Source organism: Anabrus simplex, chromosome 1 (assembly GCF_040414725.1).
Source record: "Anabrus simplex isolate iqAnaSimp1 chromosome 1, ASM4041472v1, whole genome shotgun sequence".
Lineage (NCBI taxonomy): Eukaryota > Metazoa > Arthropoda > Insecta > Orthoptera > Tettigoniidae > Anabrus > Anabrus simplex.
In genome coordinates, this window is record NC_090265.1 from 117,959,471 (window position 1) to 118,031,559 (window position 72,089).

Sequence of the window (72,089 nt, forward strand, 5' to 3'; positions counted from 1 at the left end):
TTATTATTATTATTATTATTATTATTATTATTATTATTATTGATCGAAGATCTCGTGAATCGTTGTTTGGTAGTGACATCTGTGGAAAAATGTCCAAACTTCTTGATGTAACCAAACACACAGCAAATAAGTCCAGTCAGTTTAGGCAACTTCAGAATAACACAATTACTCAACACTTCAGTCGCGACATCTTATGATTATAGTCTAAACTTCCTGAAGTAGAAATTTCGCATTTTGGTCAATAGAGGAGTTCATTAAGGCGCTTATTTTGAATGTGTGGAGTTGAGGTACAATTATTATTACTGCTAAGTAATCATAATTCCAGCACGAAAAATAATGGAGTGTAAAAAAAGCCGAGTGGAACATAAAAAACTGAAATTGGCAGGACTAGAGTATGACGTATTTAGGAAATACAAAAATCTCTGTCGTGGCATAATAAAAAATGGTGTTCTCCTTTCTTTATTGCATTAATTACTCGGCCTACGAAATGTGATGTTACAGACAATTGTCAAATATACAATACTGTTATCTATAAGGTATTGTAAAATTTCATAGTACTATGTCAACTTCTGAAGTATATAAAGACTAATTTTGAACTAAATGTATGGTTAGGAATTTATTCATTACTTTTATTCCTGTATTTTGAAATGTGTTCGTTGTCTTCACGTCCACAGTGAAGTTCATTAAAGTCGTGAATCCTTTTGGTGCTGTTGGTATGTTCGTCCTTTCATGTAGTAAGATTATATCAACTCTCTCCCTCTAGTGTTTTTATCTTTCACTAATATATATGAATGAGAAGTAAGTCTAAAGTGTTTGTATTTATCAGTGGATCTTTTAACAAAGTTTCAGATCAATATATCTAGTCCCTAGCCTCGTGCAGCTCCTAGGAACTATTAATAAACGGATGGTAGCTCAAGGCAAAAACGGTGAGTAATTTTGTTTGAGAAGCGACATCTTGTGTCGGGAGATTGGTTTGCTGCAAGAAACAGTACAGTGAGAAGTTTTCCAACTTGAGTCGAAGTTGTATCATCATGGCGGGGGGTCGATATCCTGAACTAGCACCGGAAGACTCCGACTGTGTCGTGTGGCTAATTGAAACGGCACTTGGTCTGTTTCGATATCTCTGGGCTTGCTCGAGGAGCTTCAGATAACCGGAGTACCTCGGTTGTAGTGTATAGTAAATTATGGCGGTCTGTGACACACGCTGAGCTGTTGTGGATCAAAGTAGGGCTTTGGACTAACTAACCAGAGCCTGAACCCCTATAAACTGGGACACTACAACGGCTTAAAACCATAGAGGTTGCTTGTAGGTGGATTATGTTTGCTTTCAAAGTGAGTGAGCATTGCTCCGTTCTGCGACAATCAAAATGAAGAGAACATACAACGAAATAGTAATTAACTTCATAACTCAGATACGAGACACGAAAGGGGCGTAGAGAACCCACTCTTGATGATAGTGACGATGACTGCTATTCTAAGAGGCCTAATATCAGTGGCGTATCCTGGAATCTCCACTGAGGCATGCAACTAGTAACCATGCAGTTAACACAATGTATTAAGTAAATTTCAATTCTACTCACCCTAATTACATGTAGGTGAACTCGAGCCAAACGGTTTTACTGTAAGTTTCTGGATTGAACGTGCGTACACAATTCTTGTTTTCTCTTTTTAAATTTACGATGGTCCGCCTCTGTGGTGTAGTAGTTAATGTAATTAGCTGCCACCCCCGGAGGCCCGGGTTCGCTTCCCGGCTCTGCCACGAAATTTGAAAAGTGGTACGAGGGCTGGAATGGGGTCCGCTCAGCCTCAGGAGGTCAACTGAGTAGAGGTGGGTTCGATTCCCACCTCACCCATCCTCGAAGTGGTTTTCCGTGGTTTCCCACTTCTCCTCTAGGCAAATGCCGGGATGGTACCTAACTTCAGGTCACGGCCGCTTCCTTCCCTCTTCCTTGTCTATCCCTTCCAATCTTCCCATCCCCCGCAAGCCCCCTGTTCAGCATAGCAGGTGAGGCAGCCTGGGCGAGGTACTGGTCATCCTCCCCAGTTGTATCCCCGACCCAGAGTCTCAAGCTCCAGGACACTGCCCTTGAGACTGTAGAGGAGGGATCCCTCGCTGAGTCCGAGGGAAAAGCCAACCCTGGAGGGTAAGCAGATTAAGAAGAAGAAGAAGAAGAAGAAATTTACGAGGGAAGGTAGAGGTCTCGCGGCTTTAACTATTTGCATCTTTTCATCAAACGAACGACCAGTAAATGGCTTTTCAAACTGATTTACAATTATATCCGTTTTAGACTCATCCATCGTTAATACCACATTGCGCAAAATATAATAAAACACCGAAAACGAAGAATAGCACAGGAACAGCACACACAGAATGAACTCACTAATCAGCAAAACACACAATGAATTAACTCACTAGTTAGCCACAACTTAAGCACTGGAGGTAAGTCACCCCAATGGCATTGGTCAGTTTCGTCACGTTGGGTTCTCGCTAGGGGGTAATCTGTGTGTCCCGTTCGCTGTAAACATGTCGACTTTCTCCAAGTTGCTAACAGATGGCAGAGGGTAGCACGGGTATGGGGTGACAAATTCTGACCAAGTTTCAATTGCAGCGACATCGTTCGGAGGGTTTCAGAACTACGTCTGCCACTGAATGCAATTTTAAGATTGAATGCCTTACGTCGTTAACTCCTGCATTTGCTGTCTCTTTCTTCCGAGAGTGGAGTAGACGGCGAGACTACACCAGCACCACACGTAATCAAGCAACGGAACTAGTACAGCTGCGCGGACCTTTTGAACTTCTGAGAGATGAAATCGTTAATATTTGACCTGAAACAACCTAAAATCGTAAATCAGACAGTTCTTTGTGTTATCATAACGCATGCAATGAATGCCTTGCATTCAAGGAGAATGCGCCCCTGCCTAATATTTAAGTCATCTCCCCAAATCCGACTCTTCGAATAATCAAGGTATCGGTAACAAACTCGTAGAAACGGAAGACTCCCTTGAAGTGACTTTAACGAGTAAGTATAATTGTAATCGATTAATAACCGACGAACACATGCCATGATACGAGTACGTAATCGTAGATTCAGCATCGCTGCACTGACATATCGGTGCCTCCTTCCTGAATAATTGTTTGTGTTAGAGCTTTACGTTTGCATGCGCCCTGCGAGGCTAGAATTAAAGTTAATATGGAGCAACTTAATTCTACCACAAAAACAACTACACTTGCAGGCCAACCAAATACGAGAGATAAACAAAAAAATAATACAGAGTCTCGTAATTCCAGTAAATGTTTATTACAAGAATAAAAACTGCTTCAATCAAAAGGATGCTACATATCCCATTTGACAACATAGTCTCCCATCGGTTCAGGCATTTATACGAGTCCATCATGTGATTCTTGATGCCCTTGTCATAGAAAGTCGGGTTCTGTTGTCGAAGCCAGGTAATTACTTAACGCTGCACTTTCTGACCCGAGTGCAACAACTTCTTCCGAGATATTTCTCCAAAATGCCAAGAGATGTAGGAGATATTGGATGTTTGAGTTACTTAGACCGCTGCATCCTACATCACTGACCTCTTATCAATCAATCAATCAATCAATCAATCAATCAATCAATCAATCAATCAATCAATCAATCAATCAATCAATCAATCAATCAATCAATCAATCAATCAATCAATCAATCAATCAATCAATCAATCAATCAATCAATCAATCAATCAATCAATCAATCAATCAATCAATCAATCAATCAATCAATCAATCAATCAATCAATCAATCAATCAATCAATCAAATCACCAGTGATATGCATCGCTCAGGTAACAAATTTTCTATCAGTTATTTACCTAATCTTTTCTCAAATGACTTCAAAGAATTTGGACATTTATCCAACTTACTGGTAACTTACTCCAATCCTTAATTCCTCTTCCTATCAACGTAGTATGCCCCAGTTTGTCCTCCTGAAATCCAACTTTATCTTCATATCATGATATTAATCATTATGTTACTGGTTTAACATCCGACTAACTACAATTACGGTTTTGGAGACACCTAGGTGCCGAAATTTAGTCCCGCAAAACTGCTTCTACGTCCCAGTAATATACTAACAAGAGGCTAGCGTATTTGTGCACGTTAAAATACCACTGGACTAAACAGGAATGGAATCTGCCAAGTTGAGCTCAAAAGTCACAGCGCCTCAACCTTCTGGTCCAGTCAGCATGGTCATACTATATTTCCCACTGTTAAAAACTCCATTGAAGATTTTCTCTTTGAGTCCAACCGTTTGTAATGGTGTAGTGGCATCACGCGACAAGCCTTTTGGTGATCTGCCTCCAGGAGTCTCTGTTTTGGACATGGTGACTTGCTTGCTGTAAGCTCATCCTGGTCAAGCTCTTGATCTGGTACATCCATAGTAGCGGTGCACGTCCTCTAGGTTTTCGGCCGTCGACTTTTCCCTCTATGATTATTCATCTACTAATGTCACTCCATGCCTTCTCTCTGCTGACAGCTTGTAACATACACTTAGTCGAGTATCTTGTCTGCTTACTCCTTACTAGTACAGTCTTCCCAGCTAAAAGTTTGCACTATTTTCGTCTTTCGGTTGGAAATCGCTCAGAACATATCGTGCTGCTTGTTTCGGATCTTTTCTGTTCTTTATGTATATTGTCCAGTCTTTGTACAGTATCCAATTTTAAAACCGTCATTCTTTCTTTCTTTTTAGCGTGTATATCGCCTGGTTGAGGTATCCAATACATGAACCAGCTGTCCATTTCTTTCCCTCTCGGCCCACATCTGGACGGATGCGACACTTGACCTCTTGAGGTCCTTAAGTAGTGTGTCGGCTCAACGTTGACTAGGCCATCCTTTTGGTATTTTGTCTATAACCTCTAGTTTGTAGCCCGAGTTAACCATTGTGTCGGCTCCTGCTGGTAAACCGTGCTCAAACCACGTGAGACGGCTCTCTCGCATTTTCTGGTGGAAACCAATTTTAAATGAATATTTGATAGTATTAAAAAACTCCCTTCAATTGCTTTAGGATTAAAAAGATGCAAGGTGTCGGAATTTTGTTTCAGAATATATATTTTAACTTGTGAGAAGCCAGCGTCAGAGAGTAGTCGCATTTTAAAACCCCAGGTGCCTTCAATTTGTAGAGCTCTGCACTAAGAAATACGATTATTACTTGATTCATTATTGCCAAGATAAGATTTTCTTTCACGCTAGCATAGGAAAATGATCATAACGAAAATTGTTCTGATCGACTTCAAATAAATACGTATGTGACTGGGAGGCGTCACCAGTCTTAAGGAATATAATGGGTAGGATGAACAATGGGACATGCGAGGTGTTAAAAGAAATCCATCGATACGCACTTCTCATGATTTAGTACTGAAAAATACAAAGCTAAAGATTATTTAATACAAGTATTTTTCGTTGATTACCGAACGTCTCATTGTCAGATATGTATGTGAATACCAGAGACTGAATGTTCAGATACTAATGTGTTAGAGGACAATGTTCTCAAATGAGCCTGAAGATTGTTTAGTGCATTCTACTGTTTTGTAAGGAGGTGTGTTCAAATGATGGCTGTGTGACCTTCAGTAACCCCTCTTTCGAAAACCTTATAGAGCAGAGTGCAGCCATTGAAAGCCCTTGTTCATGTTACATTCTTTACAGATGCATACTGCAAGTTAAAATGTTAATGGTTCGTTTTACTTAACTCAATATAAGCTTCACGATTAAATACTGAAGTCTGTAACACTTGTCTTACCAATGTATATATTATTTTATAGTCTTCTAAATACATATTATACTGTTCTGATCCTGTTTATTCAGAATACAACATATCTTAGGTTCTTCCTCTTCAATATTTTAACAGCGAATTGAATGTACCTTTATTTTCCATCATGTGAACCCTGCTATTTTTACTGAATATTTTTCTCTGCAACTTTTAATCTATATGATGTGACCGTCACAGCTGACTGAATATGGGTTAGTCTGCTACTAGGGTCGCTTTGCCGGCGAGAGGCGAGCGCGGCCTTGGCTCAGTGATAGGAAACCAGTTTCTGACATGAGAGGGTGACTGGACGATCGACAAAAAAGAATAAAAATAAAAGCGGACGAGAGAAAAAGTAACCAGTGTGTCTCACCTGCAATTACATCGGTCGGAGAGAAATGAAATATTTATAATATCATTGATGGCGTGACACGCATAATTATGAAAGTGCTCATGGATCATATTTTACTGGACTGGGTTATTGGTATCACGTGTGAAACATAAAAATCAAAGATTGAATTTTTATTTAATTTTAATGGTATTTCGGCTAGAATGTTGGTAAAAATTATGTAGTCTAACCCTAGAAGAATTCAGTACTTGAGTTGACTTCACTTCCGACCAAGAGGTCCATGCACAACATTTAAGGAAAGTCATATTAGTGCTGGTGCTCACATGCCGACAAGTACACATGCTCATTTGCTGTAATGTTCTGGATCTGCGATCTATTGTTACTTCGTGGACGTCGTTAAAGGATTTCTACTTAGGACAGCTGTGCGATACTATCATCAGGGATAGTGAACCCATTCCTGTGTTCGACGCTTCCTACAATTATAGTAATCTACAACTGGAGTTCGTGCAGTGAACAGACGTCGAAAGTGCAGATAAAATTTATAAAGTACGTTTTATTTTCAACCTAAAATTACGTGTGTGTTTAGGACTTATTTTAATTCATCTGTACAAGTTTCAGCTACCTCACGAGTGAACGTGGAAGAGGACCACTCCGTTAGCATCGCCTGGAGAAGATGGAATTTCGTCTCATGGACTCCATGTGTTTCACCATGAAGTTTTAAGCCATCGACCGCCGTCAACAGCGACGAAATGCAGAGATTTTCACCTTAGCATGGCTGATTGAGGACCCAGACTTCAAGATGTGAAGGCATCTGCATAAGTTAAGTCGACTACGTCTTATCTATGTCTGTTCTATGTAGCTCTTTATTTCTACTCTTATCTTTTCCTAGATTTTCTTCTAAATATCTAGTAAATTTATTTCACAAATTTTCACTGATATTTTTCTAGATGTAAGATAAGACATGCTGCTTACTTTGCAGACTTACTTGGTTCATGACCACGTGTTAACGAGCTTGACGATGATGGTTCAGTCAAAGCGATCCATGTGTTATCGAAACCATCCTTTCTTATAGTACGAATTTCATTATGACAATGAGCTGATATATGTCCGACGAATTTATTGAGGTGATATTTTTCTGATATTTTTCACATTTTCATGGAATTAGGACTTTTACTTGTACCTTAATGATAGCGTGTCATCAGGATGTAATTTCCGAATCGTGTGTAAGAATTCATTTAGAGTTCTTGCATAATTGTATGTGATAATTGTTGGATTAGTTAATCATCGGGACGAATTTCAGGAGGATATTGCGTATTTTTAGGACGATGATATGTCCTTATGGTTTTCATGGTTACACATGTGTGATAATGGATTACGACGAGTTAGGGTCGTCGTTATGATACACTGTGCGTGTAATGTGTGAGAATTTTGTACGTACGATATGAATCTTCATGAAACAGAGATTTTCACATGTTAATGTTGCAATATTGTTGAGCCTGATGTTGATCAGGATATGAGGAAAATATGGAATCTTCGAGACGTTATGAGGTCTAGATAAGATTATAGTGTCTTCTGATGATAGAGACAAGTTCATGTTAATCGATGTACTCCATAATTCGAGGAAATATCCTAACAGTGTTCGTAAAAGTCAATAATTCCGAGTTAAGGTACGTGGAATTTATTGGAAGACCTTAGGCCTTGTGAACAGATCCTCAGTAAATATGCTATTAATATTCAGTTCGAGACCAGGCATGCTCATTCTTCAAGGTATTATTTCGTACTCACGTGGTGACTTTATCTTCTGAACGCAAGGGAACATGTTATAGGAGAGCGGCAAGTTTGATTGACACTTTATGATGTGTAAATAGTGTAGATATTTTCTTCTTTGATGTTTTCAGTAGTTAGTAGTAGACGTAGAGATTTCTTAGTTGTAAGACACTTATTTTCTATGTACTTATTGTGTGCTGATATGCGACAATTTGATAGTATTAATTGATTGCGGATGGGATGTTCACGTTGAGGATATTTTCTTCATTTGTCAATTTTCGTAGGTCATGATATTAATTATTTTTGTCCAGTTAATGACCAAGTGATAATAAGTTTATTATTAGTTCTCACAAGGAGATATGTGCGAAGACGTGAACAGATATATCCGACGTCTCGAGTTAACTTGTAGAACTAAAGGCAAATTCAACTTTTCACTTTTTATGGCAACAATTTTTTTTTATAGACAGGATTTCATTCTTATTGTCATGATGTAAGATTAATTAATCTCGAATATTTCTTTATCATACACTTAATTAAAATTAATTGAATTTTTCAGATTGTACGTGGAATGATAGTGAAGACCTCATTTTTCTTGTTTTCATTAAAAATTTAATTCAACTTTAAATTACTAAATTAATAATTCCGAAAAGATGAAATACACTATGATGTTAAAACACTCTGTTAGAATGGTAGGGAAGATAAGTTACATGTACCATCCCATTTGTTTGCATTTTCTTTGTTACATCAAGAGCCACAGTAATTACGTAAAGTAGCGATCATTTCCATTATCGTAGCAGTTAGGATGGCTAATATTTCATTTTCATCAATAAATGTGTAATATTTGTTCTACATTTTGAACATGCTTATTTCCGAACCCTATGCAAATCCTGCCACTTTTTATATATTTTTTCAAGCTTACGGTCATCGAACTGAGCACCCTTGGGGTGTCTCTAGCTCGCTGACAGACCTAGTCGGGGACAATATATAAAACAACTTGTCCCGACTGACTGATTCATCATCGCCGAGCCAAAACTACTGGACACAAAGAAATTAAATTTTGACGATACATTCATATTAAGATGTAGGTGCTCGCTAAGAGAGGATTTTTGGATATTCCGTCGCTAAGGGGGTGAAACTGGGGGTGAAATTTTAAAATGAGTGTATCTATATCTCAAAACTTTAAAAGTTTACAGAAGTAAAAATTGGTATTTAGAATCTTCTTTAAAAATAATTAAACAAGTATTTTTTGTTTTCAGAAAATCCCAATAGGAGAGGTGAAAAAGGGCGAAAAAGGGGTTGAATGCCTTCAATCAGGGTACCGGTACTTATATCTCAGAAACTGAAGATATTATAGACCTGAAAATTGGTACTTTTGATCTCTTTTAAAAATAAAGAAACACGTATTTTTTAGTTTTTGGAAAATACAATTAATGGGAGGGTGAAAAGGGGGGTGAATTTTTAAAATGAGTGTATCTACATCCCTAAACTTTGAAAGTATACCGATGTGAAAATTGGTATTTAGAATCTTCATTAAAAATAAAAAAATACATATTTTTTGTTTTCGGAAAATCCCAATAGGAGGGGTGAAAGGGGGTGAAAAATGGGTTGAATGCCTTTAATGAGGGTACTTATATCTCAGAAACTGAAGATATTACAGACATGAAAATTGGTGTTTTGGAACTCTTTTAAGAATAAAGAAACACGTATTTTTTGTTTCTGAAAAACCAATTAATGGGGGGGGGGTTGAAAAGTGGGTGAATTTTTAAATGAGTGTATCTATACCTCAAAACTTTTATAGTTTATAGATGTAAAAATTGGTATTTAGAATCCCCTTTAAAAATAAAGAAACACGTATTTTTTTGTTTTCGGAAAATCCCAATAGGAAGGGTGGAAAAGGGTGAAAAATGGGTTGAATGCCTTTAATGAGGCTACTTATATTTCAGAACCTGAAGATATTACAGACCTGAAAGTTGGTACTTGGGATCTACTTTAAAAATAAAGAAACAGGTATTTTTTCGTTTTTGGAAAATCCAAATAATGGGGGTGAAAAAGGGGGTCAATTTTTTAAATGAGTGTATCTACATCTTAAAACTTTAAAAGTTTACACATTTAAAAATTGGTATTTAGATTCTTCTTTAAAAACACAGAAACATGTATTTTTTGTTTTCGGAAAATTCCAATAGCAGGGGTGAAAAAAAGGGTTGAATGCCTTTAGTGAGGATACTTATATCTCAGAAACTGAAGATATTACAGACCTGAAAATTGGTATTTGTGATCTCTTTTAAAAATGAAGAAACAATTTTATTTTTGCTTTTGCAAAATCCAAATAGTGGGGGGTGAAAAGATGTGGATTTTTAAAATTAGTGTATCTATATATAGAAACATTAAAAGTTTACAGATAAAAAATTGATATTTAGAACCTCATTTAAAAATAATAACAAATGTATTTTTTTGTTTTCTGAAAATCCCAATAGGATGGATGTAAAAGGGTGAATAATGGGTTGAATGCCTTTATTGAGGATACATACATCTCAGAAACTTAAGATATTACAGAACTGAAAATTTGTGTATGGGATCTCTTTTAAAAATAAAGAAACATGTATTTTTTGTCTTTGGAAAATCCAATTAATGGCTGTTAAACAAGAGTGACAAATTGGAGTGAATTTTTTGAAAGACTATATCTACAGAATATCTGAGAAACGTAAAATGTTACAGACGTAAAAGGTGGTATTTGGAATCTCCTGTAAATGTAAAGAAACATAGGTGATTTGTTTTCTGAATCTTCACTTAAGGGGAACTTAAAAGGGGGTGAAATTTTAAAATGAGAACTTCTACAGTATATCTCAAAAAACTTAACATGTTACAGAAGTGAAAAATTGTATTTTCTATCTCTATTTTTAATAGAAACGTATATTTTTAGTTTTCGGAAATACCACTTGGGTGTAGGAGGGGGGTAAAATGACTGAAAATGGTGATGAATTCTTTTAATTAGGCTACTGATATCTCAAAAATGAAGATGTTACAGACGTGAAATTTGATATTTGGCATCTGCTGTAAAAGTAAAGAAACGCGTATTCTCGGAAAATCCAATGAAGACGGGGGGGGGGGGGAGGGGGAGGTGAAAGAATTAAAAAATTAATTAACTTAATTGTATGAGAATACTTACATCCAATAAAAACTAAAGTTGTTACAGACGTGAAAATTGGTATTTCGATGTCCTTTAAAAACAAAGAAAAACGCGTTTTGGGGGGAAATCAACTTAGGGGGGTCGTGACTGATAAGTAGTTGAATTCCTTTCATGAGAACACATAAATCATAAACTGAAGAAGTTAGAGTCGTGATAATTGGTATTTAGAAGATCCTTTACTGTTAAAGAAACAAGTATTTTTTGCCGGAAAAGTCACTCGGGGGGGAGGGGGAGTGTGAAAACAAGTGCCAAAAAGTGAATTATTTTTATGGGGATACTTATATCTCAAAACTGAAGGTAATAGACGTGAACAATGGTGTTTGGATTCTCCTTTAAACATAAAGAAACACGCCTTCTTTAAATTTTTTTGTGGGGTATATCAACTCATCGGCGGTGGGGTGTAAAAGGAGGTGAGACCAATTGATTTTACTGTTCATCATGTACTTATAAGGAGCGTCCGTTGCTCAGGCGGCAGCGCGCCGGCCTCTCATAGCTGGGTTCCATGGTTCAAATCCCGGTCACTCCACGTGACATTCGTGCTGGACAAAACGGAGGCAGGACAGCTTTTTCTCCGGATACTGCGGTTTTCCCTGTCATCATTCATTCCAGCAACACTGTCTAATATCATTTCATTTCATTTGTCATTCCTTAATCATTGCCCCAGAGGAGTGCGAGAGGCTTCAGCAGTCTGCACAATTCCTATTGTTGCCGCTAGACGGGGGCTTTATTCATTCCATTCCTGACCCGGTCGATTGACTGGAAACAGGCTGTAAATTTTCGATGTTCTTATTCTGATCATAAACCGATCATTTTAATCTTTCCTGGGTTCGTTTTCAAGAGCCATCTTTTCCTTCGGAGAACGTTCTTAGATTACAGTACATTCTCCTGGCATATAAATAAAAATTTAAACACATTTGAAATAAACGACAGGAATGAGATTGACCGTCCAATTGTTCACCTCTATAATAAGGTCAATAATGCACGGAAGTATGTCATTCGTATCGCCAGAAATCCCGCACACTTGCCTACACGCGACAATGGTGCTGGTCACATTGTCAACAATGGCAGCAGATGTAATTTAGAGCCAAGTAGTAGTCTTGCATCTTGCTGTGGGTTCCAGAACATCAATAATAATAATAATAATAATAATAATAATAATAATAATAATAATAATAATAATAATAATAATAATAATAATAATAATAATAATAATAATATTTTGGACCATGGTCAAATGTGCGGACCGCGCTGGAAACGGGTCCTGGAAGGGTAATGACTAAGAATGCAGTCCGGCCGCGGGTTCAGCACCGCCAAGGCTCCCAAGACGACACCACGCCGGATATTCTGAAGGATTTGATCCATATTAAAAACGCTTATAGGAAAAGATGGCAAAGATTTAGTGACCTAACTGACCGGGTGGAATACCTGGACCTAGCCCGGGAAGTACGAAATCGATTGGTGGAAAGAAAGATTGAAAAATGAGAGGAAACTTGTAATCTATTAGAAAACGAGTCAGATCGCGAATTTCGCCGAATTATATATAAAACAGTAAGCATTTAATTATAGATATCAGTATAATACCGTAGCGAAGCACGGGTATCTTGCTAGTCTTTATATATAAAGTAACTTGTCCTGACTCACTGACTGATTCATCATCGCCGAGCCAAAACTACTGGACATAATGAAATTTTGAGGATACATTTATAGTACAACGTAGGTGCTCGCTAAGGGAGGATTTTTCGATATTCCGTCGCTAAGGGGGTGAAAAGGGAGGTGAAATTTTAAGATGACTGTATCTATATCTCAAAACTTCAAAAGTTTACAGATGTAAAAAAAGGTATTTAGAATCTTCTTTAAAAAAGGAAAAACGTATTTTTTTTGCTTTCGGAAAATCCCAATAGGAGGGGCGAAAAAGGGTGAAAAGTGGGTTGAATGCCTTTAATGAGGATATATATATCTCAGAAACTGAAGACATTACGGACCTTAAAAATTGGTATTTGGTATCTCCTTTAAAAATAAAGAAACATATACTTTGTTTTTGGAAAATGCAATTAATGGGGGGTTGAAAAGTGGGTGAATTTTTAAAATGAGTGTGTATATATCAAAACTTTTAAAGTGTACACATGTAAAAAATTGGTATTTAGGATCTCCTTTAAAAAGAAAAACACCTTTTTTGTTTTCGGAAATTCCCAGTAGGAGGGTGAAAAGGGTGAAAAAGTGGTTGAATGCCTTAAATGAGGATAGAAACAGAAGATATTACAGACCTGAAAATTGGTATTTGGGTTCTCCTTTGAAAATTGAAATACACGTATATTTTTGTTTTTGTTTTTGGAAAATTTAATTAATGGGGGTTAAAAAGGAGTGACAAATTGGGGTGAATTTTTAGAAAGACCATATCTACAGTACATCTCAGAAACGTAAAATGTTACAGACGTAAAAATTGGTATTTGGAATCTCCTGTAAAAGTAAAGAAACATAGGTGATTTGTTTTTGGAAAGTCCACGTAAGGGGAACTAAAAAGGGGGTAAAATTTTAAAATGAGCATTTCTACAGTATATCTCAAATCTTAACATGTTACCGAAGTGGAACATAGTAGGTTTTTATCTCTGTTGAAAATAAAGAAACATGAATTTTTTGTTTTCTGGAAAACCACTTGCGTGGAGGGGTAAAAGTGACTGAAAAGGGGTTGAATTCTTTTAATTAGGATACTGATATCTCAAAAGCTGAAGATGTTACATACGTGAAATTTGGTATTTGGAATTTCCTTTTAAAATAAAGGAATACGTACTTTTTATTTTCCGAAATCCACCTAGAGGAAGGCGGGAAATTGAAAAATTAGTTGAATTATATGTATGAGGATACCATTATCTCAAAAACGAAAGATTATGCAGACGTAAAAATTGGTATTTGGAATCTGCTTTAAAATTAAACAAACACGTATTCTCGGAAAATCCAATGAAGTGGGGGGAGGGGGTTAAATATTGAAAAAAATAATTGAATTGATTGTATGAGGATACTTACATCTAATAAAAACTAAAGCTGATACAGACGTAAAAATTGATATTTGGATCTCCTTTAAAAACAAAGAAAAAAGCGTTTTTGGGCGAAATCATTTTTGGGGGGCGGGGTTAGTAGTAGACCACGCGTCTCAATGGACATATTTGGACGGTGCCCAATTCCATTTGAGCATAAGCCCTTCGGCCTATACGGCCTTGAGTGCTACTTTCGACAGGTTGGGGGTTGAACAGAAAGGTTTTGAGGTGAGTGGTACGTTGTACCAAGGATTGAATCTTAACTGGCAGAATGTGGGTGGTGGTGAAAAGGAGTTGATTCCTTTTATATGGCCACATATCTCCAAAACTGAAAATGTTAGAGTCGTGATAATTGGTATTTAGAAGATCCTTTACTATTAAAGTGACAAGTATTTTTAACGGGAAATTCACTTAAGGGGGGGGGGGGGGGGGGGTGAAAGGAAGTGAAAAAATTAATTCTTTTTGTGGGGATACTTATATCTCAGAACTGAAGGTAACAGGCGTGAACATTGGTATTTGGAATCTCCTTTAAACATAAGGAACCGGGCGAGTTGGTGCGCGTAGAGGCGCGCGGCTGTGAGCTTGCATCCGGGAGATAGTAGGTTCGAATCCCACTATCGGCAGCCCTGAAGATGGTTTTCCGTGGTTTCCCATTTTCACACCAGGCAAATGCTGGGGCTGTACCTTAATTAAGGCCACGGCCGCTTCCTTCCAACTCCTAGGCCTTTCCTATCCCATCGTCGCCATAAGACCTATCTGTGTCGGTGCGACGTAAAGCCCCTAGCAAAAAAAAACATAAGGAAACACGCCTTCTATTTTTGGAGGCGGGGGGGGGGGTAAATCAAATTAACGGCAGTGGGGTGAAAAAAGGAGTTGAGGCCAATTGATTTTACTGTTCATAATGTACTTATTCTGATCATAAACTAATAATTTTTTATCTTTCCTGGGTTCGTTTACAAGAATAATCTTTTCTTTTGGAGTACATAAAGTTAGATTACAGTAGATTCTCCTGACATAGAAATAAAAATTTAAACACATTTGAAATAAACAATATGAATGATATTGACCGTGGTGTTGTTCACCTCTATAATAAGGTCAATAACTCACGGAAGTATATCATTCCTGTCGCCAGAAATCTCGCGCACTTGCCTACGCGCGACGATGGTGCTGGTCACATTGTCAGCAATGACAATGGTAGAGGACGTAGTTTACCGCCATGTAGCGGTCTTGCATCTTGATGTGGGTCCCAGACCATCAGTAATAATAATAATAATAATAATAATAATAATAATAATAATAATAATAATAATAATAATAATAATAATAATAGCCGGACTCAGTGGCTCAGACGGTTGAGGCGCTGGCCTTCTGACCCCAACTTGGGAGGTTCAATCCTGGCTCAGTCCGGTGGTAATTGAAGGTGCTCAAGTTCGTTAGCCTCGTGTCAGTAGATTTACTGGCACGTAAAAGATCTCCTGCGGGACTAAATTCCGGCACCTCAGCGTCTCCAAATCCTTAAATGTAGTTAGTGGTACGTAAAGCCAATAAAATTACTGTTATTAATAATAATAATAATAATAATAATAATAATAATAATAATAATAATAATAATAATAATAATAATAATAACCTGAATTCAACTAATATCACCCACCCTAATAGTAATAATCATAATAATAATAACGTTCTGGACCGTCGTCAAAATGTGCGGACCGCGCTGGAAACGGGTCCTGGCCTCGTAATGCAGTCCGGCCGCGGGTTCAGTACCGCCAAGGCACCCAAGACGACACCAGGCCAGATCTCCTCAAGGATTTGATCCATCTTAAAATGCTTATAGGAAAAGATGGCAAAGAATTAGGGACCCAACTGGCCGGGTGGAATACTTGGACCTAGCCCGGGAAGTACGAAATCGATTGCTGGAAAAGAAAGATTGAAAGATTGGGAGGAACTTTGCCGTAATCTCTGAGAAAACAAGTCAGATCACGAATTTTGGAGGATTCTCTCAGAAAACGAGTTAGATCGCGAATTTCGACGGATTATATATAAAACGTTAAGCATTCAATTATAAATTTCATTATATTACCGTAGCGAAGCACGGGTATCTTGCTAGTGTATGTATATAACTTGTTCGGGGCTATTGAATTAATTCAAGTTTCACAGAATTAAAAGACAACTAAGCAGATATTGATAAGGACTGAAGATTTTCAGAATAAAAATTAATTTGTCTTCAACCTTTTATCTCAAACCCTTCTGTTGATACTAAAAGTACTTAAATAATTCCTACATTATTGTTTTAAACATATTAAAGATGAGTCTGGATATTCTCACTGGCACACGTGATCTTGTATTGATGTGAAAATGTGATATTGACAGTTTATATCTCACACTGCGAGGAGGTTTACGTCCTAAAGAAAGGAAGAAAGAAAACACTTCTTCGGAGCAGCAGATGAAGTGGACTGTGAGCAATGAATTTCTTTTCTAGTATCGACATACCTGCGCTCTTTCAGTCGCAAGCATACGTCTTTGTTACGTGCCTCATTTAGCAAGCTGTGATTTGCTCGATTTGCCGCTATTGGTGGAGTTTCACATCGCTTCAAGCTGACAAAAGGAAGTCCATTTTTTGTAGTTGCGAGCGTTCTCTCTTTCTTTTGAAAGCTGAACAGTCAGTCGTTTGTTCTTAGTGCTGCTGCTGTAGACGAAAGCGTCCATTATATAACTAGAAACACTTGCTAACGGAAAGCCATCTACCGTCCTCTGAGAGTGTTTCACATTCAAATCCTAATGCACTGCTTATCTGATCTGTGCATACATAAAGAAAACATTCACTTAGCTGCCTACCATATACCAATGCCTTAAATATTATTAAACTACAGTATTTCTTTCTTTATGACCTCTTTACCCTCTAGTGCTGGTTTTTTTCTCGGCCTCTACGATGTATCCTTCTTTTGCCACCTCAAGGGCAGTGTCATTTGCGTCAGGGTTACAACTGGAGACCTCGCCCAGAAGGCCTCACCTACTATGTTGAACAGGGATCTTGTGGGGGATGGGAATATTGGAAGTGATGGACAAGGAAGAGAGAAGGAAGCAGCAGTGGCCTTAAATTAGGTACGACACCGGCATTTGCCTGGAGGAGAAGTGAGCAACAACGGAAAATCACTTCGAGGGTGGCTGAGGTGGGAATCGAACCCTCCTTTACTCAGTTGACCTCCCGAGGCTGAGTGAATCCCGTTCCAGCTTTCGTACCACTTTTCAAATTTCTTGACAGAGTCGGAAATCGAACCCAGGCCTCCGGGGGTTGCAACTTATCACACTGACAATTACACCAGAGAGGCGTACAAGTACAATATTTCTCATTTTTATCTGTTAAATATTTATATACTCCGGTTTTTGCAATTTATATTTTCTATAATACCATATGACTTTTAAAGATTAATTGGCGTAAAGATCGTCCCAGGTATTTTTCAGAATGAACGATTTCTGGAAAACTGTGCACATGTGTAAACGTTTGATGATAGTGGGACCAAACCAGATTAGATACTTCGGTTCTATGATGTCCTGAAAGGATAAATTTAAGGTATGTCTGAACTAAAAAATATATTGTGATTCATATCTTGCAGTATAAGTAAAGTTCTCCTCATATTTTATTCAATCTTCCAAATATGACTAACACTTTCACAAACTGTGGGACAAGGGGTTGCTGAATCAAGAGAGATTAAGCTATCTTATCCTGGAAAGGTCATTCGAAATGATTGTAGAAGAGCTAACGTTAGATAAATAACACTCTGCTACTACTAAACTGATCTTTCATTCTTCTTCTTTTGTCGTTTAGACCTACTGAGGACCATGGAGCTCGTATGTCCTCTTCGGCAAAATTGTTCCTTTCTTCTTCTTCCAATACTCCTTCATTTGCTGTGAGCCAGATTTCTCTCCTCTGTCTACTTAGTTCCTGTAGTCTTCTTACTTGTAAGGGACGTTGGGAAAACTCCGTGTCGGATGGGTTCACGGAACATTAGTCGGTCATGAGTTTATCCCAGTGGGATATCTAGTTGTTCCATATCCGACTTCAGTCAATCAATCAATACTGATCTGCATTTAGGGCAGTCGCCCAGGTGGCAGATTCCCTATTTGTTTTCCTAGACTTTTCCTAAATGATTTCAAAGAAATTGGAAATTTATTGAACATCTCTCTTGGTAAGTTATTCCAATCCCTAACTCCCCTTCCTATAAATGAATATTTGCCCCAGTTTGTCCTCTTGAATTCCAACTTTATCTTCATATTGTGATCTTTCCTACTTTTATAAACGCCATTCAAACTTATTCGTCTACTAATGTCATTCCACGCCATCTCTCCGCTGACAGCCCGGAACATACCACTTAGTCGAGCAGCTCTTCTTCTTTCTCTCAATTCTTCCCAACCCAAACATTGCAACATTTTTGTAACGCTACTCTTTTGTCGGAAATCGCCCAGAACAAATCGAGCTGCTTTTCTTTGGATTTTTTCCAGTTCTTGAATCAGGTAATCCTGGTGAGGGTCCCATACACTGGAACCATACTCTAGTTGGGGTCTTACCAGAGACTTATATGCCCTCTCCTTTACATCCTTACTACAACCCCTAAACACCCTCATAACCATGTGCAGAGATCTGTACCCTTTATTTACAATCCCATTTATGTGATTACCCCAATGAAGATCTTTCCTTATATTAACACCTAGATACTTACAATGATCCCCAAAAGGAACTTTCACCCCATCAACACAGTAATTAAAACTGAGAGGACTTTTCCTACTTGTAAAACTCACAACCTGACTTTTAACCCCGTTTATCAACATACCATTGCCTGCTGTCCATCTCACAACATTTTCGAGGTCACGTTGCAGTTGCTCACAATCTTGTAACTTATTTATCACTCTATAGAGAATAACATCATCCGCAAAAAGCCTTACCTCCGATTCCACTCCTTTACTCATATCATTTATATATATAAGAAAACATAAAGGTCTGATAATACTGCCTTGAGGAATTCCCCTCTTAATTATTACAGGGTCGGATAAAGCTTCACCTACTCTAATTCTCTGAGATCTATTTTCTAGAAATATAGCAACCCATTCAGTCACTCTTTTGTCTAGTCCAATTGCACTCATTTTTGCCAGTAGTCTCCCATGATCCACCCTATCAAATGCTTTAGACAGGTCAATTGCGATACAGTCCATTTGACCTCCTGAATCCAAGGTATCTGCTATATCTTGCTGGAATCCTACAAGTTGAGCTTCAGTGGAATAACCTTTCCTAAAACCGAATTGCCTTCTATCGAACCAGTTATTAATTTCACAAACATGTCTAATATAATCAGAAAGAATGCCTTCCCAAAGCTTACATACAATGCATGTCAAACTTACTGGCCTGTAATTTTCAGCTTTATGTCTATCACCCTTTCCTTTATACACAGGGGCAACTATAGCAACTCTCCATTCATCTGGTATAGCTCCTCCGACCAAACAATAATCAAATAAGTACTTCAGATATGGTACTATATCCCAACCCATTGTCTTTAGTATATCCCCAGAAATCTGATCAATTCCAGTCGCTTTTCTAGTTTTTAACTTTTGTATCTTATTTTGTATTTGTATTTGTATTTGTATTTATTAATGAACAAAACAGGCGTTCAGCCCCGAATACATGTTCACAATAATAATAAATAAATAAATAAATAACTAATAATAAACGCAGTCCAACCCAAGCCACCACTCTCCACCACATACAAAATAAAATGAAATGAACACCTCATCAGCCTGTTCTATGTTTACAATCTGCTGCTGGTGTTGCAACTTGCTGCTTGTTATCACTCACACGTACCCACTCATCACGCGACCTTCTTGCTTCAGCGTTTTCATCACCTCCATTGTTCCCTGACCTACTCCAAAATAAGCTACACCAGCAACATTACACGATTGCATACCAAACCAGCCATGATACTAACATTGCATTCAATCTTTCAGGTTCCACCTCCTATAGTACAAGTCTGAATAATAACAACAATATTCCGTCATTGCATTCCAATCCATCATACCACAACTTTTACCAATCAGCGTTAACATTGCTTCATATCATTTCAATCCGCCATAACACTCCATAATAAAATTACCTCTCCATTTCCCAAAAATTTCGACCATAAATAACAAATACCAATCACGCCTATACCAACACCTCTCCAGCATCATACTCCTTCCTCCTCTCCATACAAACAAACCACAATTTACAAAATGATAATAAAATCACCTCTCTCCAGCTCCAAAAATTCAATACTCATACCAGACACCAATACAATAATACCCCCTCCCAACTTCCACGAATTCGGCCGTAAATAAACCATCTCAATACCATACCATACATCACCTAATCATACATACTAAGCCTCCAATGCTTCCGACACCATATCTCAGCAATACAACACATACCAACACCTCTCCAACATCATATTTCTTCCTCCTCTCCATACAAACAAACCAAAATTTACAAAATGACAATAAACTCACCTCTATCCAGCTCCAGAAATTAAATACTTATACCAGACACCAATACAATAATACCACCTCCCAACTCCTACGAAGTCAACCACAAATAAACCATCTCAGTACCAAACCATACATCACCTAAATACTAAACCTTCAATACTTCCAACACCACATTTCAGCAATACAGCACCAACTCCACATTATATACCATCTCTACTTATATCACCACTTCTCCCACACTACATTCCAACGATATAACACTTTTCCAACACCACATTTACCACCACTCCTCCAACTCCAAATATCAACAATAAATATATCACTTCACCATTACCACATCTCAGCCTTCACAAATTATTTACCATCATAACCTAATGAAATTACAATGAATAACAAATACCAGTCACGCATATACCAACACCTTTCCAACATATTTCTTCATCCTATACCACTTCTCACCACCACTCCTCCAACTCCACATATCAACAATAAATATACCACTTCACCATTACCACATTTCAGCCTTCACAAATAATTACCATCATAACCTAATAAAATTACAATGAATAACAATTACTAACATATCATAAAACAAACAGACCAAGCAATCCTGTCCTCTTACCCAACTCCACCTACCTAAGTACTCAGTCCCTATATTCCCTAATCCATTAGAATTTTAACATACTATCCCCTTCCCTTATACAGATAACTATTCCACCCCCCTATTCCCCTGCCCACCCTCTAACTCACTCTCCTTCATTTTACTCTCGCAGGCCTTTTTTATCGCACAAAAATACCTGTTCAATTCACCCCCTTTTTCCCATTGTTTAATAATCCATCTCAGTATTGCGTTCTCATCCCCTCTCCCCAGTATTTCCCGATGCTCGGCACTCAATAATCCATGTCTTAACCCCCTCGTTACCTCACAGTCTCTTAGCAAGTGAAACTCATCATTCACATCTCCACAAAGTACACACCTTGTCTTATCCCTGCCCTGTAACCAGCCTTTATTCCTTGGCAGACCTAAAAGCCACCACATCATCCCATATCGTTTTGACCTATCGACGTATCTAATATTCAGCCCTGCTATCTCCCCTATTTTCGTCAAAACAGTCAGCGAATTTCTTAGTCTGCTTTCCCCCAATAATTTCTGCCTATGGATATCTCTAATTCTCCTTTCCAGTATATTCATCCCTCTCACTTCTGTCTTTGACCAAACCTCCCCCCACAGGTGTCCTAATCCTATCCTCTCCAAATATCCCTTTATTTTTTCTAACCATCCACCCTTATACATGCTCTTAAATTGCTGTACATATGCTGCCTGTAAAACTCTCCCACCTTCCTGTCTTTTAAAATTCATCCAATATCTAACTATTCTTTTCACACCCTCTGATTCCAAATCCTCCCCACACATTAATTCCGCCCCTACATTTGCTGTACACCTCGGTAAGCCCATCACTAACTTAGCAAAACTACTAACAATCCTTCTTAGTTCCTCTCTTTTCTCATCCAGCCCCCAAACTTCTGCTCCGTATAATACCCTCCCAACGATTACCGACCTGAACACGAGTCTCAGTGTTTTGTAACTGATCCCCGGGTACTTGAGTAGCAAATTTCTGACTGAGGCTAAGGCTGCCAATCCTCTATATTTCACTCTTTTGATCTGGTCACTCCAAGTTCCTTTATCATTAAAAATCACTCCTAGATATTCCAGCTTTCTTACCTGTTCCAATCTTTCTCCCTGAATTACCCAATTCCCTTCTATCTTTCTTCTTTTGTTCACCTGTACTACCAATATTTTAGACTTATTTCCATTAATTTTCAATCCCCATTTCCTCGCAAATAGCATCACTGACTCTAAGGCCCTATTCATCGCCCCTGAAGTTAACGTCATCAATAACACATCATCCGCAAATATCAGTCCTGGCACTTCCAAACCATTAATTACTGGTACAGCCCAATTTTCTGCCCCAAACCCCTCTAAAATATCGTTGATAAATAAAATAAACAGTATGGGCGATAACTTGCATCCTTGTTTTAAACCCACCTTGGACTCTAATGGTCCACTCATTCTCCCTTCTCCCAATTTTACACAAAACCTGACGTCCCTATATATTCCTCCCACTGCCCTCAACATCTTCTCCGAAATCCCTAACCTACCTAATTTCTCTAGTAGGGCCTCTCTATTCACCTTATCAAAAGCTTTCTCAAAATCTATTGCTGCTACATAAACCGTACTTCTAGCCATATTCTTATACTTTTCTAAAATAGTCTTTACTATCATTATATTATCCACTGTTCTTTTCTTTTTCCTAAATCCCCCTTGGTAATCTGTCAAAATTTCATTTTCTTCCGCCCACCCGCTTATTCTGTTCGCTAGCACCCCAGTATATATCTTACTCAAAGAATCCAACAGAGATATACCCCTATAACTGTTCACATTGTTCCTACTACCCTTTCCCTTGTATATAGGGCATATAATTCCTGTTTCCCATTCCCTAGGGTAATTTCCTCCCTCGAATATCCTATTGAATAGTTTCACCATGCCCTCTATCATTATCTCATTTTTACTAATTTCCTTCCAAAACTTATTATTTATACCATTACACCCCCCGGCCGACTTCGCTCTAGCTCTGCTTATCACTCCCCGGATTTCCTCTCTTGTGATTTCTTTATCCAAGTCATAAATTGCCACTCCCCTATTCCTCCAAATTACTTCTTCTCCCGAACCTCTCCATCTATCACCCCCCTTTTTTCCTAGTAATTCATCGAAGTGCCTGACCCATTGCACTTCCTCAATACTCGTTCTCTCCATATTCCTTCCACCCTTAATAATTCTGTTAATCTTATCCCAGACTCTCTCAAAATTGTTAGTCTTGCAGTCATTATTTATGGCTTCCATTTGTTCCTCTAACCACGTCTTTTTTGTCTCAGAGATTTTCTTTTTATACTCCTTCCTCAATCTACAGAAAAACTCCCTTTCTTGGTTCCCACCTTTCCTTCTATATTCTCCTAACGCGTCCATCACCTTCCTCCGCAATCCTTCACACTCCCTATTAAACCATTCTTCTCCCTCTTTCTTATTTCCTTTTCTAGCTTTCACCTTCTGCGCTATCATCTTTATTGGATGTAGCAACAATTCCAAGGCTTTATCAGTATTATTCTCTTCTAACGCCCCTTCCCACCCATATTTCAGAAGATGTAGCTCCTCCTTCACTACCCTATTCCAATCCCGGCCCACCTTCTCTGTCCATTTATACTTATTATAACCCCTCCCTCGTTTATCCTTTGTCTCATTTTCCTTCATTGTACACTTCTCTTCCTCTCTTTTCAGCATAACCCTCACCGGGAAATGGTGTGACTCAATCCAATCTCCTATTTCCATACTTACAACTTCCTCAATCATCCCTTCCGAGCTCAAAACCATATCTATCACACTACCCCCTTTCTCCGTAACATATGTCAATTTCCCCGTCCTGTCACCCTCTATCCACCCATTCAGAATATACAAGTTTCCCACAGCACACATCTCTAGGAGCTTCTCTCCATAACTATTTGTAATTTTGTCCTCACTCCTTCTGCTTTCTAACAAACACATTCCATCCTCCCTACTATAAACTGGGCTCTGTTCTCCTATTCTCGCGTTCCAATCCCCAAATAACAACATATCCTCCTCCCCTGGATACATTCCCCTTATCCTACCAATATCCACCAATAACTCTTCAAAAAAATATTTATTTGCATATTCTGAATTACTAGGGTGGCAGTAAACGAAAGCTAGATTTATTTTCTTCCTCCATCCCTCTCTCCCTCCCAAATTTAATCTCAGCCATATGGTTTCCATCATATCGGTCTCTATATCCTCTACTCTTTCACTAATTTCTTCCCTAATTAGAACTATCATCCCTCCTGGTGCTCGTCCCTTATTCCTCTCTTTTCTTCTATATTTATATTTTATCTCAAACCCCTTCCATGCAATCTCCCTCCCTGCTTCCAACCACGTCTCCAAGAGTGCCACAACATCAAAACTTTCAATTACTTCCCTAACTTTCTTGTTTCCTAATTTGTTCCTTACTCCTTCAATATTCACACATCCTATCTTCCAATATTGTTATAACTTTCCCTCCCTCTCTTCTAGGTCTCCCCCTCTATTCTTACTTCTAGTATTTATCGACCTCTCTCCCTCTGTATCCTCCATCCCTTTACGTACTTTTCCCCATATGTCTTTTAAGCTCTTACTCCTGACTTTACTCATAATTTTTTTACCTTCTTGTCGATCTGTCTCCTCTTGACCTTTCTTGTTCACTACACCACTGCACCCTGTACTCACCCCTTCTTGCTGCTCACCCCCACTCACCCCCTCACTATTTTGGACTTCTGAATCCACCTCCCTTTGTCCTTTCTCGCTCACTGCACCTCTACACTCTCCTCTCCCAGTTTCTTGCGGCCCACTCTCACCGTCCACTTCACTATCTTGGTCTTCTGTCTCCCGGCTGCACTGCCCATTCTCTTCCGAGATGCTCTGCTCTCCTGCCACGTCCCTCCTCCTCTTCTTTTCTTCTTTCTTCTTCCCATCTTGCCTTGTCCTCTCACCACTCTCAACCCTCTCGTTTTCGTCCATTTCCTTTAGCTTAGTCACTGAATGTACTCTAACCCATCGCCCGTTTGTCACCTCCAACCTCAGACCTCTTATTCGGGCCTTTAGCCCCTGGTTCCTCGCTCTCCATAGGTGCCTATTCAAGATCTTCGCGTTTTCACTTCCTTCTCTTCCCATGTCTCCTTTCACCCCTATTTTCCGCCCTTGTAAATTCTTGCTGTTCCTTAACACAGAATCTGCCATTAAGGTTGAGAACAATTTAACCCTAATTGGCCTCCGACCTTTGACTTTACCAACTCTCTCTACATCATCAATGTCTACCTCACTAAAGTTTATCTTCATTACATCACGTATAGCTTCCACCACCTTAAATATCAGCTCAATCTTGCTCTCTCTCGCCCCTTCCTCAACTCCATATATAAATATGGCTTTTTTCAATCTCTCCTGCCTGTACCCCTCCGCTTCTTTCTTCATCTTCATCACCTCCTCTTTCAGATGTCTCACCTCCCCTCTCAATAACTCGATTTCTTTCTCGTTATTGACCACTCTCCTGCTCGATTCCTCTGTCTTCGTTTCAAGCCATTTCTTCATGTTCCCTAACTCCCTTCTCTGCTCCTCCATCATGTCCTTTATTTCCTGCACCTTATCCCATTGACACTTCTCCTGCATAACTTCACTTACAACCACCCTGAGTGCGGCCAAATCCTCCGTACTATATTTTCCACTGGTATTTGGCCCTGGGTTTACTTCCACCCCCCCAATAACCAGTAACACTGCTATCACTGTCACCACCAGCACCGCTTCACTCATTTTCAATCCGTCCGTCACCAATCCACTCCTGACCTCCTTCTTCTGCCTTGCCTGCCATTTCCCAATAGCGGCCCGGTACTGTTCAATGCCGACCATGTTTACAGCACGCACTTCGCTACGCAACCTCTCTCCTCGACCGCTCGAGCTAGACGTTTTGTATCTTATTGTAAATGTCATTGTTATCATATGTAAATTTTATTACTTCTTTGGCCTTAGTCTCCTCCTCTATCTCGACATTATCCTTGTAACCAACAATCTTTATATACTGCTGACTGAATACTTCTGCCTTTTGAAGATCCTCACATACACACTCCCCTTGTTCATTAATTATTCCTGGAATGTCCTTCTTGGAACCTGTTTCTGCCTTAAAATACCTATACATACCCTTCCATTTTTCACTAAAATTCGTATGACTGCCAATTATGCTTGCCATCATATTATCCTTAGCTGCCTTCTTTGCTAGATTCAATTTTCTAGTAAGTTCCTTCAATTTCTCCTTACTTCCACAGCCATTTCTAACTCTATTTCTTTCCAGTCTGCACCTCCTTCTTAGTCTCCTTATTTCTCTATTATAATAAGGTGGGTCTTTACCATTCCTTACCACCCTTAATGGTACAAACCTGTTTTCGCATTCCTCAACAATTTCTTTAATCCCATCCCAGAGTCTGTTTACATTTATATTTACCGTTTTCCACCGATCATAGCTACTTTTTAGAAACTGCCTCATGCCTGCTTTATCAGCCATGTGGTACTGCCTAACAGTCCTACTTTTAAGACCTTCCTTTCTATCACATTTATTTTTAACTACCACAAAAACAGCTTCATGATCACTAATACCATCTATTACAGTACTTCAGTTTCCCTATAGAGCTCATCTGGTTTTATTAGCACGACATCCAGGATATTTTTCCCTCTGGTTGGTTCCATCACTTTCTGAATCAGCTGTCCTTCCCATATTAACTTATTTGCCATTTGTTGGTCATGCTTTCTGTCGTTCGCATTTCCTTCCCAATTGACATCTGGCAAATTCAGATCTCCCGCTACAATCACATTTCTTTCCATGTCGTTTCCCACATAGCTGACTATCCTATCAAATAATTCTGAATCCGCGTCAGTGCTACCCTTTCCCGATCTGTACACTCCAAATATATCAAGTTGCCTATTATCTTTAGAAATGAGCCTTACACCTAGAATTTCATGTGTCTCATCTTTAACTTTTTCGTAGCTTACAAATTCTTCTTTCACCAGAATGAACACTCCGCCTCCCACCCTTCCTATCCTATCTCTACGATACACACTCCAGTGCCGTGAGAAAATTTCTGCATCCATTATATCATTTCTCAGCCATGATTCAACTCCTATTACAATATCTGGTGAATATATATCTATTAAATTACTTAATTCTATTCCTTTCCTTACAATACTTCTACAGTTCAACACTAACAATTTTATGTCATCCCTACTTGATTTCCAGTTCCCTGTTCCCTTATCACCGCTCCCTAGGCCAACCCGTTTCCCTGAATGTACCTCCCTATTACCCTTCCAAACAAATTTCCTAACTTATACGTACCACTGCGGTTTAAATGAAGGCCATCTGAGCGCAGATCCCTTTCTCCTACCCACCCATTTGGATCTAGAAATTTCACCCCCAGTTTCCCACATACCCACTCCATAGTCTCATTTAAATCCCCAATCACCCTCCAGTCAGTATCCCTTCTACACAGTATTCCACTAATAACAATCTCCGCTTTTTTAAACTTCACCCGTGCTGCATTTACCAGATCCCACACATCTCCAACTATGTTGGTACTTATATCAGCTTGCCTTACGTTATTGGTACCAACGTGAAACACTACCACCTTCTCCTTCCCCTCCTCCCTCTCTTCTACTTTCCTCAACATCTGCCTCAACCTAATTCCTGGATAACACTCTACCCTGGTACCCTTTCCTCCACACACTTTCCCCACGTGTCTAACGATGGAATCTCCCATGACCAGAGCCTCAACCCTACCCACCTCGTTTGATCCCCTCCCCTCCTGGTCAGCCCTATCTTTCCTGATAACTGCAGAAGCTACTTCCTCCTCCCTTTTCTCCTTCCCATGACCCTGTTCCACCTGTCTTTTCCTATCATCTACTCTACATTTTCCTTTCTTACCTTTTCCCTTCCTCCTACTCCCACACATCTCAGCAACAGTTCCCTGTCCCTCATCTTCCCTCTGTTGTTCTACCTGGAGTGACTCGTACCGATTTTGCACAGACACCTGTCCTGAATTCTGATCCTGAATAGAGCTCTTAGCCTGCAATCTCCTTCCCCTTAGAACATTAGACCACCTGTCTTCTACAACTCCTCCCTTTCCTTCCCCTCCCTCTTGTACACCTACTGTAACCTGTACGTTGTTTGAGGGAGTCCTATCTTCCTTCCTGTCTTCTGTGAGAATCCTAATTATCTCCCTCAAACTTTCCAACTCCTCCCTCATACCCCTCAATGCCTCGCCACACCCACAGAAACTACACTCGCGCTCCTTAGCCATTCTTTACGGGGGGGAAAATGAAATTAAAAAATAAAATAACTTATTTGCGAAAAATAAATGAACGGAGGGATATATTGTCTGGGATAGTACACAACAATAAGGTAATTAATATACGACTACACTACAATACTACTTAGTCGTGCTCTATTTTTTTAATCCTACAACCCCTGACAGGATAAAAACTGCTGTTAATTACTGAATATCGAAAGTAATAGCCTACACGAGAACTACACAATTCCAAACTGCAATTAAGCCTATTCTAATTACAACAACAGTATTTTAGTACGAGTTTCTACGGATACTTCTACTACACCAGTACTACACAAATATTTTACAATAATAAAATAATCACACTAAATTCTAATAGGATATTACTCGTATACTACTGTACAGTACACTACAGTAATGTTAAACTACTTTCAGACGTATCCTAATTACGGAACCGTACCGTATGTCACTAAACTAAGCACAACAGAAATGAAATTTGCAAGAACTACTGTAGTCAAAGATTACCAACGAAGCTAAATGCTTAGACAAATTATTATTAGTATTACGGTCTAATAGATACACACGAAAAATAACACACGAATATAGCAGGCAAGATACGGCACTATCTAAATGTACTGTATCTATACTACAAAGTATCTACACTACACTACCCTGCGTTTGGTTAAATGCTTAAGTATCGAAAAGATTGCCGTACACGAAGAAAAACACGAATATAACTAGCAAGATACTATCTAATATATTATACCTTATCTTCACTACAATTCTACTGAAATGTGGTTACGTGATTGTTACAGCTGGTGGATTACTATTATTTTCCCTACTCCACGGGACGGAGAATAAAAGTGTCCTTAATTAGGCCTACTGAAAAATACGAGGTTGTCTACAGTAATTTCTCAAATATTTCTATCAAAACTACTACTACTACTACTACTCCAGGGACTTGAACTGCAATTACTGGGATATATGAACTTTATTATTATTAGCTAACCGCTCATAAATACTGAAAGATCGAGGGAGCGAAATATAAATTACGGATACTCTAACTACCTACTTAGAAGTACTAATGAATGGAATACAAGATCAGCTGATTTTTATTTATATTTACTTGACTACACTACACTCTTTGTTCACAACTTAGCCAACAATGCAATATTTGAATATGAGGACCGACAATAATCAATAACAATACAACGACTGTTAACTATTACCGTGTAATCTCTTTAACTTCTTTTTAAATGGAGGTTTACAGGCGTATCGTGGTTCTTTTTTATGTAGTAAATTTTTACCTTCGCGATAGTTTGAACGGATATCTATACGAAATACCGGAGAAGTTGCTGCAGAAGTTACGGTACTATTCCTTATGATAACCTACCTTTGTAAGTATAACCAACGAACCTACAGATATTTACAAATATTTTTTAAAGTTAATATTATTACCTAAAGTATTTCGTAAACCTAAAATCGAAACAAGGTACACCTAGCTAGCCTACTTAACCTAGAAAACGTAATTTACTGAAGACCAACTGAATTACTTGTCACAAAATTTAAATAAATGTCACTACTCCCAATTTCTACCAACAAGCACTAAACACCACTATATAAACAGCACTAAATGAATCAGATATACACAAAATTTAGCTATTTCAATAGGTTTTCACTACTTTATCACTACAACTATCACTACGACTTAACTGATGTGATCCAGTTGTTCTTAGAAGCCTTGCCTCTTCCTGTTACTGTATATATCCTGTTGGTGAGTCTTTCGAAATCCAAACGGGCCAAGTGTCCATAAAAGTTCCGACACCTTTTCCTTATAGACGTGACGATGTCCTCCTGGTGTTCATACAGTTCATAATTATGGCGGATTCTGTAAATGCATCCTTTCTCCCTGATTGGTCCTAATATCCTCCTCAGGATCACCCTCTCTGAGTTTGAGGTCCTTGGAGAGGCACTTAGATGAATAGTTTCAACTGATGAGAAGTACGGCAAGAAAGAAAACCATGTGGAACTCATGAAGGTAGTAGAGAGACACCAGTGACTTTTGCAGATGGACTTCAACCTGCTGAAATGTGTGAATATGGACCTTCTCTGGGAAGGGAAGCACATGATGTTAAATTATTTTCTAGATGTACTGTATTGCTAAGATACAATGTTTCCTGGAGTAATATCAGAGGGAATAGGTGATAGGTGATGACACTCCACACGATGATGCTTACAGCTCAAGGGATGTTAAGCTCCAAAATAAGCCAGGACTTATCATACTCAGATTTAGTGATTATCTATGCCCAGATAATACACAATTTGTTTGGTAAACCCTATTCGTCACCGTTTCGCAAATGGCCACACGTCAGAAGTGCAAAAATATTCCTTGCTGTTGATGTGTTATTGAGAAACGACTTAAGGACCGCCGAAAAGACAGACATGTTCCCCTTAAAGACACCTTTATATTGTACTAATCAACTCAGGATTAGGATACGTGCGTGTTATATCAAGTTCCCACTTCTCCGTCTCATAGTATGAGTAGAAGACTAATTACAGTGACCAAATTACAGTAGTGGACATTACTAACCTGCCTACCTTAGTTTGAAAATATAGTCTCTTTGAAGCACTTACTGTTCATTTTATTTTGTAAGTTGCTCTTGTCGCACTGACACAGATAGGTCTTATGATGACAATGGGATAGAAAAAGGGCTAGGAGTGGGGAGGAAGCTACTGTGGCCTTAATTTAGGTACAGCCCCAGCATTTGCCTGGTGAGAAAATGGGAAACCAGGGAACATCTTCAGGGCTGTCGTCAGAGGGGTTCGAACATACTATCTCCAGAATACAAGCTCGCAGCTGCGCGCCCCTAACCGCAGGGCCAACTCGCTTGGTCTTACTGTTCTTGAGACCCAACTCAATGAGCTTCTATGACATTCCATATGATTATTCAGTTTCGCTGTCTACGGTCACACCGATTGTCTTCTCTGGTAACCTACGTTCTACATGACCCATTCTAGAGGAAAACTTAATTCCGATGGCAACTCCATTTTCTTTTACACTTGTGCTCAGACCACGGAAAGCCAAATATAATCTACCTCACAAATACTTTCTATTTAAAGGACAATTGAATTGACGTAAATTAGTAGCCTGTGTGAAGAAATTATAATTGCAAATCCTTTTATAACACATATCAATAACTATAAAATGAATTATGAGTGCGTTGTTTCCATGAGATATATAAACGTACAGATTTCTGTTTTTAAAGCTAATGATCCACTTGAACATATATATTTTATGGCTATTGATGCAAATTAAAACGCTATTCTCCCGCAAAATTGATGACGATTTGCAACGTATTACGAACAAAATAGAGGGTATTATCATTCACATGAAATAAAATGAACTGGATAAGTTCTGCGAAAATAAATGGAAATAATAATAATAAATTAATAATAATAATAATGGTCCACTTCTGTGGTGTAATGTTTAGTGTGATTAGCTGCCACTGCCGGAAGCCCGGGTTCCATACCTGGCTCTGCCACGAAATTTGAAAAGTGGTACGAGGGTTCAAACGGAGTCCACTCAGCCTCGGGAGGTCAACTGAGTAGAGGGTGATTCGATTTCTTCCTCACTCATGGTTGTCCATGGTTTCCCACTTCACCCCAGGCAAATGCGGGATGGTACCTAACTTAAGGCCACGGCCGCTTCCTTCCCTCTTCATTGTCTATCCCTTCCAACCTTCCCATCCCCCCCACAAGGCCCCTGTTCAGCATAGCATGTGAGGCCGCCTGGGCGAGGTTCCGGGACCCTTCCCAGTTGTATCCTCAGACCCAATGTTAATGCTCCAGGCGGTAGAGGTGGGAACGTCGCTGAGTCTGCGGAAAAAACCAACCCTGGAGTGTAAACGGATTAAGAAAGAAAGAAACAATGAGCGAAAGAAATAATAATAATAATAATAACAATAATATTAATAATAATAATAATAATAATAATAATAATAATAATAATAATCCGTGCCCGGTCAGCTTGCGTGGGGGTCTAGCTCTGAACTGAGTAGGAGTTAGGCATAACTCTATGTAAGACACTGGGGTGGGGGCCCACAACCCCGACACGGCGTGTCCCAATGGCTGATAGGGAAAGTTCCTGTAGATATGCAGGACAGGTGCGAATAAGGCATAGCCAAATAAGCACCCGCGGATCAACTGAGGGAACAAGGAAAATGGTCAACGGCCTCGATGGCACAAGAGGATTCATCCCGATGGCGGAGAGGGCGGAAGAACTGACTGAAATCCACTTCGCGTCTGACTTGCAGCAAGCGGCAAAGTGGTCAGCGTCTGTTCACCAGAGGTGCGGCTGGAAATGTGTGTTCTGGAACTATCCACTCCAGTCCTATGAAACTGGACTACGGTCCAATACTTGGATAATCAAGTACCATGAGGCGTGGCAGAAAACAAATTTGTACCCCAGGTGGTAACCAATCCACTGCTGACATTAGCAGCACAACCAGACAATCGGATTCTGGGGAGTCTGGCTGGACACGCAAACAGAGGAAGTCGGAGACCTCTGGCCAACTTCGCCCAAACAGCAAAACATTTTTCGGAACACTGAACATAAATTCTCTCTTGCGGGCAGGGAAGTTGTACGAACTAGAGCAAACCCTAAATGATCAAAAAACAGAAATACTGGCACTCCAAGAAACGAGGCTGACTGACGAACACGCAATGGATTTCGGGAACTACAGACTCTTCAAAAGTAAAACAGACAAACGGATTCTCAAAAACACACCCCATTTAGGAGTTGCATTTGCAGTCAAGAAGAGCATACTTAACTCAGTAATAGGTGTGAAATGTGTAAACAATAGGCTAATGACAATCACCCTAAAGTGTGCAAACAAATCATACACACTGATCAATGCACATATGCCAGTCAATGAAGACAATAAAACAGGTCGCGAGAAGGTAGACAAATCCTGGGAAATACTAGAAGAAACAGCATCAAAAATTCCTCAAAACCACGTCAAAATTCTGTTAGGAGATTTCAACGCTCAGCTAGGCAAGGAAAGGAAATACAGGAAAACAGTTAGAAAATTCCCAGCACATAAATGGACGAACCAAAATGGACGGAGATTAGTCGAATTCTGCAGGGCATTCAACCTTAAAGTCATGTCGACTCACTTCAGGAAGAAACCTTCTAAACAAATGACATGGAGATCACCCAACTCCCTCTTGGGCGAGTTTCAAATTGACCACGTGGCAATTTCGTACCCAAACCACAGAGAAATTTTGAATGTCCAAGTAAGGAAGGGTGCAAACATAGACTCAGACCACTATCTGACAAGAGTCAAACTACAGTTGATACCCCAAAGGTTCAGAAGAAGGAAGCAAATAATTCCGAAATTTGATACCAGTCGGATCCAGCCATCTCCCACCGAAGAATTAGAGAAAAAGCAGTCCAACAATTGGCAGCAACTCAAGACCAAACTAATTGAAACAGCACAAGCACTGATTCCTCTGCAGAAAAGAATAAAACACCCTTGGTGGAACGCAGACTGTGAACAAGCCATCCAATCCCGGCAGAATGCATACAATAAGTGGAACAGCAAAAAGACCGATAAGAATCACAAAATGTTTTTGGCAGTCAGGAAAGAGGCAGCGAAATTAATCCGACAGACCAAAAGGAAATTCGAGAAAGATCAACTACTGGAAATTGAAAAGGACTTCGAAACAAACCACACACGAAATTTCTACAAGAACTTCAAAACAAAGCTAACAGGGTATCAGCCACAAAACCTTTGCTTTAAGAAAGTAAATGGGCAATTTGCACTGAACATTCAAGAAAACTGCACCGAACTTGCAAGGTATTTTGAAGAACTGCTTAACTGCCCAGAGCCAACACAAAGATTTCCACCGCAGGAACCTGACTTCACAAACCCAAATTCAGTACCACCGGATGAAGAAGAAATTACCAGACAGATAAAACGACTTAAAATGAATAAAGATGCAGGTGAGGATGGGATCATAGCAGAAATTCTCAAATCAGCAGGCCCAAATACTATAAAAGAATTCACCGGTATCATCCAAGAGATTTGGGAAACAGAACAAATTCCAGAAGATTGGAAAAGTGCACTAATTCATCCTTTACATAAGAAAGGAGACAGAACAGATGTAAATAACTACAGAGGAATCTCATTGGTATCTGTTGCCTACAAAATTTTATCTCAGTGCCTTCTCGATAGAGCCCAACAGCAACTAGAACCAAAAATTGGAGAATATCAAGCAGGTTTCAGACCAGGCCGTTCATGTCCAGAGCAAATTTTGAACGTAAAGTTAATCCTAAGGCATCAGAGAATTTGTAGCAAAAATGTAGTTTGTACTTTTGTTGATTTCAAAAAGGCCTATGATTCAGTTGATCGTCAATCACTGTTTCAGATATTAAAAGAACAGGGTCTAGACCGGAAAACACTCGCAATTGTAAAAGAGACATTGACAGACACAAAATCTAAGGTTAAATTCATGGGGGAAATCTCAGACCCTTTTCCGATCAAAACAGGAGTAAGACAGGGAGATGGGCTCTCTCCACTACTCTTCAACTGCGTCCTTGAAAAGGTAATACAGGAATGGCGCAAACAGAAGTCTGCCCTCAAGATTGACCAACCAATCACTCTTGGTAGGGGCAAATTAGCAGTAGACTGCCTGGCATTTGCGGACGATCTGGCAATCTTAACTCGTTACGTTTCAACAGCCATAAACCAGATCGAACTCCTGAAAGAAACAGCGGAAAAAGTCGGCCTCCAAATATCGTTTGAAAAAACTGAATGCATGACCTGCAGCAAAGAAGCGCCTAAATTCATGGAGACAAAATATGGCAAAATAAAACGGGTCCAGCAATTCAAATATCTCGGTGAAATAATTCAGGAGAATGGAATGGAAACAAAAGCCAATGAAGTTAGATGCCAAAAAATGGAAACTGCGTATAGACTCACCCAAAATATCTATAACAAAAAGTGTCTCTCCAAGCATGCTAAACTAAGACACTATAATACAGTTATAAAACCAGAATGCCTCTATGGATCAGAGACACTAATTTTGAACAGGAAAACTGATCTAGAAAATATTCAGAAAAAGGAACGCAAGATCATTAGAAAAATTTTAGGCCCAAAACTCGTAGATGAACAGTACCGCCTTAGAGGGAAACAGGAAATCAAACAATTTTCTAACATTCACAGCGACATCAGAAAACGCAGATTAAGATTCTTTGGACATATAAAAAGGATGAACCCAGATATACTTACCAAGCAAATAGTTGAATTTTATGAAAACCGAAGTAAAGCTAAAACGGACACAATAAAATGGATTGGCGAAATTAAAACAGATCTCAAACTGGCAGGAATTACACCTGAAGACATCCAAAGCCGGGTTATCTTCAGAACCAAAGTTCATAAGTGGCAAGTTGACCAAGAGGAAAAACCAAAGAAGAAGACCGGAACAACATGGTCTCAAGAGAGAAAAGAAGCACACAGCAAACGAATGAAGGAAGTGTGGGCACAAAGAAAGGCAAATGCCTGTCTCTAAGTACTTTGCGTAGTCCTAATGGGCTCATTCGCAATATATATTATAATAATAATAATAATAATAATAATAATAATAATAATAATAATAATAATAATAATAATAATAATAATAGCTCCCTCTGTGTACCAGTGGGACAGCGTCAGCCTCAGTATTCCACGAAACCGGCAGAGGATGCTGATTTTTTGAAGGGTGGAAAAACTCCATTTGACACTGCCGGCATGTAAAATATCTCCGGAGACGAATTTGGTGTTTACCCGACAAAAGTGATTAACAACCTAGCCAGAGATGCCCATGATAGATTCGGCGCACTCTGACTGACAGAGGAATAGGAAGCGCCTGCGTTAAATCGCTGGACAAGGAATTACTTAGAGCAGCTTTATACATAACAAATTTGGATACTTTATTTCTTTCCTTTTTTTAACTTGAGATATAGAAAATCTGAATTAATAACGAACAACAGAACAGGTTATTAACGAGCTCGTCAGCTCTAACCATTTCGGGGACTTAGAAGTCCCAACATCAGATACCGTACCAAAACTTGAGATAATTCCAGGTATTTAAATTTACATAGGGAAGAGCATAATTGCTCGGGACAGGTATCATATTTTACAAGAGTAAATTTTGTTCCTAGCTGTTATATTACACAGGAGTCTGAGATCCAAAACATCATAGCCCAGCCTCGCAGAGGTAATTAGTTTCCTTCGATACACGTAAATTACACCAGGCAACCCCTCGGGTGACCCCTCTTTATAGTGTTCATCAATTGCTCCACAATAAAAATAACATTAAGCAGTGTTCCTGAAGGAAAAAAAACGCAGAAACACTTACAGAATAAACAAGGCATAATTGCCCATACTACATGGCCTTAATAGTAAACGGAAAAGGGTTGCAAATAACCGGCCATAAACAAAAGGCAACGATCAGAAACACCTGCACTTTATAAAGAAATTGCTATAAACCTAATTGGGCTTATGGTCCAATGACACAGAGGGTAATTCTATACTACAAGGCGTGATTAAACGGGGAACATTTAAAGCAGAGACAAGATTTACAAAATTTTCAGGTTGAAGACTTTAGTCCCCTAATGCAAGGATGAATGGGAAAAGACAGAGGGTCATCACTCTTTGTTCCCTTACATTACATATTTCCCAGTAAGGAATAGAAACAGAGCCCTCAGACTTTATCGATAATACTAAACTGAAACCACCAGGTTAGAAAATTACATTTTAAAAAAACGGTCGAAACCTTCCACTAAAACTAATCGCAGGCGCTATCACATGTTTAGGTAAATTCTGCCATTAACTTGTATCGCTGGATGTTGTTCAAGCAGGCCACGTCCCTGCCTCCTAGTCTTCTGCCAAGTCACACTCCCAAGCACTGCAGAAATACAGACCAGATGGCCCTAAAGCGTCCTGCTTTTATAGTTCCGTAAGGTTAGGCTTCCAGGACTCGTTCCTAATAGGCTGGATTCCTGTACACAGGCCCGATTTTAATTGGCTAGTAAACACATTTACAAGCCTCTAATAGGTAGCTTGGAATCGAGTATGAACCAGCTGAAGTGTCGACAACTTCGGTACATTAATATAAAACAATCCCCAGAAAAATATATACCAAATCCTAAATAAACATTACTCTATCAAGTAGTTAGTTTTTGTCCAGTAGGGGGAGCAAACAAATCGACGGTAGAACCATCTAAGAGTAAAAGGCGAAATTGTTTGGTCGTTTATCAGTTCAAGTCCATTGGCATTGATGGACGTCAAGATGGCGCGCAGTTTAAATAGCCGTACTACAATTATTATTATTATTATTATTATTATTATTATTATTATTATTATTATTATTATTATCATGACAATAAGGTTAATAATAATTACGTAACAATTAGATAGAAATATTGCCATCACTCCCTCCCTTGTTAATGGCGGTTTTTGGGTCAGCCATTTGGTAGCGCTGCGAGCGATACTGGCGATTGCCTAACACGTGTTTGTAATCTCCGGTGGATGAGTTAGTACACGAAATGCAGGCGTTGAGTACTTTCAACAGTGTTTCTATATGTGTCAAAAGACTAATACAGTGTCAGTATTGTTCCTTGTGCGTTATATCAAACAGTGGAAGTATTATAAATGTTTGTTAAATAAAAATTATGCCGTTCTGTTCCGATTCCTGTTGTAGGTACGGATACAAAGGCATTTTTCAGCCCACCAATGCAAAATAATTTTATTACTTGAAGTGTCGTTTCTTCTTCAGAGCGAAGTAAATTCGGAGAGACGTTCCAACTCAGAAATCTGCTAAGTCTTCTCGCAATGTTCCAAAAGTAACCGACACCTACTGATGGTGAGTAGCCTATTTTATTTTAATTCAGTTCTGTGTGTAATGAGTTGCATACATTTTGAATTTAAAGTAAACAAGCTCTTTTAAAAGTGGTGTTCAGTTAAACAACGACCAATATTGCTGTTAAATATAGAACAAAGGTATTTATTGGACCTACCTGTAATTCCTTGACATCTTCACGAGTCGGTGCACGGTGAAGAGGCAGGAAGGGAAGGGAGCGCTTGTTGTGATAGACTGGATAAAGGGGTACAATGATTTTCTTATGGACAAGGAGTATACTTCTCGCTGACATGGACATCCGTTATACATATAAATGTAACACCAGCGTGGAGAGTTAAGGAAGTGGCCCGCTCTTCACATTGCTACCTTACTATATGAAGGACGAATTTGTTCTACGGACGTGTATAAAATTTGCATAGTAGGTCAAACTCATGCGACTGCAAATTCAGCTGATAATCACCGCCACACGCTACTTTAGGCTACCCTGAACATAGTTAAAACATAACATATTATCATAACAAGCAATTCTTAATAAAGTAAACGTATTTTGAAGCAGAATATCGTCGTTGCCGGGACAAAACCTCCTATGTGATAATATTTTTGAAGATATACTGACCCGCAGCACATACATTATAAAGAGCGAGAATGCCTTGGCAATAAGCACACAAAATTGCACCTTACATGATAGGACCTTATCGGCCAAAGTTCTAAGCTAAGTTTTTTCACATAGGAGGTTTTGTCCCGGCAGCGACGATATGTTGTTTTATTCTGTTCGAGTATTTCTGAACCAGCCATTGTTTGTAACTCCCTTTTGTAGTGAATTACTTGTTCGGTGAAAATTAGGAGTGTTGGGAAATGTTGATTATACCTTCATGATGAAAATGTGCGTAAATTCTATATTTAAGCTTTTAAATTGCAATACAGTATTATGTTCGAATAAATACAAGAACAAGATATGTGAAATGTTCAGTCGCTGAAGTTTACACTGGTGGTGGTGGTGCGCTTAAACTCGGAGAGTGATGGGACTAGTTCTTCAGTTCGTTGTAATAATATTCATAATATAATAATAATCATCATAATAATAACAACCACTGTCGATTTTTAAGACCTCCTGTCTCCTTGGCAGCTTATCAATCAATTTTGACATCCAACTGCGCTACTGTGCAGTAAAGGGAATGCAATTCTATTGGACGGATCGTATTCTCGAATTCATTTAGTTCTCTGGGGTGACATTGAGTATGCCACCAGGCATTTTTGACATGCCAACGACAATGTCATGGAGTGGATAGATTCTTAGCTGACCGCCAGGAATCGACTAGCTCACGCGGGATTGAACCCGTGAACTTGGCTTCATGAGGTGTACACACTATCATGGATCCACCGAGACAGTTGTAGCTTGAAATAACGGAAACACACTGATTTAAACACAATTATGTACTTCGAAATTAATCTGCTGCTTGAGGATTTTGACTGCTACTGGCCTGAGGAGAATTTTCAGATGAAACATTTGAGAAGATTTAGCATGCAGTTGCTGAGCTAGCGAAGTAGCTGTCCCTTGTGGCCCTGAAGATACAGCACCTCCTTAAGATTCCTGACGAGGAGCCGACTAATTGAAGAACGCCAGTATGCAAAGCATCACCTACACGTTAATTTCACTAGCGCAGGAGATGCTTACCGCTACTCCTTTGAACGCATATTGCGTCGGAGATACATAAATAACTACTGTGTGCAACAAACGAACCACGTTATCAACGCCAGCTAATGAGAAAACACCACATCGCCCTATGAGCTATATAGTTCACACTTCTTCTGCATCCTTAGGTAGTTTTAAGTCCGAAGAACGAAGACGTACGGACTAAGAAATACATTGCTCTAACATGGTATGAAACATAATATAATGAAACATCTAACAAGCCATTACCCTTGAGTGTAATAGTTTGTGGGGCATCCCACATGGCAGTATTTCTAGGCCTCTATGGTTACTTGTGCATATTAATAAAATGACTAAAAGACTGGAATTGAGGACATGGTTGGACTAACGACTTAAGGCGGCTTAATTCATTAGTCCACCCATTATGAATTCTGAATCCCCGATGTCTGTTTTAATATCCATAAAAAATAGTTTGTCTCCGAAGATCCTAGATGGAACTAGAGGCAAGTATTTCGATATGGTGTTTAATTTGTTAGTCTAGAGAACATGGCGTGTGGTATCAAAGCTCTTTGTCATGACCAAACATGATGTTTCCTTGCAGTCGACATTCAGCTGTTAATCATGTAAAACTTACAGTGGCTTATTATAACAGCCGTTCAATGTTTTCTCAAAGAAAAGAACTCTTATTAATCGTAAAGAGGATTTAAACTTAAACAAAGTGGAGTGAAGTTGGTAAAAAAGAATGACATTTTGTCCTTGCTCAAGTTTATGACTCCAGAAAATTTAGAGTGGTTGAGGAAAGTTGTACATGGTGTGCCTTCTGATGACTTTAATGAATTAGAGGAATTTGTAAGTGACAGTGGAGAAAATGAATCAAATTTGTAATGAACACTGCATCTGTATGATCTATTATTTACCAAAATATTTCTCTATAATATTTAAAAAAAATCAATATTACGGATCTTTTCATTCACTAAAAAAAAAAAAATTTTTTTTTCGTGAATGTCCTACTGCAGAAATATATTTTGTTATGATTTTAACTTGTTTTAGATAAAGTATTCAGTTAAGAGTTAGAGAAAACACTCATCAACTCGGCAACTTAGATTTGAATTGTGTCCATGGACTAACGACTTAAGATGTGTCTTTTGTGATTAAACATATGCACTATATAAACAATATTTCGAGATAAAGTAAATACATGTTAACCCGAGGAAAAATTATACTAGTGATATAACTTCAGAATAATAGCCGATATACAGGGTGAAGCGAAATTCGCGCACTCGGGCGTCGCAACGCGACTCCTCATATGCCAGCAATAAAAAATGTCTCTCTCAAAAGTTCGTCCTGCGAGTATATCCGGGAGAAAAAGGTCGTTGAAGAGTGGCAATCTGGCAACACTGTAACCACATGTAGGGTAACTACCTCTGTCAGCACACATTACTCGTGCTGTACGGTTGGTGCAGTGGACAGACTTTTGGGTTAGCATGCAGGAGGTCGAGAGGTCGATCCTGGGTTGAGGCGTATGCTTTTTATTTCATAAATGTAGTCCAGTTGGTATGGTATCTGGTATCTTAATCGTCAACAGCGATTGCAGCGGGTCCTCTAGAAACCATTTGCACTTACATACTACGATCCTAGAAACGGACGAACATTCGTTTTCATTGGTCAGCTTTGAAAGAGGCCCTTTCCACTTCGTGGGCGTGAATTTATTCGCACCACTTCATCTAGTAGATGCGTTACAACGTGTTCAGCGTTACTAAATTTTGTAAATGTAGGATACATGTGACCTAAGAAACGGTGTCTTACTGTATTACAGTATGTAATGTCTGATGGAAATTAGCAAATAAAAAAAGCGCCTCAACCCAGGATCGAACCCTCGACTTCCTCTATGCTAATCCAAAACTCTATCCACTACACCAACTGAACAGCACGGGTAATATGTGCTGAAAGAGCTAGTTACCCTACATATGGTTACAGTGTTGCCAGATTGCCACTCTTCAACGTTCTTTTTCTGCCGGATATACTCGCAGGACGATCTTTTGAGAGAGACATTTTTTTTAGTGGTGGCATGTGAGGAGTCGCACTGCGACGCCCGAGTGCGCGAATTTCGCTTCACCCTGTATATGTGTGTTCGATTGGCAGAGATTCTAAAACTTCGATCGCCGGGCTGAGTGGCTCAGACGGTTAAGGCGCTGTCCTTCTGAGCCCAACTTGGCAGGTTCGATCCTGGCTCAGTCCGGTGGTATTTGAAGGTGCCCAAATACGTGAGCCTCGTGTCGGTAGATTTACTGGCACGGTAAAGAACTCCTGCGGGACTAAATTTCGGCACCTCGGCGTCTCCGAAAACCGTAAAAGAGTAGTTAGTGGGACGTAAAACAAATTACATTACTATTATTTAAAACTTTGATCGTGTTTTCCTCAGAACTTCATTTTCTGACTTAAGTCGTTAGTCCATTCACGTCCTCAATTAGAGATAAGGATATTTGCGGATGATGTACGATGGCAAACGTGATGAAAAGTCAAGTTCTTACAGTAGTTTTACCTAGAGAAAAAGTCCTCGCAGTTTTAATAATTGTGTTGAAGGGGTGATATAACCTCAGGGGAACACTAAGCACTCCGGTGTTAATGAAAGGAATGTTCTTCATTGGGGTAATCATATCAACGAGGTTGTTAAGGAAGGTTACAGATCTGTCCACATGGTTGTGAGATTATTAGGGGTTGTATACTAGACTTAACTAAAGTTGGCGTCTGACAGGTAAGGTTGGAGGGAGGAGCACTGCACGTGCCATTTCACGATGTTGCCACATTCCAGCATTCCTTTCTACATGCTCTTACCCCCCGCTTCCGGCTCACTCGTTCCCTCCTTCATTCTGACCGCTGTGATCTGTTGTAGACTACCTCGCCAGGCGGTGTCGTCCCATTTGCGACCACTCTTATACAAACAATCAGGTTCTTATCAGTGACAGTGACAGGTTTGGCAACTCCCAGCAAGACGAGCTGCCCTGAAGTTTTATCTCCATGGCAACCACAATCGCCCCACCCTCGTTTCCATGGCAACCACGCAGCCACTCCCTTTATCCCGCCTCTGCAGGCAGTAAAAGGACCTCCCTCTAAGAAATGTCAGACGTCAACTCTTATTATTAGCAGTATAGTAAGGATGAAAAGGAGAGGGCATGTAAGTCTGTGGAAAGAGCACACTTAGAGTATGGTTCCAGTGCTACGAGCAATACGAGAACTGGAAAAGATTCGAAGTAAAGCAGCACGATTTGTTCTGGTTGATTTTCTACAAAGGAGTAGTGTTACGAAAATGTTGCAAACTCTGGCAAGAATCGGGTGTAAGGAGTCGAGATGCTCGAATATGCAGTATGCGAGCTGTCACTGGAGAGACGGCGTGGAATGGGACTAGTAGACGAAAAGGCTTGAGCGGAGCTTTTGATAATAGGAAATATCATAATATGAATACGAAGTTGGAATTCAAGAGGACAGATTGAGGCAAATATTGATTTATAGGACGAGGAGTAAGAGAATGGAATAAATTAAGGGAAATGTTCGATAATTTTCCAAGTACTTTGAACGATCATCATCATTATTATTATTACGGTATCATTATAAATCATGTCAGCGTTTTCCGGGCTTATAGGCCGTGGTCCAGGAGCGAGTGAATATCCCGACGTTTCACCGAAGACTGCGTTCAGCATTGTCAAGGGTTCCGACTGACTTCGATAGCAGCGAAGCTCTCAGTGGAATGAAGTGATTTTTTCGACGATGGGATCGGAAAGGCCTAGGAGTTGGAAGGAAGCGGCCGTGGCCTTAATTAAGGCATAGCCCCAACATTTGCCTGGTGTGAAAATGGGAAACCACGCAAAACCATTTTCAGGGCTGTCGACAGTGGGATTCGAACCCACTATCTCCCGGATGCAAGCACACAGCTGCGCGCCTCTAACCGCACGGCCAACTCACCCGGTCGATTATTTTCATAGGTACTGAGCATCCCTTGAATTATATCCTGAAGTTGGTAACAATAGTCCCCAACTCGATTTATGGACTTGCAATGAAGTCAACACGTTTTCCATGTGACGATCTACATATTCTGAATATAATGAATACGCGTAATTGCTGACTTTGCATTATTCGTATACAATAGTACACGAAGAGCCTTAATTAGTTTGAACTTGAATCTAAGCTCTTAAATATACTTCAGATAAGCACATAATTAGACGTTATCTCTACCAATATTTTAATTATTGAGATCAGTCTGGAAGTTGAAAGAAGCAAGTTTGTAGAGTGGTAAACAAACACTGTACCTCGGTACTTTTCTCATCCGGACCTTATGTAGAAATACTTAAAAAGAAACGCACTTACATTTTATACCGCATGAATAAACGCGTCCGCCTCTGTGGTGTAGTAGTTAGCGTGATTAGCTGCCACCCCCGGAGGCCCGGGTTCGATTCCCGGCTCTGCCACGAAAATTTGAAAAGTGGTACGAGGGCTGGAACGGGGTCCACTCAGCCTCGGGAGGTCAACTGAGTAGAGGTGGGTTCGATTCCCACCTCAGCCATCCTCGAAGTGGTTTTCCGTGGTTTCCCACTTCTCCTTCAGGCGAATGCCGGGATGGTACCTAACTTAAGGCCACGGTCGCTTCCTTCCCTCTTCCTTGCCTATCCCTTCCAATCTTCCCATCCCTCCACAAGGCCCCTGTTCAGCGTAGCAGATGAGGCCGCCTGGGCGAGGTACTGGTCATACTCCCCAGTTGTATCCCCCGACCAAGAGTCTGAAGCTCCAGGACACTGCCCTTGAGGCGGTAGAGGTGGGATCCCTCGCTGAGTCCGAGGGAAAAGCCGAACCTGGAGGGTAAACAGATGATGATGATGATGATGATGATAGAAGTTGAATAAATGATTAAAAACTAAATTAATGCCATGACTTAATTGAAGTAAATAACAAATAATTTAAGTGAAATTTAAAACTTCACTCTTAAATACACATCATTGCATATATCCGAAGGAGAATTGATTCGTGTATCCGCTCTATGATTTTACAGATGTGCATTTAGGCTACTTCTACTTTGCGGACGAACTCGCTATGGGTCGCTAATGTATTAAAAAAACATTATGATTTTTCTTGCTAATCAGCTGGAGTAAAATGTAGACTTTAATGTTAATGTAAAACAAATAAAATGCTTTGTACCTCTGAGAATTTGTGAGCAAGGACATCCCTAATATTGAAGTGTGGCAGTAGCTACATTAATCGTGCAGCTTTGCATATACTGGTACCTAAAATATTCAAATCTCTTAATATTTTGACTGATGCAAATAAACAAATAAAAATATTATATGTCAATTATTTTTGTGATGTTAGTGTAATACTTTCGGAATGAAACACTATCTTACCGTGCGAGTTGGCCGTGCGCGTATAGGCGCGCGGCTGTGATCTCGCATCCGGGAAATAGTGGGTTCGAATCCCACTGTCGGCATCCCTGAAGATGGTTTTCCGTGGTTTTCACACTAGGCAAATGCTGGGGCTGTACCTTAATTAAGGCCACGGTCGCTTCCTTCGAACTCCTAGGCCTTTACTATCCCATCGTCGCCATAAGACCTATCTGTGTCGGTGCGACGTAAAGCCCTTAGCAAAAAAATTAAATACCATCTTATTTCAAAAAAATGTTAAATTATTAATTTAAGTGTTAAGGTGAATATCGAAGTAAAAACACAATAAATAATTGACATATTCAAAATTAATAACAAATATTTAAATCTTAAATGAAAGAAAATTAAATAATTGTTTAGGAACAAGTATAAACCAAATAATGTAACAAAATAATGCTATTTACGAATGCACAGTATGCATTATAGGATTTCAAGAAACTTTGAGAATGAAATATAAAATCAAACTATAATTACAATAAGAACTATAGACCTATGCTTAATAATGAGTAATACCGTAATACTTTTGTCCTTCAGTTATAATTATTTTTTATTATTCCATAGGTCCTATTACGTTCTTTTGTAAATCTTTCTAACTACTTGTCAGTCAATTGTCCTTCGCTATTAGTCTCCACAGGCGAACTTAAATTTTGACGATAGGCTAGCAGGGAATTCCGTAATCTATCACCGGTCACCATAAACGATCTCACACAGGATTAAAAGAAATAAGGTCGTGAGGAGACAATAAAAGGGTGAATTTACAAGATACATACAGTGTCTTGTTTTTCAGCTCGCAATCTAAACACTGCCGTTAAAATGTGTGGCTGCCAACGTTTATCAGGCTTTAGCCATGACAGAGTCTGATGTTACTATGGTCGCCTGACGAGAAGTCGCATGCATGCGGGGTAACGGGTGCCGGGTGGCTACTGCGCATGCGTGAATCTCAGGTCTCAAGGCCTGGCAAGAAACATCGGTTCAGTCCGCGATGAAATGAAATGAAATGTCGTATGGCTTTTTTAGTGCCGGGTTATCCCAGGACAGGTTCGGCTCGCCAGGTGCAGGTCTTTCTATTTGACGCCTGTAGGCGACCTACGCGTCATGATGAGGATGAAATGATGATGAAGACAACACATACACCCAGCCCCCGTGCCATTGGAATTAACCAATTAAGGTTAAAATCCCCGACCCGCCGGGAATCGAACCCGGTACCCTCTGAACCGTTCAGCCACCGAGTCGGACTCAGTCCGCGATGATCCTTGAGAACTAAGTTGCTGCTGTGAAGTTTCAAATTGATAGTGCAATTGCGCTTTAGCTCCATATTTACACTAACTACTGCATAATGAACAGTTTAATAATGAATATGCGTCTCTTTCAGAAAGCTCGCATTGTTTATCACGACTAATGTTTCTAGTTGGGGTGTAATATCTGCTACTCGTGCTGTACTTACAAGCTGCCGCGACATCTCATGATACGCAGAGAGTATGTAGTGATATGGGCATAATATCTGATATTATCAACAAATCTTAGGCAAGAGTTCAGTGTTCGTTGAAGTCTCAACGCTTGTTATCTTTTCAATTGAAACAACGTCGCAATAATCAAGAACAGCAGAACCAATGTCCGCATTAGTATGGCCTTTAGCTTGTTCCGAAATATGTACATCATTATACCATTTAAAGAGATGAATCGTTTCAAACATTTAGTTACGAATTTATTTTGTGACATCAGACCAATAAAGTCCTTCATTCATAGCTACCCCGAGATATCTAACAGCTTTCCTGCAGGGAGCATTGGTATCCTTCAGAACATAAGGCGTGATTGTAGAATTTTTAAAAAGCTTAGTAATTTTCATGATCTCGTTATGATTTTCTGAGACTTTGTCGCGTATAGTTTAAGAGAATTTCGTTGTGTCTTTAGAGTGAGTCGTCAGAGGTCATCGTTAATATCCTGCATAGTTTCGCCTAAATCTGAATTTTTGCAATGCCGTTATACTTTATTTGAAGATTGTCAGCATAGAGGTGTTGCTTGTTTGCTATCAAAGATGATACGTTATTAACATAAATACAGCAAAACGCGAGGCCTAGAATAATACCCTGTCGGTCACCACAGAACTTCGTTCCATTTAGAGTCCGTGTCACTCACTGTTATTCCCTGTTCGCGCTCACTCAAGTGAGAATTAAAGACTTCAGCGCAGCTGGTTTGAAATTTGGTAATTTCATCTTCTTTATTATGGCCTGAATTTACGCAGTCTGTAAGGCGCTACTGAAGTCAAGGAGGATTATAGAGAGGTGTCGTTCGTCCATAGCGTTTCTGATGTCCTCAGTAATCTTCACAACTGAAACAGCATATCCACACTTGATAGTATCCAGAAGAGCGTATCTATTTAGGTAAGTCAGAAATTGCTTGTATACTAAATGTTCAAACCATAAAGCGTGTAGGAGTTGTGGGAGAAGGGTTGGTATGGACGCAGGGTGATAATCAGAATGGGTCTTACCTTTTAGGTACAGGTTTTATATTAGATGTTTTCCATACAGTAGGGAAAATTCCGTTCAGTAAACAGTAATTTAGTATTGCGTCAGTAGAGGCCGAACAACACCCACGTTAAGTGTAGAAGTAACAGGAATGCCATCTACAACTTTATTTTTTTATTTAATAGACTACAAAAACATTTTAACCTGATTTCTGTAACACACGGATGTCAAAGCTTGCTCGCCGTAGGTGTAGTGCCCGTGCTAGAAATACCTGTGCACCAGGGTGCAAGTCGCTTCCATTCAGTCAGCATTTACTTCTTCACGTTACTGACTGAGGGCTGTGCACGCTTATCCTTGACAGTCTCCAGTAACCTGTTTCCATCTTCAAGTAATGGTTGAAAATTTCACCTGCGTAGGCTGTGGCATGGGGATTGACACGGTAATTTCTTAATGTGTGTGTACTTCTGTATTAACATGGATGCTATCCGGCTCCATGGCTAAATGGTTAGCGTGCTGGCCTTTGGTCACAGGGGTCCCGGGTTCGATTCCCGGCAGGGTCGGGAATTTTAACCATCATTGGTTAATTTCGCTGGCACGGGGGCTGGGTATATGTTATGTCTTCATCATAACTTCATCCTCATAACGATGCGCAGATCGCTTACGGGAGTCAAATCGAAAGACCTGCACCTGGCGAGCCCAACATGTCCTCGGACACTCCTGGCATTAAAAGTTACACGCCATATTAATTCAACATGCTTGCTAGAAGAGATGCTACTTTCGTTTAAGTCTATAAAAATATGTCATTTTGATACAGAAGTAATAATAATAATAATAATCGTATGGCCTCAGCTACCGTGTGCAGACATTTCGATTTGACGCCATCTGGCTGTCTGCTCGTCAATTTCGACGTTCCGTTTTACTCTAGGTCCGCTAGATGGCAGACAGAGTAAACCGAAACTCTCTTGGGCGTCTATGGCTGAGATTTAATTAATTTGGTCGGGTAAATACCAAATGTATCACCAGAGATCTTTTACATGCCGACATCGTACGACATGGAGTGTCGAATGGACTTTTTTCCGCCCTTCAAAAATCCGACTACCTCTGCCGGGTTTGAACCCGCTATCTTGGGATCCGGAGGCCGACACTCTACCACGGATCCACAGAGGCAGCTGATAGAGAAGTGATATATGCCGAAACCACGAATGTGACCATTGTTTCCCTTAAGACAGGTCACGCCTCCCAGCCACATATCGATATGCAGTCCATCAGAACAATTTTCGTAGAGTTCATTTTCCTATGCGCGTGTGTACAGGAAGATGAACCTTACTGCATCGTACTGCAGGACTGTATGTTTGCATGACATATTTACCCACTCTTAGAGTATGATGTTCTTAAGGTTAATTTTACTTTACACGCGCGCATAGGAAAATGCTAAATTGCTAAACTTTAAAATCTTCCCTTGGAAAACACCGAACTTGAATTGTAACCCTTTCGTTCTTGGCCATCGATGCAATTGATATAATGTAAAACAGCAGATTAAGTAGCAAAAGACCATAATACCAGTCATTACCTAAGAGATATTACTGTGATCCAGCATGTAGTAGATCTCAGGCAGATGATAATATGTTGTAAATTAGTCATCACTAAAGTTTCTTTCTTGGAAAACATTATTCTCGCTTGCTTCTTACTGTGCCCATAAATATCCAAATTCTAACTTTGTTCTCTTGTCCTGATCTACAAAATTCATATACTGTATATGAAAATGACTTTGCACAACATAAAAGGACGCGCGCTCTTCTACGCTCTCTGTTTCTTCCCTTCCGTCTGCTACAAGTAGACGTAATTAGCACAAACGAAATAAAATTATCTTCCTGTCTCCAGTTTGCTTCGTTTTTTAAAGTTTATTTTGCATATTTTAGCTCTGACAGAATATATGAATGGAACAAAATGCCTCATTACTTCTTAAGTATTTCTGGACTAATTCTTCTATAGAGTGTAATTAGCGCATTGAAATCTCCGACATAAAGGGGATCGTTAGGCAAGTTAGCTACAGCTACTGTTATTAGCTACTCAAAGTCAAGTGCCCTGTCCTTTTCACATCAAACTGAACTTCACTGAATCACGAGTCTGCCGAAGAGCAAAGACAGTTTTGATGACATAATGTGCTAGTGACTTCATTATATGAATACAGATTTATGCTCTATGTATCAGTCGGAGAGTGACAGCCTTAGATGTCCCCTTCCCTAGTGTAACGGTTAGCAGTATAAGTGCCGTCCTTGCATGCCCAAGTTCGATTCCCGGTATACGGTTAAACTGGAATATGCAGCACACGTCCAGTGGAGCTGTGCCTGAAAACAGGTGTGCCACGTACGAATGAGAACATGGGTTTACTATGTTCTCCGGCTCCGTATATTATTAATAAGCTTGCAGGCATTAGGTTCAAGCAGACCCGGGTTTGAATTCCGACGGGATTGGGAATGTTAATTCCCCTGGCTCACAGACTTGGTCTTCGCGGCGTCTTCGATTTCATCCCAATAATCATAGACAATGTTCACTCATGGATATCAACTCGACAGATCTGCACCCAGGCCTCTTCAGAGGCCATGCACTATTACTATAGTCTCCTGAGACCCCTTGCCATCTTAATGCAAATCGTCGTATTCCTTCCAATATTCATAATATTCGTCAATTGGCACTGAGACACAGTGTCGAGCTAATTGGACTGTATTGTGCTGGCGCCTGTTGAAGAATATTTGAAGTATGAAACGATACAAACTAGGAATAACGTGTTTTCGTGGAGCATCATCAATATAGTAAGTGTTCTATATTCTCTATGGAATTAAATATAAAGTAATGGTTCTAAATATGTGTATTGGCATAAAATGAAAGTAATAAGTATATATTTTAGTATTTTAGTAATTACTATGCGATTTTAATGCAATAAGTTGATGAAATGCTGACTAAAATGTATGTGCATTTTATTAGACATGCGGACAGGGTGCGGTTATTTGTTGTCCTGCCATAACCTAAACTTTTATACCGTACTCTGATGCTTTAGTAGTCATTGTAAGATTTTAACCCAATAAATAGATAATAAACAAAAGTAATGTGCGAGAGATGTGAAAAGTACTTCTGCATCACTACAAAAAATGCAGCTATTTCTCGGAGTTCCATGAAACGTGAAGACTGATTGAATGGGAAAGTCAAGTCATAAAACCTCATATTATCAGGTGCTCTTGGTAATAATTTTTTCTTTTCGTTGTCCAGTATTTACATTCAAATCGATTATTTCAAAAATACCCTTAATAGGAAGTATTTGTGACAACTACGTAAGTGACTCCAATGGCTTGTTTCCTATTTGTTATTTAATTTTTGACTAATGTCTTGTATCACATTTTGTTGTATGATGTTTTGTGCGCATGTACATTTACTCGATAGTAGTATAATTGGATGGTTCGGCCGCCACCGCCACCGCAGGCTCCCAGAGGCCACCTCCACCACCACCACAGCCAAAGGCCTCCCTCATGCCTCCTCCACCACCACCACAGCCAGAGGCCTCCCAGAGGTCTCCTCCACCACCCGCGGGAAATTTGAATTTGTAAACAAAGCCACGTGCTTTTTTGACAGCTATCATCGACAACAACGCATCGCTAACCTCATACTGCCATCTTGACGGGCCTAAACCTCAGTAGTGCCAACTTAACCTAACTAGCGCGAGATAAACAAAGCCACGTGTTTTTTTGACAGCCTCGTGCTTTTTGACAGACAACAACGCATCGCTAACCTCAGTACTGCCATCTTGACGGGCCTAAACCTCAGTAGTACCAACTTAACCTAACTAGCGCGTGGTAAACAAAGCCACGTGCTTTTTGACAGCCACGTGCTTTTTTTACAGCTGTCATCCGCCATCTTTAAACCACAGAGCACTGTGCTGCCCTCTTTATCGTAGTAGATGTAAAATTCGTCACCTGTCATCGGCAGTGCTGCCATCTTGGCGGGCCTAAACCTTAGTGCTACCAACTTAACCTCACTAGCGTGAGATAAACAAATCCACGTGCTTTTTTGACAGCTGTCATCCGCCATCTTTAAACCACAGAGCACCATGCTGCCCTCTTTATCGCAGGAGCTGCAAATTCGTCACCTGTCATCCGCAGTGCTGCCATCTTAACGGGCCTAAACCTTAGTGCTACCAACTTAACCTCACTAGCGCGAGATTAGAATCGGTAAACAAATCCACGTGCTTTTTGACAGCTGTCATCCGCCATCTTTAATCTATAGAGCACAGTGGTGCTCTCTTTAGCTACTTACCTTTGAAATGTGGTGGTGGATAATTTGAAAAATGTTTTTTGACAGCAGCCATCTTTGAGCACCGTGCTGCCCTCTTTAGCTAGATACCTGTGGTGGCAGGCAATTCCACATGACAGCAGCCATCTTTAATCAAGAGAGCACCGTGCTGCCCTCTATGTGGTGGCGGCAATTTGAAAAATTCTACATGCTCTTGTTTGGAAACAAACTCACGCGCTTTTTTGACAGCCGTCATCCGCCATCTTTAATCAACAGAGCACAGTGCTGCCCTCTTTAGCTAGATACCTTTGAAATGTGATGGCGGCAAATTCCACGTGCTCTCGTTTGGAAACAAAGCTATGTGCTTTTTTGACAGCTGACATCCGCCATCTTTAATCTATAGAGCAGAGTGCTACCCTCTTTAGCTACTTAACTTTGAAATGTGGTACGTCACAGCTGTCATCCGCAGTGCTGCCATCTTAACGGGCCTAAACCTTAGTGCTACCAACTTAACCTTACTAGCGCGAGATTTGAATCGGTAAACAAATCCACAAGCTTTTTTGACAGCTGTCATCCACCATCTTTAATCCATAGAGCACAGTGGTGCCCTCTTTAGCTACTTACCTTTGAAATGTGGTGGCGGATAATTTGAAAAATGCTTTTTGATAGCAGCCATCTTTAATCCAGAGAGCACCGTGCTGCCCTCTTTAGCTAGATACCTGTGGTGGGAGGCAATTCCACGTGACAGCAGCCATCTTTAATCAAGAGGGCACCGTGCTGCCCTCTTTGTGGCGGTGGCAAATTCCACGTGCTTTACAAACTCACGTGCTTTTTTCTGACAGCTGTCATCCGCCATCTTGCATCACAAACCTCAGTGCTGCGCTCTTTAGCTAGTTACCTTTGAAATGTGGTGACGGCAATTTGAAAAATTCTATGTGCTCTTGTTTGGTAAACAAAGCAACGTGCTTTTTTTGACAGCTGTCATCCACCATCTTTAATCAATACAGCACTGTGCTGCTATCATGCGGGCAATTTCGTCAGCTGTCATCCGCCATATTTAATCTACAGAGCACCGTGCTGCCCTCTATGTAGTAGCGGGCAATTTGAAAAGTTCTGTTAGCTGTCATCCGCCATCTTTAATCAAGGGAGCACCGTGCTGCCATCTTTAGCTAGATACCTTTGAAATGTGGTGGCGGCAATTTGAAAAATTCTATGTGCTCTTGTTTAGTAAACAAAGCCACGTGCTTTTTTTGACAGCTGTCATCCACCATCTTTAATCAATAGAGCACTGTGCTGCTATCATGCGGGCAATTTCGTCAGCTGTCATCCACCATCTTTAATCTACAGAGCACGGTGCTGCTCTCTGTAGTAGCGGGCAATTTGAAAAGTTCTGTTAGCTGTCATCCGCCATCTTTAATCAAGAGAGCACCGTGCTGCCATCTTTAACTAGATACCTTTGAAATGTGGTGGCGGCAAATTGAAAAATTCCACGTGCTCTTGTTTAGTAAACAAACCCACGCGCTTTTTGTCAGCTGTCATCCGTCATCTTTAATCTATAGAGCTCAGTGCTACACTCTTTAGGTACATACCTTTGAAATATGGTGGCGGATAATTTAAAAAGAAAAAATCTACATCAGCCATCTCTCGACGCTAATTGCACAAGATGGTGGCTATACATGACTCCTTAAAGGTGCTTATGCAAGATGGCCGCTATACTAGGTTCTTATGAGATGCCCTTGGGATGCTTGCGCAAGATGGCGGTTATCCAAGGCTCCTTATGAGACCCCTAGAGATGCTTGCGCAAGATGGCGGTTGCTCTTATGAGGCGGCTTAAGGGTCCTTGCACAAGATGGCTAGAGATACCCTGAGGATGCTTGCGCAAGATGGCGGACGCAAGATGGCGGCTATACACGACTCCTTATGAGACGCCTTAAGGGTGCTTGCGAAAGATGGCTGCTGCTCTTATGAAGAAAGCTAGCTTAGAGGCTAACGTGTCGTGCTAGTTCGATTCATTAAATTTGGGGCTTAAATGCATAATGTTAAATATCTCGAAAACGGTGCATCGTAGAGCAAAACGGACAAAATTTTTCTACCCAATACCTCCGTTCGCAGTATGGGGAACATGATATCATAAGAAAAACATAGTCTAATGATGAGATAAACGGTTCGGTTCTAACTTAGGCCCTTTGGCATTAGCTCTATTTCAGCTTGTAATGAAGCAAGTCTTCGTAACATGATCAGGTCTAGCTATGGTAGAGAGTATAACGTACCGTGCAGGTTCGATTCATTACATTTGGGGCTTAAATGTAAAATGTTAAATATCTCGAAATCGGACAAAATTTTTCTACCTGATACCTAGGTTTGCAGTATCAGGAACATGATAGCATAAGAAAAACATAGTCTAATGATGAGATCGACTGTTCGATTCCTACTTAGGCCCTTTGGCATTGGCAGCTATCTATTTCTACAAGATGGCGGCTATACATAGCTTCTTATGAGACAGATTAAGAGCGCTTGCACAAGATGCCTGCTGCTCTTATGAGACGCCCTAGGAGTGCTTGCGTGAGGTAGCAGCGACAAGACGATGACTATACACAGCTGCTTATGATACGGCCTAGAGGTGCTTACACAAGATGGTGGCTGCTCTGATGAAGAAAGCTAGCTTTGCATCGTGCTGGTATTTTTACAGCACTAAACCTCATACCTTTGAAATGTGGTGGCGGGTAATTTGAAAAATTCGTCGTGCTTTTTCATAAGCTGTTAAGGCCTCCTCTTATGTCAAGGCATAGCTCTATCGAACAAGTTTAAACCTGCATCGGAATAGCTAGAGTAAGCACGTGCTGCAGTGATGACGTCATTAAGCATGTTTAGACTTGCAAATCACAGAAGAAACGTAACAAGGCTGGAATCGAAAACTGCACTCTATGCCGTTAACTTTATCATGTGATCGGAACATTGATTGAAGTGTTTAGAACACTAAATAAGTAGAACCGAACACTGTACTCGATACAACATGTGTTTAGAACATGTCAGGGGATACCTTTGTTCTAAGAAGATTAGTTTACCGCACATTCCTTGTAGGGCTAATAGGCTAAGGGGCTAATTAGCAAAAGGGCTAATGGGCAAAAGGGCAAAAGGGCTAAAGGTCTAATGGGCTAAAGGGTTAAAGGGCTAAAGGAGCAACGACCTCATCGATCGCTATCAGCAAGAACGCTTGTACTTTGTTAAGTGTAGAAAATTAATCTTTATTTGTAAAAGGTTTCATGTTCAGAACAAGGAATGGAACCTAGGGGTTACGTCTTACCTAATAAAATCCCCGAGGTGCGATGAGTTACGTTTTTCGAACTAGTGTTTGGAACACTGAACTTTTCAAGATGATAGCAGAGAGTTTAGCAATGTTCTGTTGTTGGATTATAAATTCCGCGCTACAACATGCATAAGGTGGCAGCCTTGAGGTTTACTGCCGTAAAGATGACAAGAGTGAGGTTAACAATGTTCCGTTGTTGCATTTTAAATTCCGCGCTATAACATGCATAAGGAGGCAGCCTTGAGGTTTAAAATGAACACACATGATAGTGCCTCGGTTCGTGTATAATACCACATTTAAAAGGAATGCACATTATAGCATATATGTACATAGATTAAATTCTTATAACATTATTTTATTATTAGGTCCACCTCTTCAATTCTTATCGTGTTGGTTCCAATAAAAGTTATTTAAAATATTAGGACATGTTTTGGCTTATCACACTTGGTCATCTTCAGCTGTAATCAAAATTGTTCTAAACACTTTATAAAGTGAAATTTCGGGCCTGTTTTTGTTATGAATGCCGGTCGTGATATTACTGGGAGCTTTGAACTTTTAGAACCTCGACAAGTATTCTGTGGCTATGTATTAGATTATGTTGCCAATTCTGAACTTGATGGCATATTGATAAACTGGGTAACTTCTAATATTCTCTTCTTGAAATTTGTCAAATATAGTCTCCCAACCCACGATGTTGTTACTGTCAAGTGAGGTGGTCATTTACTTAATGTTAACAATATCGCTTACAATCCCAAATGTTGAATACATGAATATATTTAATATTAACGGGATCTTGTTTAAATGGTAGATTTAAAATGAGTACATTTAATTGCGCCTCGATCCACGGCCTTTTTAATGTTATCTAGTTCTTGTATAATTCCATATTTAAAATGAATACACGCAATAGCACCTCGATCACGCATTTGATATTATGAATAATATAATTTATTTATTATTTTAAACCATAAAGTAACGTGTTTTATTTCTACTTATTCACGTACAAAAAGTTGCAGGAAATAAAATTTTTGACTTACTTTCGTGAATACCTCCACTCCTTCGACTAATAGCCTCTAAAAGCAGCATTTCTGATTTATTTCATACATTTATTGCTTTATGCATCATATTAAAAACCAAATTCAGAGTCGAAGTCTGATGTGCTTAGAATGCTTTTCATAATATACGCAAGACTGTACAAATAGCTACAGAGGCTATTACCACATTCACTTTTGGAGAATATCCATGCTCATTGATGCTCTGAATTATCTATCAGATACCAACTTTTCAAAAGCGTTGCAATAGGACTTAATAACAAAAGTGTATTTTGAAATTTGAGAAAAAATCATTCTATTCTAAACTATTTGAAATAATATTTCTGATATGTTTTAGGAATATCTTTTCTAATATTCAGAAGACATTCCCTTACAATTTCGTTAAAAATGAGTTCATATCGTAAAACGGCCTTTATCTCAAAATAATTTTCGAATCGATTTTCATTTCAGTTTAAAGAGTACACTTCACTGCAGTTGATTAACATGAACAGCCTTGAAGTAAAAGATTTTCCACTATTGATACACTAGTAGCACCTAGCGAGCGTAGTAGAAAAAATACGCGATAAAGTTGTAAAGTAGAAATAAAAATATTCAAATGTCTAAAGGGAATGCATAGTAAGTGAATTCTACTTTGCACATATGCATTGGTGTGCGTTTAAGGATGACCGTTTATTTATTTTGTCAGTAAATGCAAAACCATTCAAAAACATTTATTTGATTAAATCATATAAAGTGAGCATTTTGCTTCACTCAGCATATCAGTCATGAAGTACGATATGTATCCGGTATATATAGATAAATGCATACCGTCTTACTAATAAAAATTCCTTATACAATCGTTTAACACTAGTTATACAGTGAATAAACCCTGTATAAGCGTTGTATATTTTTCTTACTAATAAACGTGGTACACGCAGTGTATTACTATACGGCACGTATAAACTCGTTCCAAGTCGTAGGAATCTCTTCCTGCAGTTCACTGGCGTATTTCGCACGTTCACCGCCTTTATGATCGCTTCTGCTGGTTATCTACGAGCAAAATTTTTCGGAACGTCGCGCAGTAGCACGGCATATCGAATAGACAGTGGCAACACAAAATGTGACAGCTGGAAATTGGCTTATATTGATATCATAATTTCTTCAGCTTGCTTGTGTAATGAACGCCACGAAAGAAATGGAAAAGCTTAAGAAAAGATCAAGAGCTCGTAACTGGGATAGTATGGAAAACTTAAGCAATTGTAATTGAATCGGCGAGTGGAAAAACTACACATTCCAAAATCCTTGCTTTACAGGGGAAAGGGAAAACGGTTTTGTAGCTAAAAGAAAGGTTTCATCAAAAACGTTTCTATTAGGCATTTATACATCATATATCTGCGAATTCAACTACAAAGTATGGAAATCATATTAAGTACGGTTTTCAAGTTATACCATTATCAAGGATTACGTCCCTTTTTATACTCAAATTTGAGAAAGATCTTTGTAGAGGCAGATAATGCATAATAAACTCGCAATTTCATAAGTCTAATAAGCAGTAACACATTATTACACAAAAATACGCCCAACTATCACTTCTTTTATAGTTTTCGTTAGTGTGATTGCTGCCTGGGAGACTGATTACCTCAGATCGAATAGATGTATTTCAGTCGCCTTGAAACAGAACACTGCAATGTATTCGAAACGTCGGCAAACTGTACACAATGTACTGATAACAACATCACGGTTCAACCCGGAAAATAAACCAAATAATTATTTTATAGTTATTCATTGTCATTCCGTCTCTTTAAAGGGTTTTACTTTATGAAGATGTCTAGCCTCCATAACTTCTGAGTGGTGTATGTCTTCCATTTTAAAATATTGCGAATATCATCAACGTTATCGTCCATTCTTTGATTGTGTGTTCAATGTTAGATGGATAAGTCGAATATTTCACGACGATTGTATTACTGCAGACAGTAAATACCACGAAAATAAACTGCTCACTCGTTTCTTTTTCCGCTACTCGCTACTATACAACGCCTATACAAGGATACTGGTCTGTATAAGCAATTCAGTGAATAACTATAACAGATGTGTACACAGGAGGCTTATACACGGTTTGTTAGTAACGAATTTCACATCATTCGTGTATAAACCTTGTATAAAAGTTATACACCGTTTATTAGTAAGACGGATAGGGTTTATTTAAATAAAGAAGGAAAGAAATAAATACATACAAGGAAATTTGCCTGAACGTACAATAGCAATAGATATCAATGAAACATTACCAAAACTTTTTAATTGATTTTTTATTTACTGGATTAATTGTAATCATGATAACCACTAAATGTCAGCAAATAAAGCAGAAGACGTTAACAAAAGGGTTAGTGTCTTTCCATTCTGTCCTGTTAAGGAATTATCATTCAAAAACATTCAATATCTTTCATTAATCCAGATAACGTGTGCTTCTCGCCACTTGCAGCATATCAATTTAAAAAATAGAAAAATAAATAAATAAAATTAAAGTCATGTGAGTAGTGTAAATATACCTAAAAGTACAAAATATCCATAGATATCAGTGAAACATTTCAAAAGCTAGTTAAATGATTGATGAATTAATTTATTAAATTGAATCCTCATAACCCCTGCATTTTTTAAATCTGAAGGCAAAAGGCTTGAAAAATGTAATTTTATTAACCTGTTCCCTAAAATTTCCATTTAATCACATTCCATGATCTGTCTGGAACACTGCGCTGTCCAATATTCTAATTAATATTTCAGCTTTAAGAATGGTGAGTTTCAATATAATTTATGTTATTTTTAATTATATCTGCACACACACTTACTCTAGGAATAATGAATGATATTGCCGAAGTACAACCGAACTCACATTAATTCTTAACACCACTGTTGCTAGTTTCTGTTCGTTGCCATCAGCAGTTGATACGAATTTGGCCCAGTTTTATAGCCAAATGCCCTTCCCGACGCCAACCGTATGTGGTGTTGTTACTGTGTCGCTTATCAGAGTGATGCGTTGTGTATCAATAAACAGGAGCGTATTAAGACGAAGACAAACAGCCAGTCACCGAACCAGAGGAATTAACCACACGCAGTTCAAATCCCCGTCCCGGGAACCGAACCCATTACCCTGTGAACGGAAGGAGGCTAATACGCTGATCATTTAGATAATGTACCGAAAATAATAACGATGTAACAAGCCCCAATATAAGACAACATTCAAGTATATAAACGGAATGGCTAATAGGTTTGTAAAGAGAAGGAACATTTCAATTTAGATAATGCTGAAGGTTCTCCAAGGTACTGGCGTAACTTGTCAACAATTCGCCAAAGCTAGTCTCTCTTCCAGGCACGCATAAAGTCTTCGAAACTCTGCGAGGACTTAAATCTCCATTCCAGCTTTCTTGACATTATTTGTAGCGGCAGAGACAAATGGATAAAACTCCACCAACAACCACGGACACGACGTGATGAAAGAGGATTTATAGCCCAACAAGTAAACAATGAAGAATCAGTTTGTTGTACATTCGAATAAATTCCCTTGTCACAGCAGACAGGTGTAGAAGACAAGGTGAAACTAAGAATTTATGGGCACGTGATACCTTTCTTCGAGAAAATACTGCATGTGTAAGGAGAAAATAATACAGATTTATAGCTATAGATATTGAAAAATGTCCCCGACCATTCAGTGCAAGTTATTAGGGACGAACATTTTACAACGTTGCTCCAAATACACTGACTGACAGAGCAAATGCAACACCAAGAAGGAGTGGTTCGAAAGGGATGAAAGTTGGGGAAAAAGCAGAGACGGCACGGACGAATAATTGATGTTTATTTCAAACCGATATGCAGGTTACACATTGCGCACGGCATCGACTCAGTAGGATGTAGGACCACCGCGAGCGGCGATGCACGCAGAAACACGTCGAGGTACAGAGTCAATAAGAGTGCGGATGGTGTCCTGAGGGATGGTTCTCCATTCTCTGTCAACCATTTGCCACAGTTGGTCGTCCGTACGAGGCTGGGGCAGAGTTTGCAAACGGCGTCCAATGAGATCCCACACGTGTTCGATTGGTGAGAGATCCGGAGAGTACGCTGGCCACGGAAGCATCTGTACACCTCGTAGAGCCTGTTGGGAGATGCGAGCAGTGTGTGGGCGGGCATTATCCTGCTGAAACAGAGCATTGGGCAGCCCCTGAAGGTACGGGAGTGCCACCGGCCGCAGCACATGCTGCACGTAGCGGTGGGCATTTAACGTGCCTTGAATACGCACTAGAGGTGACGTGGAATCATACGCAATAGCGCCCCAAACCATGATGCCGCGTTGCCTAGCGGTAGGGCGCTCCACAGTTACTGCCGCATTTGACCTTTCTCCACGCCGACGCCACACTCGTCTGCGGTGACTATCACTGACAGAACAGTAGCGTGACTCATCGGAGAACACGACCTTCCGCCATTCCCTCATCCAAGTCGCTCTAGCCCGGCACCATGCCAGGCGTGCACGTCTATGCTGTGGAGTCAATGGTAGTCTTCTGAGCGGACGCCGGGAGTGCAGGCCTCCTTCAACCAATCGACGGGAAATTGTTCTGGTCGATATTGGAACAGCCAGGGTGTCTTGCACATGCTGAAGAATGGCGGTTGACGTGGCGTGCGGGGCTGCCACCGCTTGGCGGCGGATGCGCCGATCCTCGCGTGCTGACGTCACTCGGGCTGCGCCTGGACCCCTCGCACGTGCCACATGTCCCTGCGCCAACCATCTTCGCCACAGGCGCTGCACCGTGGACACATCCCTATGGGTATCGGCTGCGATTTGCCGAAGCGACCAACCTGCCCTTCTCAGCCCGATCACCATATTCCTCGTAAAGTCGTCTGTCTGCTGGAAATGCCTCCGTTGACGGCGGCCTGGCATTCTTAGCTATACACGTGTCCTGTGGCACACGACAACACGTTCTACAATGACTGTCGGCTGAGAAATCACGGTACGAAGTGGACCATTCGCCAACGCCGTGTCCCATTTATCGTTCGCTACGTGCGCGAAACAGCGGCGCATTTCACATCATGAGCATACCTCAGTGACGTCAGTCTACCCTGCAATTGGCATAAAGTTCTGACCACTCCTTCTTGGTGTTGCATTTGCTCTGTCAGTCAGTGTAATTCTAAATGTACTAATACCTAAAGCAGATAATTTCAATATCATTTTATGAACATATTCACAATTTGGAATAAAGTAATAAATAAAAAATAAAAATACACAGAGCGTCGGCTACACGCTTTGAGTCATGTAGGTGTGAGTTTGAGTTAGAGGGATAGTGGTTTCCCTTGCTTTCTCATTTTCACACCAGGTAAGTGTTGGAGCTGTACCAATTAAAGCCACGGTCGATTCTTTGATAATCGTAGCCTTTTCCTATCAGATTGCCACCATAAGACCGGTCAGAGTCGGTATGACGTAACACAAACACCAAAATATAAGAATAAAGTTTTTATGCGTTTTCATGTTATCAGTCGGTTAACGTATTCCTACGAACGAACTTCTTCAGTAGCACATTCATTTGTTACTTCTATGTCTGATGTAATTGAAGTTCAAGTTAAAACTCTCTGATTCACTTATCCTGCAGGTTCGAACACTCTGCACTGTTTTACTAAAAATCGATTTATACTCGCAGCCTCATACCATCTGTTTAATCCACAAATACTCATTTTATCTTCATTATGATTTTAACTACTGTACCTGCATATGGCGCTGAGGTTCACTCAGCCTACACCAAACATGAGTAGCTGGTTTCTTCCTGTGGGAAAACCTGGCTAGGCGTAAAAAAACCACTCTACGCCACCAGGTGCAGAAGTTACGAATAGTAGAAGCCTTTACCTTCCACCCAACCAAGGGCCTTCATGGCCTGTACGGAGATGACTTGGGTTGGTATGCTGTGAACTAAAACAGGCTTTTTTTCTAATTTTACTAACTACCGTGAAAGAGGCCACTACTTTTTGGAAAAGTCTTGATCACATTTACATTCCGAATAAGGCATTTTTGGATGTAAACTCATTCTTGATACGAATCGCGACTGTGGTGAGAAGAAACAGACCATCCGTCATATTGTCACTGAATGTCCAAGGAGGTCATACTCTGGTCAGCTGAAGGAGTTTGTGAGTGCTTCTGACGGGTTTGTACAATGGTTGGACAGTTTAGATTTGAGTTAATGAACTGTTTTTGAGATTGGTTGACTGTTTAAAGTGTTATATTGTTTGTTATATTTTTTATATTTGCATTAGAATTATGTACTAGCCATAAGCTAAATAAATAATAAATAATCTATTAATCACGGAGAATATACTGCACAGTAATCTAACAGGTTCTTGTTTACGTAAGAGGCGGACTGAACTGTGTATGTTAACAATTTTCCGTCAGGAGCAATGTTTTACGAACATATCTCACTACACCTCTGTACAATGACAAATGGTTTGTATGACTTTGCAGATGAGACCTACGGACATATTTGTGATTGCTGCCTTTGCAAATTATTTCAGAATAAAGAGATTGAGACAGAAGTAATGTTTGTAACCATCTATTCACTGACAGACATTTAACCAGAATCTTATTGACATTTAAAAATCTGTCGTTACCTCGCACATGTACTGTTTGTCTTAAATTTACTTTGTGTTGTCGCGTAAACGGAGAAACAATTGTGTGTAAGCTTGCCGTTGCGATTAGTGAAAAATTACAATTAAATTCCACTGTATCAGCAAATAAGACGTTTACATTATTACTAATTTACACATGTGAACAGTAACATTATCTTCCATAGAATGGAAGCAGTCGTACGACAACATGAACAAAAAGTGCGTTCGAATAATTTTTGGGAGTAAATTTCCATCGAAAAACAGATATGAGTGATTTGCGTCAAATAGGGCATGAGACAGATTCTACTGTAAATAAATTGAGTACAAAGAGCCTTTACAGATGAGGCTTCTACGGACATATGAGACAGACTTTAAGAAATCCCCCCAAAATTATTTTAGTGACCTAGCTGAGGAATGTGGCATTTCACCGATCTTAAGACAATAAGTCCTTATGTCATTCTCATACAGTATGCCGATTTTGTTCAAGCTAAATGTCGCTGAAAATGTCTTAGACCAAGCTCTCTTGATATTTCTGCCGAGGGAGAGAATTATCCCACCATGATACGAGATCAGTTGTTGCTTGTTTAGATCAGTTGTTGCTTGTTTAGGATGAAAACGGAGCACATCCAAAATGGTCCGTTCAGAACAAAGCTGCCTTTTTACTTAATCCTCTCCAATATTACTCTCTCCAATTTCAGAGAGCTGGATAGCAGAGATGAGATTCGGTTAGTAACGTTATCTTGAAAATTCGTATGATCAAAGGTTAAAAAAGATACCGTAGTCCATACTGCAGAAGCCAATGCATTTACTAAATGCAAAGGTAAGGTGGAGGGATAGCTGTATTTCGGCCGTTCCTGGAGGGATACTGCCTCATAAATGTTCTCTTAATACATGTAGAGTATACCAAATATCCTATTAAATTACGTAAATACTAAATAACTATCACAACTGTGTTCATACCTTACCCTGATGGGATACGGCGAGCCTTCTAGAGGGTGAGGTACTCTCTCTCAGGCCAGGAGATGGGTTGCGGTGAACGTGAGACGGGAGCGGTCGTGGCATACAAAAGGAACTGTCGCGGCATTCGCCTTAGTGAGGAGAACGAAAAACCACGGAAAACCATTCTCAAAACAGCAAAGCTGAAAAGCCGCGATTAAACTGTGGCCACTGTTAGGCCGAATTACTCTGCTCGGTGCACTGAATAAACGCCGTCTATGTTTATATATTTTCTACTGTCAATCCAGTCTGCTATGTTCCTCCCTCATACGTTACGGCTATTCCCGATGTGGGATACTTCACAATTCTTGAGTTATGTAAATATCGACATACGTAAATTCATACTTAGATAAGAAAGTTCCCATGTAAGTAAAAATTACGAACGGTACTTAGATTATAACTTTGTTTGTCCAATCCTTGTCCTGTTTCTCTACGGGATCGTCTATGAGGTGAGATGAATCTGTCGTGGTAGGTTTTAATGACCTGATGACCTTCCTGACGTCAACCTCATCAGCGAAGTTAATGAGAAGAAATGGATGACATGATACATGATAGTAGGAAAGATGAGGTTTAAACCCAGTGTCGGCACATACTACGTAGTCTCCTCCTGACGAATAGCACCAAGTGGTCTGCTCAAGGCTTAACGTCTCCATCCGACAAACGAATCACCATCAACAGCGTCATATGTTCTCACTCCATATGAGTACTCCGGAGAAGTTTGGAATTTAATCCAGGCTTTTGGCACGCAATTTATTGATCATCTGATCATCTGATGATGATTTTTTTTCGAATAACGGGACTCGAACTGCTAATCGTGGTGTCAGACTGTTCAGACTTCAATGCTTTAACGACCATGTCTCGTCGACTCGGATCCGCCGGAATGGAGCCCTGCAGCTCCATGCATCGGTTACCATCGACACCAGAACACCAACGCCTGCGTTTGGAGTGGTGCCTTGCCAGGGTGGGACAGAGGACGGCTGGCGTCACATCATGTTTAGTGATGAGTTCCGCTTGTCCATAATCTCCGATGACCATCGTGTACGGGTTCGGAATGTCGAGGGCAGAGGGCAGATCCTACCCATATTGTGGAAAGACACACAGGCGTAATCCCTGGCATCATGGTGTGGGGAGCCATAAGCTATGTGTTCAGTTCACCTCTAATAGTGCTTCGGTAAACTTTGACGGCACAGAGATACGTCACAGGCATTCTGCGCCCGCACGTCCTACCCCTTAAGGCACAGCATCCTGGGACACTGTTCCAACAAGATAATGCACGTCCACACACAGCACGTGTGTCTATGAACTGCCTAAAGCACGCTGAGGTCCTCCCGCGGCCAGCAAGATCCCCTGACCTCTCCATCATTGAAGTGAGCACGTGCGAAATGACATTGGAAGGGAAATCCGTCCCAGTACCAACCTGTAGGATCTGGAGGTTCAGCTGCAACAGCTGTGGAAGAACTTGCCTCAGGAGGGGATCCAAAGGCTGTTCGACACCATTCCAAACCGCATAAGGGCACGTATTGCGGCCAAGATGGGTGCGACACACTACTGACCTGGCGCTAACATTCCATCTGTAACTGCCAACAGCCTTGTGTCTTTAATCCCATATTGTAATCAGTTCAATAAAGGTACATGACATTTCACTTTCAACCACTCGTTCTGGGTGCTTAACTTCTTGTATCAGGTAGTGTATATTTTAATAGCCAGTTAGTGACTGAGGGAAAACTGCATACTGATTTGGCAACACTTCACTTATCATAAACTGTCCGAAAGTTGCTCCGATTGCGCCATTGTTCAGTCTGTGGTCTGCGCGTGTCTCGTAATAGTAACGTATGGTTGTTTTATAGAAGGGGTTACAATGTCTCATACTACGGATAAATAAAGTACTTTTGACTCAAAACGCGAACCATCTAGGAAATGAAGTGCAGTTAGCATGGAACAGAAATTGCAATTGTTAACAATTATAATAGTTATATATAATTATTAATTAGTAATTCTTTCCCACCGGCGTTGTAGTAACACAACTTTCTGTACCTCATTTATGAAGCATAATACGTAATTTAATTTTGCACTGTAGTATTCTTAAACAATATATTTTCGATTTTTTCCTTTTATTGGTTTGTGTTTGCAACAAATGTTAGGTTTTTGTAAAAACTCGATTATGTAATCGACTTTTGCAAAGATCCCAGCAGCGATCTATTTACTTAGGTTGAGGATTTTCTGTATTTCTTTACAAAGTTTATACGAATAGTGATTTACAAGCGACAATGAATTTCTGAAAATACATAATTTAGGGAGAGTGATAGGAAGTGAACGAGAGAGAGAGAAGGAAGGTTAACAATCGAGACGGGAGATAGTGAAATTGTGGGGAGTTTCAAGTATTTGGTAAGTCATTTAAGGATTTAACCATATTAAAAAAATCATATTGCGTTTTCGGACGAATCACTGGAATGCTTTCTCAGGAACATGCTAGTCATTGGAATGATCTGCACAAAGATGAGATGCTTCTGCACGTTCATAAATTACTTGAACGTCTGACATTTCCTGGTTAGATTACCCATTATCATGTCCGACTTCCATCACAGTATCAAGTGTTTGTTGTCAATCTGACGTCGTGACCGCAGAATTGAAGTAGAATAAATCCCTGAATACATCGCAAACACAGCATTATTAAGACCTACTTTGGAATATGCATTGGTGCCCTGCCATTATGAAACACATAAGTGTAATTGAAATAGTCTAGAAGAACTTCTTAAAATCCATTTATTTCAGACAGAATGAGGAATACTCTCAATATTTATCTTTACTTTGTTGAAATGTTCAACTATGAGGGGTTGGATCATATAAGAGATTGTCAGTTCTAGTATTATTTTATAAAGTAATTAACAACAAAGTAGGATTTATATGGTAAACGTTTATATCACAATCCCAGAAAACCTGCAGAAAAATTCGGAAACTTATTTTCTTTATCATGAGCAAATATAGATCATGTTCAGTATGTACTGTAATAAATTTAATCCTCCTAGTACTGACATATTTTACAATATACTGCAGCACACTTTGTAGTATATTAAGATTTATTTTGAATTAGTTATGGGCCCATAGATGTCATGGTGCCAGTTTACTTTATTTATTATTGTTTGTTTCATATTGTTTACTACTTTTTATTACGCTTGATGAGCCTCGTTTAATACTTTTTCATTGTACATTATTGTGTATTGAAATATTTTAATATTATAATCTAAGATATTAACTTAAATTGCGTTCGTTCTCTTTCCTATGTAACAACTGCATGGTTAATATTTCGTGATTAATTATTTACTAAACAAAGTTACCAACTTACTCTACTTCTTTAATATAAAATATGGATACATGTGTCATTTATGTTTCTATAACGTAGCTGCTTTTCTCTACGATTCATACGTTTTCTTATTCGTCTCGTTTTTTACTTATATTTTCAGTATTGAATTTGTTTGTGTTTACATAGTATGTACCTTTGAATGAATGGATAATGTAATATGGCTTCCCGCCAGTAAAAACACTAAAATTCAATTTCCAATTGTTGATGTTTTTAAACTTTATTGAAATTGTAACCTGACTGTATTCCGGATCTGAATGGGCACCTTCACTGGAGGACGGACGACGTATTTCTTTAATAAATCTCTATCTCACAATGAATAAATAAATAAATAAATAAATAAATAAATAAATAAATAAATAAATAAATAAATGCGTATCTCAGGAGAAGAAAAGGAATGAACCCATAGCATACAGAGAAAGCAAGTCGAGAATATATCGAGTATACGTGCAAAAAGTTCAGTTAGTTTTACTCACATGTTCATGTTCATCATTGTTTCAGTTCTCCTGCCCACCGATGAAGTGGGTTCAACATCTTATTTAGTGAACAGTATTTTAATCTTATTAAAAGGCATCCATCGTAAGCAAGATTCTTGTTGTATTGATGAGTTTGTCTACATCAAGAAATTTTACCTCAAACAGTGTTAGTGAAGTTGGCATTAATGGAAAGGAGAAAATAGTGAGGGCTCTTATTGGCAGTGGGTCCCAGCGATCGTACATCCTACAGAAGACGCCGACTGAGATGGGTTACAAGCCATTGCGAAAGGAAACAATCGTACATGCACTCTTCGGAGGAATTGAAATAAGTAACAGAGAACATCGTCTTTATGAGGTAACTCTGAACAGTCTGGAAGATGATCAGTCAACTGAGGTGCAATTGCTGGATCAAAAAGTTATTTGTGGACGAATACCAAGACTGAAGTATGGGCCATAGATGAAAGAGATGAAGGTAGAAAACATATGGATTTCCGACTTCGGAGAAGGAACCACACAGATAGAAATCATTTTAGGTGCCGATGTGGCTGGAAGACTTATGGTAGGTGATGTCCGTGAACTGAAATCAGGTCTGGTAGCTATAAAGGCGTTGCTCGGGTGGACGCTGAGGGGAAGATTATTGACATTGGTGAACACTATGTTTATCCAGAGTGCAGAGCTTTTGGAGATTGGACGCTATCGGCATAAACGACCCTATAGAAACGAAAACTAGGGAGGAAATGGAGTTAGCCGTTCTCACGCATTTTCAAGAAACCTTAAAATTTGATGAAGAAGGAAGATACGAAGTGACACTTCCTTAGTTAGAAAGTCGCCAGCACTTGAGACGAAACAAAGAATTGGCCGAAAAAAAAAATGTATTTCTGCAACTGACCGACTAGTTAGAGAAGGCAACTTTGAAGCTTATGAAGCTGTTTTTAATGACTGGCTTCGTCAAGGTATCATCGAGGAGGTCCCAGAAGAAGAAATAAAGACCATCAACTATTACTTGCCTCACAGAGGAGTCTTAAAGGAGGGCTCGACGACAGTTGTGAGACCTGTCTTCGATGCTTCCTGTAGAATTAAGGATGCCCTATCTCTCAATGAATGTTTGGGGCAGGGACCAAATCTTATGGAAGTAATACCCGCTATCCTCAATAGATTTCGTGAAAGCGAAGTAGGAGTAGTGTCAGACATTATAAAGACATTCCTTCAGATTTCTGTTGATAAATATGACCGCGACTACTTGGGGTCTTTGTGGTGGAACGATTTTGATAAGAAAAGGCTGAAGATCACTCGCCATTAGCGAGTAGTCTTCGGAGTCAACTGCAGAACCTTTCTACTAGGAGTGGTATTAGATTTTTACTTGAAACCTTGATGACTTCCCAAGACTTCAGAGATGCAGTTACGTAAATTTGTTGATGAGTCCGGACATTTATTAGCCAGGGCACAATTCGACTCTTGAGGTTGGAAGAAAAATTTCTTGCAGCAAGAAACTATATTAAGAGATAGAACTACACCTGTATAGGGCCTGATATGGGATCGACGGATGATGTCTTATCCTGTGAAAAGATTGAAATGAAGTGCCATGTTGGGACGATCACGAAAAGTGAATGCTAGCCCTCACAAACAGCTGGTATGATCCCATCGGATTCAAGTGCCCTCTTACGATTATCCCTAAACTCCTGTTACAAGAATGTTGGCAAATGAAGACAAGCTGAGATGCAGAGTTGAGTGGTGAAACAAGAAAAAAAAATTAAAAGTGGTTAAAAGACATAGAGATTTTGACAAAAGTACGAATTTCTAGACGAATTACAAATTGTTCCAACTGAGCAGCTAGGAGTTTACACACCTTTTGTGGCGCTATCGAGGCGGCATACGCCGCAGCAGTATTCCTGTGATCTGAAAATGACCTGGAGCTGAATGTCCAACTTGTGGAAGGTAATTTTTGAGTGGCACCCCCGAAGAACACGATTCCAAGGCTGGAGTTGTTGGCATGTTGTATATAAGAGTCCGGCTAACTGCATCAGTGAAAGAGAGTTTGGATTTGATAGATGCCACCAGCTATTAGTGGACAGATTCGTGAACTGCACTATGCTGGATAAAGAGTGACACATGAAGAATATTTGTGGGGAATAGAGTGAAAGAAATAAGGACCCTTTCTGATACAACTTGTTGGAACCATGTCTCTGGATCAGAAAACCCTGCATACTTTACCTCAAGAGGATGCAAAGCAACACAGTTGTTGGAAGGTAAATGGTGGGAGGGACCAACATGGCTTAGATTTAGCAAAGATCGGTGACCCTATACCGATCCGTCTCTCAATGAAAATGAAGTCTGCAAATAAAGGGGATAATTAATTGTCAGTACACTAGTATCGTCGGAAGACGAAGGGAGATGGTACCTCTGTTATGTTCCGAAGTATTTCAGAATCGTGAGACTGGTAGCATGAATATAAAGGTCTCTGCACAACGTTAAACCTAAGAAAGACAGGTACTTTTCGGCAGAGTTGTCTGTACCGTAATCGAATGGAGCTGAACGGAAACTGTTGAAATTGGTACAGAGTGAAGCGTTCTTTCACCGAGAGAACTCTTATTTCGGTACCTTATGCGCATTTGAAGACGAAGAATGTATCCTTCGAGTCAAGACTGGAATAACGCAACGATGTGCTGGAAATGACTTTAAATCCCCTCTTTTGTTACCTTCTGAACATGAAAGTTGCCATGATACGTATGGAGGAACACGTAAGACAGTCCCATGCTGGGGTGCAAATTATGCTATCCCTTCTACGTGAACGATTCTGGATTCTCAAGGCAAGGAGAACGATTCGCAAGGTTCTTTCGACATGTGTCAAATGTAGATGATGATTGAAACTGAACCAGCTCCTCTTCCCGAAAATAGAATGGGAGACGCCGCGTGTATGAGGTGGTTGGAATTGACTTGGCAGGACCTCTACATTTAAGCTGTGGAAAAAGGCTTGGATGGTGATCTTCTCCTGCACCATTTACAGAGCAGTACTTTTTGAATTAGTGACGTCCCTATCGATTGCAGAGTTTGTGCAGGCTTTACGAAGATTTATTGCAAGACGTGGTGGTCCTCAAATTGTATACAGTGACAATAGAACAAATGTTGTCGGCTCTGAGAATCTATTCAAGGAACTCGATTGGAAGAAGATTTCGACAGAATCTTCGATCATGAGAATAGATTGGAAATTTAACCCTCCTTCTGCTGCTTTGTGGGCTGGATGGTGGGAGCGCACCATCCAAATGGTAAATGGTCTGTTACGTTGTGTCTTGGGTCGTGCATATCTGAATTATATGGAAATGTTGGCCGTACTTACAGACTGTGAGGCTGTCATCAATTCTCCACACCTTAGCTATTTATCGGAGGATCCGGAAGATTTAGTGGCATTAACACCAGCCGTATTTCTGCAAGTTATTCAGAAGTTGGGAGTGCCAAATCCCAATTGCATCGACAACACCAACTCCTCCAGGAGGTACCGGTATTTGCAGAATCTGTGGGAGGAGCTCTGAAAGAGATTCAGGCTTAAGTACTTGGATCAACTTTTACAGGAACGGGTCGAAACCAGATATATTTGGGAGAAGTTGTGCGCATCGGAGGTGATAACAAGCGAAGAATCGAGTGGTTTATGGGACGAGTGGTAGCTACGTATCCAGAGAAGGACGGTGTTGCTCGGGTGGTGAAGGTGAAATCAGCTTCAGGAGAACTAACCTGAACTGTTTAACGATTCCTACGTCTAGAAGCTGTTTCTGCAACGAAAATAAGTGATTATATGGTTCAGGGTGACCAGATTCCTGTTTCAAAACCTTTTCTAGGGTTCATGATAGTGTAACTACAAGAAGTGGAAGAAGAACAAATCTTTCTCCTCGTTTTCATTGTGATTTATGTCCAGTATATAACGTTGTGTTTTACTTATAAAGTTAGGATTTTAATCGAGGACGAAAATCAAAAAGTGGGAGGATGTGACAGACTCAGACGTATCGACCGGTGT